General features: G+C 38.8%; 1 protein-coding gene across 5 annotated transcripts; it reads left to right on the top strand.

Moving 5' to 3' along the window:
• Positions 1 to 33094: 33094 nt before the first annotated feature.
• Positions 33095 to 65513, top strand: FBXO25 (F-box protein 25). Of its 5 annotated transcripts, XM_083857605.1 has the most exons (11): positions 33095 to 33169; positions 36055 to 36198; positions 41186 to 41295; positions 42620 to 42669; positions 45678 to 45770; positions 49353 to 49446; positions 50170 to 50354; positions 52255 to 52437; positions 54200 to 54343; positions 58312 to 58338; positions 60836 to 65506. In XM_083857605.1, the coding sequence occupies exons 2-11, from the start codon at positions 36062 to 36064 to the stop codon at positions 60923 to 60925; spliced, it is 1113 nt and encodes a 370-aa protein (XP_083713731.1). In that variant the 5' UTR covers positions 33095 to 33169; positions 36055 to 36061; the 3' UTR covers positions 60926 to 65506. The 5 variants fall into 5 exon arrangements, 4 of the variants coding, with proteins under 4 accessions (XP_083713731.1, XP_083713732.1, XP_083713733.1 ...); XR_014589616.1 differs by lacking the exons at positions 58312 to 58338; positions 60836 to 65506 and adding an exon at positions 52942 to 53083 and having other exon boundaries at positions 54200 to 54318; XM_083857606.1 differs by lacking the exon at positions 58312 to 58338 and having other exon boundaries at positions 60836 to 65505.
• The last annotated feature ends 6576 nt before the right edge of the window (positions 65514 to 72089 follow it).

Below are 72089 nucleotides of genomic sequence, written 5' to 3'. Positions count from 1 at the left end.
GAAAGTGCAAACAGAGCATGCGCACAAAACGCTTCAGTTCTCCCTTAGAAAACTGAACCTTGTTAAAACTCAGAACTCCAACAAAACAACAAAAAACGTCTTTCTGTTCTGCCGAGAGCCTGGCACCCATTTTTCACTTCCAAACCGTTCCGCAACACAAAATAAACTAAAAACCGAATTCCAGCACAAAAAAACTCCGGTCAGGCAGCCCCCCCCACTGCCTCCGCCCCGAAGGTGCCTCGTAAAACAAAAAAACCCGCTTTAAACCCCGTCTGTGCCCGTGCGCAGACAAAAAGCGGGGGGGCTCCGCGCCGGGATCCGCCGAGTTCGCCGCGCCTTCCGCGGTCCCGGTCCAGACCGGGAATCGAACTCACGTCTCCCGCGCCCGGGCCGGCAAAAAAACGAGCACGGCGCCGCTCCGGTCCCGCGATCCCGCTCTCGGAGCCGTCTCCGAGCGGGATTCGAACCCAGGTCGCCGCGGCGAAAGCGCAGAGCTCTAACCACTACACCACGGGCTCTGCTGTGTTGCTCCCGATCTCGCGGCTTCCCGATACCTGCCGCGGCGCGCCCCTGTCGCTTCCCCCGATACCCGAGCGAGCTGCTTCCCGATAGCTGGGCTCAGGCACCAGCTCAGAGCCGCGAAAACTCAAAATACAAACGAACAAAACGAAATAAAAACAGGAACCGCGAAACAAAAACCCGAGAGAGGAAAACGAACCCCCCCCGAGCGCCGCGCGGCCGATCCCCCCAGGACAGTCTCTCCTGGGCTGGATCTTCCCTTTTGGGTAGGGTGAGGGCGATGGGGCTCACACGCTTACCCGTCCCTGGTTCCTGCGTGGGTACAGCGGTTTGGTCTGGGGTAAATCCGCACTGAAGAGGACCCCACTGGGTGCTGTGGAGCTACCCTCTCCTCCCTCCCGGGAGCGCACCTGAAGGCTGCTTCCACTAGGAGGCGCGACGACAATGAAAAATCCGTAAAAGGTCCCGACGGACCGGATTTGACCGCGACGCTCTCAAACCGCGTGCGCCGCATCAGTGCCGTCGCCGTCGAGCTGTCAGATGTTCGCCCACGCGTGACAGCCCCACGTTGGGCGCCAGCTTGCAGTGGTTCGGCTTTTTCCAATGGGTGCAGCTCCGGCCAGCCCTGCCGCCACTACATCCAGGGGCCACTTTGCCAGAGGCGTGGGCAAACTCGACAACGGTGCGGATGGTGCGCAGAATAGAAAGGCGGGACTCTCAAGGTGTGCAACCAAGGGGATGCGTGTCCCCGAGGCCGCGCTCCGGAGAGAGACGCTGGCCTCAAGATGGCACGGCTTTTTATTAGGTGGGTTCAGGGGTGGGATTGCGTGGGACCAATTAAAACTCTTTGCCAACGTATAATGAGGGATGCAGAACTTTTGAACCAGTAACAGGTAACTTGGGGAGGAGGAATACATGATGAGGGGGTGGGGAAGTTATATAACTTAAAGATTGACACTTAACCGAAAGGTGGTAAACAACTATTATGGGATGGGGTTACCAGGACAACCAAGATTTTGGCGGGAAGGTTTGAGGGGGGGGGGAAAGAAAGTCTGAGGGAAGGAGAGAAGGAGTGGGAAGGAGAGGGAAGGAGAGGCCATCTTAAACAATAGTAATAAATACAAAATTATAAAACACAAATTATAAAACCAAACTGGAACAGTGAAAACCCAATTGGAACTGAATTTAAGCACCACCACAGGAAGTGGTTAATTAATTCCCTGTTTTCTTTTGCTTGTGGGTGCAGTTTCTGCTTTACCTATTGGACTGTCTTTATCTCAACCCAGGAGTTGTCTCAGTTCTCTTTCTGACTCTCTCCCATTTCCCTGACGGGTGCCTGAGCAAGCAGCTGTGAGGGGCTTGGTTGCCAGCTGGGGTTAAAACGTGACACAGAGACACGGCAGTAATTATTTCCCCTCCTTACCTTTTCACAGGTAATTATCTGCAGACAAACATATCAATTAGAAAAAACAAATTCTGCCTTCAAGAATCTCTAAAGCACTCTAAACTATATGCCAAATATGAAGGCTAAAACTCTGGGATATTTTTGGACCAAGTAGCTTTTCTATTCACAAGATGCTAACGTATTTGGCAGTGCAAGAACCTGAATATTTCTCTTGATATTGGCCAGACCCTCACCACTGTTGTATGTTGTACAAAGCAGCACCTATATGCAACAATATGTAAACTGTTCCAATATGTAAACTGTTCTCACTGAAGTCAGAGAAAACTGTCTATAAACACTTGTTATAAAAAGCCCCAGCCAAGTGTAGGACTGTTCACAGCAAGATGATAATCCGTCAAACTTGCCAAGTCCATGGAATGACCATCATTCCTACATTCTTCAGAATGACCAACATGAAGGGCAGCATTTCAAAGTAATAAGCAGAGAGGATCACTTATGTGTTCCCCATTTTGTGGATTAAAAAAGAAATATAAAAGGAATAAAAAAGGCAGCTGGATGGATAAACTGGCAAGCTAAAGTCTTGTCCACAAATAGATGAGATCCCTCTTCAGTGCAGTCCCCAGCCTCAGTCAGAATGGAGATATGTGAAGATGTTTTGCAGTACCCTGAACCTACCTGTGGCCACACTCAGACTTCCACTGCATATATAAATCAAATACAGACACATATTGAACTGTACAAACAAAAGGACACTCAGCAGATCAAGGGAAGTGGCTATTCTCCTGTTCTCAGCACTTATGTGGCTGCATCTGGAACACCGTGGTTTCACTTTTAGCCTCCAGCATAACAGCAACAAGAACAAATCAGAGCAAGCCCAGCAGCTGATTACTGCAATGTTTAAAGATCTGGAGCAGGGGATGTAAAAAGAGATGTTGAAGGAGCTGCATTTGTTTAGCTTTAAGAAGAGAAGGCAGCAGGGGCACCTAGGAAGAGTCTATAATTTCTGAAAGGGAGTTTAACAGAGAAGATGGAGCAAGACTCTTCTCAGAGTGGAACAGCAAAAGGGCAAGAGAGGATACAAGTTTCAAAAAGGGACATTCCTATCAAACACGAGGAAAAAATCCACAGTGAGCGTTTATCAAACAGACTGCCAGATAAATTGTGAGACCTCCATCCTTGGAGACTCAGAATTCAGCTGAACACAGTCTTGAACAAACCCCACCCGCCTTCAGAGATAGCTCTGCTTTCAGCAGAAGTCTGAGCTAGAAAACCTTCAAACATCCCCTCTGATCTGTTTTTCCATGATTCTTTGATTTAAAGTATTTACCAGGAAAAATAGGCACAGGTCTAACTGTACTTCGTTTATTTGCTTGCAAAGCAATTCCAGTGGTACAGGATGAATGTCAATGCACACAGCAAAATTTCAGAGATAAGACCCTTCATGTGACCCAAGAAAAAGTACTTAGGCCATGATATGCCTAATAAACTTGGTCATAATTATAACCTAATGTTAACTGATCTACTATGAAAAATTTCTGATGTAAAAGCAGAAGCCCTTAAAGTAAACTAGTTAATTAGTCCTTAAGTTAACTAGTACAAGATGGAAGAAAAAAACCCAAGCAGCTTTGCAGAACACTCAGGTTTTACAGGCAGAGAAATTCACAGTCAGACCACAGCAGGAGATGGGGCCATTCCCTAAGGGAAGGTGAGCTGGGGGCTGAGGTTGACTGCTAATCCAGCCATGAATCAGGACCCTGAATCAGGTCCTTGGTCCAGCCAGGGACCATCAGGGAATTAAGGACAGAGACAGCGGAGAAATTCCTTAATTAGGCAGTTAAGGACAGGACTGAAGAAAAAGCTGTAGCAAAGGTCCAGGATCCATCCTGGAGGCAGGACAAGAAACATAAATTGGCACAGGCCCCTTCACAGAACAGCTGGGGCCAGAACTGGATGCCCAGCCCTGAGCTGAAATGAATCCCTCAGCACAATAGTGGGGATGGAGGCTCCAGGTAGTTCTGGTCAGGGCCATTAAAGCCTATTAGTGCTCTCAGAATCCTGTCAAATCCAGGGTTTAAAGGTATATCTTGTCTAAAGATGTAATTATCAAACTATGTTAAGAAAAAAAATAGTTTAGTGACTCTGAAGACCATTTCCCACAATGCAACAGAAGGTGAAATATATTTTATAAAAAAAAAAAAAAGAGATCCCATCAAATAAACTTTCCTATTGCTTATTAATATATCAAGCCATTACATCCAATTTTGACAAGGTTCCTAAATTACTATCATGCCTACTACTTTTAGTGTGGTATCTCCCAGTTTAGACCTATTCACTATATTATTAGGAACTGATTGACATCTTGACTTTTTTTCTCCATTCCAGCTTGTGCATTGTGGTCACACTTCAAGAGAAAATTGAAAATGCTATCTGGGCCAGATTCATTTCAGTGACGTACATGTAAAGTGAATTTGACCAGCTGTCACAGATTTCTCAACTTATTTTAGAATAACTTCAACAATGTTAAATAAGCTTTGCCAGAAATTGGAAATGCTCCATCAATCATTTACTACCAAGATTAAATGCTGAGCACCAGCTCTGACAATGATTGGAATGTGATTCTTACTGTATCTCCTACACATTATCTTAGCAGCACCATTCTTAGAGGTAGGAAGTTCCTCCTGCCCTTCATACTGTTTATAAATTTTCATAATAATCATGTACCTGAACATGAACTTACAACATGCAAAGCGTCTTCCCATTATTGACATCTCTGAATATTTTGTGCATACTATGAAACTCCAAACCCCTATCTTTAGAGATGGTTCTTATATATTATGAAATCAGTGATAGTTGTGTTCTTCCCAGATGCCCTGAGGAATGAAGATTTGTTAGTTTCAGTCAATGCACAACTCTTGCTGTGAAAATAAAGCAATGCTTCTCACAGTGAGTTAAAGTTATCACCAGGAAGGGTGAGCATATGGGCAATGAGCTAAGTATAATTTTCTTTTACCAAAGCTCAAAAACTGAAGCAAGTAATCTTATTCTTTCTTTTTTTTTTCTTTTTTTTTTTTCTTTTTTTTTTTTTCTTTTTCAATAGGAAAATTAGGTGTCATTCCCTAGCTATTTAGAGCTCCACTCTCCTGATTACTGTTGTTGTCGTTGTTGTTAGTGCCCCACAGAGCTCTATGGCATACAACCACTTTTCATCTTGAGGGTAGATATAGTATTGATCAGGGGACCAGAGAGGTTTGTATTCACAGTGCAAGTGATGAGCTTCTTCAGGTCCCACTGGGTCAAGTCCCTGCCTGTCACAACTGTACAAGACCATTCATCATCTGTCTGAGGTATTTTGCTTTCATGTCAAGCAGGAGTGTGTTGATAACTTTCCAACTCTGCTATGGATCTCAGCAGTCAGCTAAAACTGTGCCAGAAGTCCTCTCTCCACTGGGAACACTGCTGCTGCTGCTTTTCCTTCTGGGCTTTCAATCCATAAACATGAAAGTCATTCACTAAAAGAAAGTTTGCAGCAATGCAATTAAAAGTTAGCTTTTAATTTTTAAGTTTCTTATCGACTTAAATCAGCATCTCTTGTACAAATAATTTCTCACTCATGCTTCCTCCAGGCCACTGTTTTTTCTCAGTGCAGCTTGTTATCATTCTGTGGTACTGGTGTGCTGGAATTCTGATACCTACATTTATTTGGAAGAGTGCTTGGAGCTTCCTAAGCAAATGGCCAGCAGCCAGGGTATGACTCACCCTACACTCTAAGCTCCTTGAATTCGACAAGCTCCCCCTCAAAGGGATATACTTGCCCTTCTTCATGGGGATAGCTGCCTTTCTTCTGTCCAGCCATTTTCCCCTGCTGCCAAAGGTTGAAACTATTCTTCATTTTCTTTCCCTACAAAAGAAATGGTGTTACCTCAATGCCCACAATCACCCAGCCTTCTGAGTTTCTCTCCTGGCTCCTTAGCAATGACTACATCAAACATAAGGGTTTGCCAGCAATATAAAAAGCTCTGCTTACCCCATTGGAGAATCTTGTGCTTTCAGCACCAGGGAGTGTCTGGAAAGAACAACTTTACAAAAATGGAGCAAGAGCATTGTTATTCCTACCAGTCTCAGAGTCACAGCAACTACAAAAGACCTTCATTTCCTATGTTTTGGCACTGTACAACAAAGCACGAACATGTACACCTGGTAGACATATCTCGAATCTGTTTTCAAAGTTCTTCAAAGACAGAGATGCCATGACCTTCACTAGGCAGCTTTTCCAACCCTTTACAACTTGAACTCTTAGAAAACTTCCTTGGTGTCTAACCTGAATTTTCAGATGTAATTTAAGCCCTTGCATCCCATGGCATACATATGTCATAGACAAAGAGAACAAATTATTTCCTTGATCCTCACTAAAGACCTTTACTTATTTGAAGTTTGACACTTCTTTCCCTCCCTTTTTCTCCTGATAGTCCTTTCTTATTTCATCTAAATAACCCTTGTTTGTTCAGCCTTTACTTGTAGGTCATGTTATTCAGTCCTCTGGTCTTTTTTTTTGTGGATCTCTGCCTGAATTTCTTCTTTTCTTCTCCCATGAACTAGAAGCCTCTGCTTCTGCAGAACCTTCATTAATGCTGTGTAAAGACTTAAGGATTACTTCTTATGTCTTGCAATTTATATTTTTATTCATCTGGGCTTCTTCATCTAAATGAGGTGTTTTAAGCATGTGTGTAAAAGAAGTAGAAGAATAATCAGTTGCTTCTGTTGGTTTTCTTTTATTAGATATTTCTTAGCCTCAGGTTTTTCTAGCATTCCATCATTTGAATTATGAAAGAAAAGCACAAAGTAAGGCCCTGGACAAATTCCAGTAAAGGTGAGACAAATTGTAACACTCAATAGTGATGTGATTGTCAGAGGCTATTTTAAAGCCAATACTGAGGTAATACAGAGAAGTCTGTGGTATAAAAACACATCTGTAACTGAATTTTTGGTTAAAAACAATGGAACTGAAGATTAAAAGGTGGCTGTTCTCTCGGGCTATGTGAGAACTATGTGTAGGGAATTTTGATGGGAAAGTACTAATCATAGGATCACAGATTGGGTTGGGTTGGAAGGGACCTTGAAGATCCTTTAGTTTCAATTCCTCTGCCATGAGCAGCAACTTTCCACTTAATCATGTGGTTCAAAGCCCCATCCAGCCTGGCTTTGAACATCTCTGACCTTCCAGGGATGGGGCATCCACAGCTTCTCTGGGCAACCTGTTCCAGTCCTCACCACCCTCACAATAAAGAATTTCCTACTAAAATCAAATATAAAGCTAGGGTCTTAGTTTGAAGCCATTCCCCTTATCATATTCCTACAGACCCTCGTAAGATGTCACTCTCCAGCTTTCTTTGTAGCCTGCCCTTTAAGTACTGGAAGACTGCTCTGAAGCTCTCCCTAGAGCCTTCCCTTCTCCAGGCTGAGCAGCCCTGACTCACTCAGACTGTCTTTATTGGAGAGTCACTCCAGCCCTCTGATCATCTTTGTGGATTTGCTCCAGCAGGTCCATGTTGGGTGCTCCAGAGCTGGATGGAACACTCCATCCAGATCCAGATCCAGATACCACAGATAAGGTGTCAGGAAAGCAAAGCAGAGGGGTAGAATCACCTCCCTCAACCTGCTGGCCACAATCATTACAACTCCAAATGAAATCTGGTGGAATATACACCTGGCTTAGGCCCTTTATTCCAGTTCATAACAAAAGGAGTTACCTGAAAACATCATTCCCATGTGACTAGAAACATAAACCCTTACTATCTGGTAGAATGAAAGAAATATTGTAATGGGACTGAATAACTGACGTAATAGCAGAAATTTTGGCACCAATCAAATACAATTTGCAAAATGAATGCTACAAAAAGGCATGCCCTCTATTATTTTTTGCCATTTTTTAATTAAAAGAGTGAGTCAGACTTCATGTAAAAGTGCTTCCCAATTTTACTGACTCCTTGGAATTAAGGAGCAAAAAAAGAAACATGATACATGGAAAGTTCACAGACTTTCACACTCTAATTTAAGGCCCATGGGTTAGACCTCTTGAAGGAGGCTGGAATCTAAACATTTGGTAGCAAGTTCTGAAAATGGGAATCCATATTTTAAATTTATAATCTCTATGTAGAGAGGGAAACATTAATAAAGAGTATTTAAAATTAAATACACTTTCCTATAGCTCATCAGTAGGACTCCATCAGAGTTTATCTTTACAAAAGCATTTTTTTTCTGGAGCTGGATCCTTGATTGGGGGGCACAAGGATGTAGTACCAGAGATCAAAATCACTGTCCCCTAAGCACAAGTGTAATTATTTTCCAAATACTATGTAGGAGTCACTCTTTTCATTCCAAACAAGGTCAAAGTAGGAAAGGTACAGAAAGCAGGAAACCTGAATTAATTTCTTCTCTGAGTGAGTGCTGAAGGAAGAGGACTGCACTACCTACTATTTGCTGTTGAAATTGATCCATTATTTAGCAAAGAGGACCTTGAGGAAATTGCAGAATTAAAAACCAAGACATTGGAAGCACAGCTCACTCATATTTATATACATGACTAGGCAGAGACATTAACAGGAAGATATACAATACATACCATCGTAATATTTCTTGCAATGTTTACAGCCTACTTACTGACTGAAGTGCCAAGGTCTAAAAAGCACCTCAGAGCCCAATCTTCATGAGAGCAGGCAGAGTTCACTCAGTAATGTTCCCACATGCAGTAGAGAACCAGCTCCAGCATGAAGGACTGAAACACAGGACTCACACTAACTTATTCCCAGTGCCTTAATCACTGGATAAAGAATGTGTCCATGATTATATGGCTAAGAAAGCAATTTCCAACTCTGGGAACAAAGATACTCTCCATGGTCAAAAAAATTAAAAATGTATATTTTTCACTAATTTCACTTAAATGCATTAATTTAATGTGGGTTGAGTCTATATTTCTCAAGACAAACCATCCTAAAGTTAATTCAAGAGATTTCCATGTTATATTGACAGCTCATAAAAGGTGGAGGACATCTCTTTCATGTGCTGGAGTCATGATGCATATAGCTACAGGATAGTTTTCCATTTTTCCATGGTCCTTGTAGCTAATTGTCATCCACATATGTTAGTAATGAAAGCATTCAACATACATTGAACAAAATTTTGACAAACCTTGAACAGAATTTTGGAACTTCCATCTGGGCCAAAAGCTGAGCATTGGAGAAAGTCCTATATTCTGCTATGCAGGAAAAAGGAACTACGAATGTCATGAGTGAAAGGTGTCTTTGAAAGAAACCTCTGAATGTCCTTCACAGATGGCATCTCTATTGACAGGTGTTTTTCCTGGAATACTGAAGTTTGATGATCATTTGATTATATTGTATCTGTCACTCAGTGTTAAAGTATTAATACTGAATATACTTTTTTGTAGAAGGATAAGCAAATACTCAGTTTCTCTTAAGTTATTTAAACAGGAATGCATTATATGATATACATCTATCTGCCCCAACATGCTTTAAAGAAAAATCTTATGTCAGCTAAAAATAACATTGCCATTACAGTATTGTTTTCCATTTTAATTTCTTGTTATAATTTTTTTTTAAGATTTTATGTTTAAGAACTAAATTATAAGCTAAAGTGCAACAACCAGAAATTACAACTTCAGTAACTATCTACAGTACAGAAATTGTGAGAGAAGAGTACAGGTTAGAAGAATAAAAAATTGTTTACAGGAAAGAATATTCATTGTGAAGGAACTGGAAGGAGACTCAAGAATTAAGAATTTTTAACTTCTTTCCATTACTATATTGATGTGGCTTTAAGCAAGTCACTTTATGTTATCTAGATACATTTTCTTGGTGAAAGAGAAATAATAGTATTTCCTTACTTTATAGGCATATTAATAAAGACATGCATGTTAATAAAAAACTATTACATTGATTGATGACAAAAATTCTCCAGTTAATTAAAAGAGAATTTGCATTCTTTTTCTTCATTCAACTAATATTTACTAGCACAGTTCTCAGCAACAGAATACTTGTCAAGTGAGATAACAACCTAGGAATCAGAGACTTAGAAGAACAACCTAAATTCCAGGTTCTGTCTCTGCATTCACACATTCGATACTTCACAGCAGCTTGGCCAAGAAAAAGTGACTGATACAATCAAAGGGAGAACTGGTTTAGTAAAGTTCTTTCCTGCCTCTGAGAAAAGCATTAACTCTTCTCAACACTGAATTTGCAGGAAGCACTGACCTGACATGGAATTTATTTGCCTGAGTTAACTTGACAGCTGGCAGGCAGTTGAGGGATGTTTTGCTTCCCCCAGTGCCTGAGCTGCTGCCTATGAGTCAAGTGTAACCGAGGTCTACTTGTCAAAGGCTGTAACAGAACAAGTTGCAGCCCAGGTAGATGACATATATGGCCACCAACAAGAAACTGAAAAAGGTGACTCCATTGCTGCATCACTAAGGGGCACTTATCACCTGTCACAACTCAGTGACAACCTTTGGGAACAGAAAATAAAGAGTATAAAAGTGAAAGATGAAGAGCTTAAAGATGAAAGATGTTGCAAAGATGTTTGCTAGGTCTGAACAACTGTGATGAATGCAGTTCTTAACATTCATCAGAGCATCCAAAAGATGATAAAACTAATGATTTCCTACTTTAACAGCCTTCAATAGACATGAAAACATGAAGCTGTGTACATTGTAAGACTGAGCCTTTTATTCCAGAAATAGCTTCTTCCCCTCTCCTCTGCTCTAACCTAGCTGTCACCAGGTAGGAAGTCCTGCATTGTGTATTACTTCACAGAATGACAGAATTGTTATGGTTGGATGGGACCTCTGGAGATCATCCAGCCCAGTGCCCTCGCAAGCAGAGTCACCTAGAGAACCTGGAGTTACACAGGAACACGTCCAGGTGGGTTTGGAACATCTCCAGAGAGGAAGACACCATTACCTCCCTGGGCAGCCAGTTCCAGTGTTCTGCCACCTTCATGTTGAGGTGAAACTTCTTGTGTTTTACTTTATGGCCATTGCTCTTTGTTCTGTCTCTGGACACCACTGAAAGGGGTCTGGCACCATCCTCTTGACACCCATCTTTGAGGTATTGATATGGATGAATGGATCCCCTTTCTCTTTTTCTTCTTTTTATAAGGTCGTTTGAAAAATAGTTAGGAGGTATTGACCAGAATCAGTTTTTCAGTTCCTGAATTTTTGCCCAGGCACATTCAGAAGGAATCATTCTCTTGGATTTATGATTTTAGAATTTAAATTTTCAGAAATTAAATGGGTGATGTTTAGTGATTTGATGGGTAGTGGTGTAAAGTTTGATTGAGAACCTGTTTCACAACTAGATAAAATTTTCATATGGTATGAATTTACTTCTTATTTTCATCTACCACTTTCACATAAAAAAACCCTGAACAAACAAGCAAAATATGGAAATTGTCACTAATAATGGAACACTTGCACTATCCTGTGTTCAGACATCTCAGAAACAGGTTAAAAAAAATGCAAGTCTCAACAATCTCACAGATAAACTAAAGAATCAAAAATTTATGTTAATTTGAAATTTCATTTAAAAGTTAAGAATAATCTTCTGAGTTTATACAACAAAATGGAATGAAGACTATGAGAGCAGACATTGAAAATTTAAGACTGGTAATTGATATATGCTACAGTCAATGTTATTTTGGTTATCCTACTTTTTCTATGTTTCTTTTTACGGAAGGTACAAGCTGATGGATTTTCACTGTGATTTCTATAAATCAAACTCACTAGAGACTTGGCTCCTAAATCATCCCTTATTCTAGAAACACTGTCTGATTTTTTCTTTTCTCATATTTATTTGCAGTGATAAGAAGCCTTTAGCAAACAGGTGGGTCTTGCAATCTGCTCCAAGGGAAATCTCACCATGTTGTGTGTAATCTCTTTTGGCTTCTCTGTTTAAATCAAATCACAGGTAGATTTAGAAAAATGCACTGAAAATACTCTCCTACATGTTGACAGTTACAGTAAGCAATAGTTCAGCACTGCCAATAGCACAAAGTAAACAACATGTCCCCATGTTTTTGTGACATATCTGAGGCAACAAAAGGAGTACAAGTTCTTTTAAAGGTTATCTAAGATTTTTCTTAAATGAGAGAGTTGGGATGCATGAACATCAAACCATAGACTGAACACTGGAGAAATCCTATTTATCAGAGTTGTACAATACAAATCCTGCAATAATCAAATTATTTTAGTGCTTGGACTCTTATGGAAAAGAGTGTTAGTCATAGCAAACATTGCCTAGAGTAAGAAAAACAGTACCAACACTGTGACGTATCTGTTTCCACATCATGTGGAAAACATTAAGCCCTCCTATATGTCTGTTTTAGTGCAATTACATACCACATACAGTTCTTTCCAACATGTCTAAGAATGAAATTAAGGCAAAATACTGAAGAAGACTCTTATCTGTAGCAGTCTCATTTCCTGAGGGAATGAGAAAGTGTCTAGTGAATTACTGGAACAAAAAAACTGATCTCAAGGTTAAGACAATTGAATCTTTTGCTTATCCTTTTTGCTTCCAGCTTTCCAACAATAGTTTTTTGGTTTGGGTTTTTTTTGAGTTTTTTTCTGTGTGATGCCAGCCTCCCTCTTAGCTAAGTATTTTGTAGACTAACACTATGTTATTGTTTTCTCTTTTTCTTTAGTGCTGGAGGCTTGACAAAAATGCTAAGTGCCCCTTTGTCCCATCTCAAGCCAACCAGTTTGCAAGATCTGCCTCAAAGGCATGAGAACTTTATACCTTTTCAGAAAAAATAATCAGGCTGTCTGTGTGTTCTGCCCTGAGAAAACAACTGTATTTTTCTTTCATTTCATTCTTAGTAAAATATCAGGAGGCTGCCGTTTAACACTTAGGCTGAGACTATATTAGTAAATCAGGCACTGCAGAGACAGTTCTGTATCATGAGAAGTCAAGTGTCACAACAGAGTTTACAGACATACCACTAAATTATCTTACATCTCAAAACAGAAGGGCCAGAGCCTGGCTGTCTCCCTGTTTTGTGCTTACCAAACTATGCCAGTACCCAGGCTAAGAATTAGTACAGCCAGTCAAGTGCTCTGACTCTGTTTAGCCTTGTGGTGTAAATATAGCCTCCAGGTTTCAGCTTGGATGGGTACAAGTGGTAACACTATGAACAACTGAGATGAGCAAATTCTGATGGTCCTTCCCTAAGCTGCTTCTTCTTTCAGGTCTTTTTCAAGTGGCATTTCCATACTCTTTTCATGAAGTTGCCATAGAAGTTTTATAACTTTTAATTGAAACCCCCCATGATAAGGTCATTCATTATTTCAGTTTCATTATGTTTGCTTGTGTGTTTGTTTGTTTATGAAGGAAACACATACATTAATTCATTTAAGTAAAGTAGGTTAAGTCTACCTTACTATGACAATGTTACCTAAGGTACTGTGCATCTACATTGATTCTGCATTTATAGTTCAATACTAGTACAATTAGAATAATTTATTCCATGAAATGACAGTAAAGTTGTTTTTGCATAAGTACTTGATTAAATCTCTTTTTGAAACTTTTGCTGTTTAGACATGGTAATAACATCAAAGCAGATTTAACACTCTTTAAGCATTGTACTTTCTGTGTCGTTATTGTTGCTGTTAATAAACAAACTGTACAGACCTACCAATATACAAACACCACACACCTAAACAGTGCCTTTCTCTGCGAAGGATGCCTAAACATTTTACAAACTATTCATCCTTCTTCACTATGGATATAAGGGTTTTCTAGAATTGCCTCTAGCATTTGATTAGTGGTAACAGTTCAACCCGGTCTGGGTCAGGAAATAATATCATACTACTCAAAAAGGACAACAGTTTACATATCCAGGATAAAATTATATGAATTAGACTTGTAATGGTTTTGGCTGGGGTAGGTTTAATTTTCTTCAGAATGGCTGATAGGGTCCTGCCTTCTAGATTTGCTGGAAACAGTGTTGATAACACAGGGATGTTTTCACTGCTACTGAGCAGCACTTGCACAGCACTTGCACCTTTCCTTCTTTCCATGGTGCCACACTGGTGAGGGTCTGTGGAAAGCTGTGAGGAGACACAACAGGGCCAGGTGACTCAAACTGACCAAAGGGGTATCTCAGGCCACATGGTGACATGCCCAGTACATAAAGAGCTGGGGGAAGAAGGGGGAAGAGGGAAAGGTTTGGAGTGATCACATTTGTCGTCTCAAGTCACCATTACATGCAGCTTTCCAGAGGATGGCTGAACACCTGCTTGCCCATTGGAAGAGGTGAATTAATTTCTTGTTTCATTTTGTATGCATGTGTGGCTTTCTTCTTAACCTATTAATCTGCCTTTTTCTCAACCCATGAGTTTTCTAGCTTTTACTCTTCCAATTCTCTCTCCCAGCCCACTGGTGGGGAAGTCAGTGAGTGGCTCTGTGTTGCTGATTGAGGTTACACCACAACAAGGCTCCAAGGCAGTGTCATGAAACAGTATTTCTGCACTTTCAGAAAAGGGTATAGACTATTTCATACATTTTTCTCTGACATTCTTCCTTACTGGTACAATAGCCTTCCCTCATTTTGGGGTTCTCATTCATTGTGAATTCCTGGGCTACAAAATCACTTCTGGGTTGGATAATTGCCATACCTAAAACTGAACGAATGGCTGCTGGAAACTCTTGTCTGATCCCTCTGCACAGCAGCAGGAACAGACTTGCACAATCACCAGCACTATCTACAGTGCTTTGGTTTCTTCACAGTGTACTGGTTAGATGTAAACAACTTGGTTACTGGAAGTTGTTAACAAGTCTGAAGTGCCTTGTATCAGCTACAAAACAGTTACTGAAAAAAGGAACTAATATTACTGTAGAGAAACCTTTTTAAATTAGAATTTAAACTTTTTAATGACAATTCCTAAAGGGTATAACATTCTTGATGCTTAAATACCTTTATGCTAACCTGTTTATGGACAAATTTCATAATGCATATGGAATTCATTACGGAGAAAGGACAGATGAAAGTTATTCCAGAGAAAAAGCAGCTTTAAAGCAGAATACCTATGCTAAATCAATCCATGCAACAGTGGCCCACTGAAGTTTAAATAACTTAAGCAAGGACAATCAGTGAGATAACAGCTAAATGAAGAAGGAAATATGATGGTTTATATATAATAAATGCAAATAGTGATAGCTTCAAAAGTGGCTAGTTATGCAGGTGGCTAAATACTATTAACTGATTAAGGTAAAACAGTTTTACATCTCTGTTGTGAAAATAGACATTGAATGCAGCATTTAAGTTATAAATCTGGTACTGTATTTATGAACTAAAAACATCATGATTAATTAAGAGCTATTTTCTGAGGACATCAAGTCAATGATACTTGAATGTAAAGAAGTATGTACAGATTTTCTTGCTAAGCATCTGCATGAGCTCATGTCTGCAAGTCAAGCAAAAACCCACTAAAGCTCATTTTTGTTTCCAGATGAGAGAACATGGTGGGATGTTTGAGACATCAGACACCACAACAATTAACAGCATCTTTTCAGAGCTCACTGATGACTTCTTTTAGATCCATTTTATGCTTAATGCTTGCTTGTGAGTGAGGCTGTGTTCACTGTCACATTGTTTCTCTCCTCAATTTAATGCATTTCACACTCAAGTAAGAAAATCTCCCCCATCACCTATAAAGCTTTAGGTCTTGCACCTTTATAGCAATAATTATCTTCATGACTCAGAGAGAATACGAAATCTCCGAGCCTTTTCTGTGCTAGACCAGAGACTTAGATTTCTCCATGCTCTCCATTGATAGCTATGGAGATACGGATTATTTGGGGTTTACCATCATGTCCCATAAACGTTGGAAAATTGCCTTCTAATCTAGGATTGCCAAGAATCTTATTATGCTCAGAGGGAGATAGACAACCAAGTAATTCAGTAATCAGGTAAGTAACTTAGCCTAGGGAGCCTCCCTCATGACATTTCTGTCCTGCTTCCTCCTCATCCTCCATTGTGGCACCATTAAGTGGAATTACGCCTGATTTTCTCTAGTAAGCAACCTAAAGAAATGTGGGTTTTGGTTCCAAATTCACCTGGTTTAGGAACCATCAACCAAGATGATCCAGCTGATCTTAACTGATAAGAAAGCAACTGAAGCAAAAGGAATTTCACAGGTTAAGGGAGGTGATCCTCAGCCTCTGCTGGACCATAGTGAGGTCACATCTGGAGTATTGTGTTCAATTCTGGTCTACACAGTTCAAGAAAGATAAGGGGCTACTGAGGAGGAGACCACAAAGATGATTAGGAGTCTGGACCATCTCTGTCATGAGGAGAGATGCATGCAGGAGCTGCCCCTGTTTCTCAGTCTGGAGAAGTCTGAGAGGGGATCTCATCAATACGTACAAATATCTCAAAGGCAGGTGCCAGACTTTTCAGTGGTTCCCAGCGAAAGGATGAGTAGCAATGCTCATAAAGTAAAACACTAGAAGTTTCAGCTCAACATGAGGAAGAACTTCTTTATACTAAGGGTGTCAGAGCACTGGAACTGCTGCTCAGGGAGGTTGTGGAATCTTCCTCTCTCAAGATATTCAAAACTCACCTGGATGTGTTCCTGTGTATCCTGGTCTAGGTGACCCTGCCTTGGCAGGGGGGTTGGACTGGATGATCTCCAAAGGTCCCTCCTAACTCTAACTATTCTGTGATTCTCTGATTCCAAGTCTTTAGATCCCAAAATATATTATTGGGAAGCCAGTTATATCCTGCAAGGTTTGGCAAATAGAATATTCTCTGCAAGCTGTAGCATAACAGTGTCTGTATTCAGACACTTTTTTCACAAGATATGGACAATAAAATTGCTCAAATCTGAAAGAGGACAGAAGATAATCAGGTACTATCATTCAGAATCAAATGCAGATATGTCCTGAAATACAAAAGCTCACATTTGGATTTTTTTTCTCTCTGTGCACAGCTGCCACCAAGAAGCTTACAATACCTTATAAATATCTCTTAAGGAAGGAAAACAAAGGTATTATCAGGCAGTGGATATGATTGCAAAGTCATTTTTACAGGCTTTGGAAATGACATTTTGAAAAACAATAATAACAATAATAATAAGAATAACAATAATAATAATTTTTAGTCCTGCGAAGGTAGGGTTGCTGGATTTAGACTGTGGCTTGAATATTTATGAATGCTCGTAAGAGTGAGGAATGATTATTGCTGCACATTGATATAGAAGTCCCTTCTTCCTCAACAGGACTAATAGCATCTGCAGTGCTGAGAGTCATAAAGCATTACTGTTGGCTTTTAAGATGATTCATAGGCCAATTTTAACAGAGAGAGGTATCTTAGCATAGCATTGGGAGTCAGCAGTTCCTCCCTTCTGATCTGGGCTCTGATACAAAATTTTCTTTATAGCCTTGAGCTGTTCACTTAATCTTTCTGCCTCATACTCCACATCTGTGAAATATGTAGTTACCATATTCACCTAACAGTAAAGAAAGGTCATTGTTTCTCTTCTCCAAAAATATTTTCCTTCAGCCATACCTCACCTCAAAGTCACATGAGGACTGAAAGTTATCCTGTGGATCTTGAACCTTTGAGACTGGATTAAAAGTTTGTCTGTGCTTGATGCCACACAATCTCTCTCCACATAATTTCTCTCCAAGAAAAATACTGGCAAACTCAGAACCTGAATCCTGGATACACAAGCTATCTGACAGGCATAGGCCTGATTATAGATAATGTGGGTGCTTAGTGAGCTTCTGCTTGAAGGTGGAAGGAAGAGTCCACTTAAAATACAGTATAGATGGAGCTCTTGCAGTTGGGAAGATAACTTTGTTGCCTGTGTTCCAAATATCTACTGTATGACACAAAGGGATCTCTTTATATTCTTTTATTGAAGAATGAAATGTGAAGAGTGAAGCCATGAGTACTATTGTGGCTTTACTCCTGCAGAAAACTCTGCAGCATGCTAATTCACACAATGTCTAATTTGCTTTATATCCATAGCCTAGAAACATACTGTACAAAAGAAATAAGTTTTTCTTTTCTTTCAAAATAGTAGCAATATTTAAATGATAGCTCCACAGCCCAGAAGGGTATTCTACAAAAAAAAAAAAAAAAAAAAAAAAAAAAAAAAAGATTTTTTTTTTTTTTTTCAAAATGGTAGTAATATTGAAAAGATATATTCATGAACAGCCTAGGAACTTTTCTCTGTGTTTTTAACCCTTAAATAGTCCATTCAATTATTTGAAAGTCTAGTGTTCTCATTTACTGTAGAAGTTGTATTATGGTATCACAGAATATTAGCTTTAGACTCCTCTTGTGGGATGTTAAACAACACCATTGGGAACCTGGCAATGAGCAAGATATATTAAGAAAAATTATCTAAATCAACAAGCAGTGAGGACTGGGGGTGTTTCCCTGAGCAGCTGGAAAGTCTTATACAGGACTATCCATGCTATCTCTCAAACATGGTATCTCAAGTACATCACGAAAGAAAACGGAATTGCCAGAAAGTCACATCCTTCTCTTCCTCTGCACTGACTAATACCAACCAAACTAAAAGATTTAGACCACTATAAAAGGAGAAGTGCAGCTGTGATCTCTCCTCCCAGATTAACACTACAGTTTAATCTTGATGGAGTGTTTCAGTACTGTTTTTTTTCTAATTAAATGAGTCATGCAGCATAATGTTGCTACTACTCAGTAGAAGAGCTGCAAATGAGAACTTGATTCTCATATTCAACAAATGTGTTTCATGGTTAAAGAAAACTGCTCTCAAATTCTGTGCATACAACAATCTGTTGAGGAAGTTGAGGAGCAAAGGAGGAGGCCTGTGACCATCAGACTTTCTGCAACCATCCAGCCAGTAAAAGCAACATAAAGCCTTTCTTTGGATTAATGAACTTCTAATAAATACTCTTTCATGGAAGGGCAGACTCTAACTCAGAGTAAATATAAGCTTTTCTAGTATATTTAAATTAGTTTATCTAGGTTTTATATCTTGATAGAAGAAATGTGGTACTTCCAACATGCTTTATTTTGTTCTAATTTAATTCAAAATCTATTAAAAATAATTTCTGTGATTTTCCTTCATTCAATTCCTTGAGTAAAGTTTACTTTTACTGGTTGACAATCCAGTATTTCTAATGTATACTGTTGCCATCTAGTGTCAAAAACCCAACAGTGTATTTATTATTTCCCATTTCTTAGGAGAATAAGCACATATTTGTATGTCTCTACTAATCTTTAAATTAGTTCGATTTTCTTCTTTTCTCCTTATCAACCATTTGTGATAAAAGGCCACCCAACTCCTACCATCTCTACTGCATATCTTTTCCAAGGTCAGCTATCAGGGATCTGTGCTTTAACTTCAATTCTGTTGGGCCACCTAGGCATGATACAGTACTTGGGAACAATGGTGAGAACTGAAATACTTTCCCTAAACTGCAAGGAACATGAGATGTCCTGCAGGAGGATGAAAGGTGATCCCAGAGGGAATGCATCTCATCAAACTAGACACATTTACAATACAGACATTTACCTTTAAAGTTCCCTCCACAGTCATTGGAACGTCACTGGTACTTTCAGGGAGGAATTAATCTCATCCTAAAGCAGAAGATTAAAACAAATTACTGATGTGGTTTAAAATTGCCTACTTCTCTGTGCTCCCCAACTATATAGCCAGCATCAGATAGCAAACTCAGGTGAACACATCTAAACTAGAGATGGCTAAAGGCAGATGAGATGAATCTTGTTTTATCTCACTCTCAGATGGTCTGGAAAGAATTTACTAACTGTCCAAATTCGGACTTGAGCCTGTCTTTTAAATAGCCCTGTTTGAATATTCCTCACAAGTAGTAATGAGATTTTAAAGTTATGTGCTTGCTGTCACTGATGGCAGCTTGTATCCTTTAAATCTTTTCTAATCATTTCAAGAGAGGTCAACAGAACACTGGAGAAAGAAGGACAATTTGATTACATAATTGATTAAAGTGAAGATACAGCAAAGCTGCCAAAGCAATCTCTTTAGATCTGGAAACCCGAAGCACAGTCCAACCCAGTAATTCATCGTAATAGCAAGTAACTGAAGAATGAGGATCCAGTTGTGGTATTTTCCTGTAATATTTAAAAAGACAGCAGGATTTTTTTTGTTTTAGTTTTGTTTTAAGGCAACAGTTTTAATAGAATTGAACCTACATTAAAAGAGAAATTTTGGCTTGTCCTAGTCCACTGGAGTCTTGCCACTGATTTCATTGAGATCAGCACTGCATTCTCATCATTGCTGCTGCCTACTCTCCCAAGTAGCTAAGACCTACGGAGCACAGCAACTTGTGAAGGAGCATATGAGGTGAAAGCTTAAGTCGAAAGAGAGTCTTGGAAAGAGTAAGATTCAAGAAATGTGCAACTTTTTCCTCTCTTTTCTGTCAAGTGTTCCTGTCTGACTACTAAATGCACACTCCCAGGACTCATAAATCCTCTGACTCTCCCCACATGTGTTTAAATTTCTGTTAATGCAGTTAGCTCTGCTTCCATATGGCACAGCAGTGGCACTTGGTTGCTGTGATTAACTCCAAGCATTGGCTGGGAAGGTAAATGAAAAGGCATGCTTTCTGCTGAAGCAATTTGCCAGTGAAGTACTGCAAGCCATATGTTTCTCTACCTTCTTCCAAATATTTGTGCCGATGTTGCTAGAAGGCGATGTCATCCAAGGAAAAGGAGATGCATGATAGATCATGCTGTGATAGATTACTGAAAGCATACAGCACTTGCCTAATGCATTTCTAGCCTCTAAATTCAGTGCTTTACAACCACTGATGCTGCCTCCACTAGAATTCATCAGATTTTCCCTCTCACCAGCAGGACTGCTGCCTTGTGGAGTCAATTACTTTCTTGGTAGTGTTGGAAGCTGTGAAAGTTTTGCTCTCCATCTCCTGATGGACATTATGATGAAAGCATGCACATGCTATATAAAATTGTAAAAAAATTAATCATAAATAAATTAGATCAGTGGTTGGCTGTAGCAATGTGGCAGGATGGTGAAATGCTGCTACCTTCTCAAAGCGTCTCCTTCTAAAGCCACTCAGAGCAGGCCACAGGAACAGCCATTTCGGGCCCATAAACACACACACACCCCACAGATAGCTCAGTGGAGGAAACACAGGAAGTGTCTCCTGTATGGTGTGTTCCAATAGAGGTTTATTCCAGCATGCTGAAGGGATCAGGGACAGAAGACCAGGCCATGTACTGTGCACAGGCTCAAGTAAGGGTCAGCAGCCAACGACCTGAGGGCATGAGGATGGTACAAAGGCAGGGCAAGGGGCAGCAAACCTACAGGGGAGATGAGGGATGAACAATTAGAGTGGGTAGGGTCAACTAGCCAATGGGGACGCAATCTAAGGAAAATTTGCAGTAGTTCTGAAAGGGACCATGAGGGAAGTCCTCTCTTTCAGTCTAGGCAGGGAAGACTCTATGGCTGATTGTTCCAGGGCAAAGCCTGGAAATTTCCCTGAGGGGATTTTAGGGTTCCCACAGTTGGCACTGCATTAAATTAAATGCATATCATCAAGTAAGGTTAAATAATTGCAAATTGGTTTAAATTCGGTATTTTTTTCTGATATTAAACCAGACTTAATTCCCCAGACTGGCACAGACTTATCTGAAAAACAACAGCATCTTGGGGCCAGTCTTCACTCTGAGAAATTCTGGCTGAAGTTTCTGAGCCCAGTTCACCTCACAGACATAACCTCTGCAGCATCACTTTATTACTGCCATGGGACTGATATTCCCAAAACCAGGCACCTTCCATAACAAGCTTGGAAGTGACTACCAAAGGAATAACCGTTCAAATGGTAGTTATATCCAGAGGAAACTTCATCTGTCACTATAGTAACTCAACCTAGTCCAACTTTAAGGGCAAAAAAATCACTTTTCCCTGATCCTCTTACCTCTACTATACCAATAACATTTTGTACAGACCCCAATTCTGCAGCTGAAAGATCTAGCATCGAAATTATAAATTATTCTCCTTTTGTATTTAATTAAATGAATAAAATGTGACCATGCTATAAAATAGAGACACAAAAATAGTACATGCCATGAATTTATGTTTTAGAATTGTCAGCAAATTCAATCAGGAAATGATGTCCTCAATATATATGAACACAGGAAAGCGATTAACTGTTTTTAATTTAGCAATAACAAATTGTAATATCTTTCAGGCAGGTAAATCAGAATTATGTCCTAACTTTAATAATCTATAGGCAGCTGTTCTGTCCTACCGAAGTCAAAGAATTAATGTAAGGGTAGAGGTTAACAGCAGCAATTATTAGTACAATCATAAATATGTTCTTTTAAGCATATTGATTCAAATGAAATAGATGCCACAGAACAGAATTCTGCAAGGTTCAATCTTGCTGTCATTACCTGGACGAAACTCCTTTCAGCATCAGCACTTTTCCCAACTGGTGACATCACAGAACTGGACATTTAAAAAATCATAGAATACGAAGGAAGTGACTGGGCCATCTTTAAAGAAATTAGCTTCATCTTTAAACGGATTGGCTATACCTTTACTGTATTTTACAGAGTGGTCTAAATTCCAGTTTATCTCAAAGACCTACTGCTGCTGATGAGGAGTGACTGCTAACCTCCCCAATTTCGTGGCAGTGTGGATGCACTCATCAGGTACCAATTTGTTTTCTCAAAGGGCCTACAGGATGATCTAGATGTTAAACACCATCAAAAGAGCTGAGAATGGCCACGGTGTGAGGAGACAACCTCAGTCCATGGCACACTTTCTGTCAGGTCAGAACTGTGAAGAACAGAAGCCTCCACAGAAGTTCTAAAGTAACTGAAGGAGATGGGCCCCCAGCCCACAGCTGTCTCTGTGGGAGCACAAGTCCTCTGGTTTTTGCTGAGAAGCAGTGTGAGACTTCTCCTCTCTGAGACCAACAAAGTCAAAGTAGAAGGAAAAAAAAAAAAAAAAAAAAAAAAAAAAAAAAAAAAAATGGAAGGGGAAAAGGAGTGACACAATGAAATGTGGTTCCTGTTCTGTTCTCAGGGGTTTTAAGACATTTAGTCATCCCTTTGGTATGGACAGGCAATCATTGCTGCAGTAAATGTTATGTTCACTTAACCAGGGTGTTTGCAGGAGAAAAATATCTAAGTGATTCTTGACTCTAGCTCATGGGATAAGTGTACACCTAGTTATGTAATGTCAGCCTAAACAGCATTTCCAATGCTATCAGCAAGACTATTCACACTGTTTATTGGTACTTGCTAGCATAAATTTCCAACCTGAAAGGCACATTGATCACTTCCTGCTGTTTCTCTGGTCTAATATATGTGTTAATGAGGCAGTTTTGTCTTACTAGGTTGCAAAAATGATTTCATTCTTTGCATATTGCTCGTGTTCAAATAATATATGAATTAAATCTATGTGACTTCCAGGCCTATGATCTTCTGAAAATATCTGTTTAGTTTAATGGCAATCCTCCTTTTTCTGTAAAATGCACCAGGAAAAAAAAATTTCTATCCACAAGGATTGTTTGGTTTGATTTGATTGTTTTGTAAAAGTTCTATCTGCATCCATAGATTTTTATGTTTAAGATATTGATAAAATCATAATAAAAAATTCCAAACAGCATATGAAGAAATGTACACTCAGAATTAATAGTTCTAAACCTCTCTGAGAACTGTCATGGAGTTCTGCTCTGTGTAATATAATGGTCCCAAGAACTATGCAGAAATCCCTCTGTCAGTGAATAAAATGCTGCTTTTGTTTCTTCCTTATCAGGGAATAAACAAAACACCAAGGAAACAAACCTGAAATTTGCTCAGCTTTTCTCATGACTATTTTTTTTACTGGACTGGCACGATATTTAACTATAAAGTTTAGGACTGTAGTTGTATAATATGCAGTTGCTTTTCTTCCATATAAACAAGCCTGGTTCATTTCCTGTGAAATAAAGGTGAAAATCCTCCTTGACTCCCTCAGGACTTGGGTGGCACTTCAGGTGGTCATACAAAGTGGTGCTCATATTAATACAGTAAGCAGAGATCAAATGCAGGAAATTCGGCCCATAAAGTTTACTGGAAAAACTCACCAGCCTCCCCCTGCCCCCCAACAATGGATTCTTTAGTAGGAAATGTGAATTTAGGGACTATAATTACATGGTGAGCAAGGCTATGAATAATAATCATAAAAGTATATTGTGCTCCTATTTCGCAAAATATATTTCTTCCTAAGGCTTCCTCTATTTAGTGCTTCCAAAGGGAGCTCTTTGCTACTACAGATCACAGTGGATTAAAAATCATGAGGACAACTAATGATGAGGTGTAGAATTACTGACCATTTACTAATCTCTGATAGACTTCTGAGTAGTTAAATTAGTTGTAAATATACAATATATGAAGCATATATTATACAGTAACCTCTATAACAGTCGGCCATCAGGTTTTTGTTTTGTTCATTAGAATCACCTATATTTGCATTTTTCCAAGAAAAGATAAAATTATTCTGAACCCATCACTCCAATACCTTACCAACTAAAGGTTTTGACAGCTTACTAGCCATTTCATCTCTGGGTCAGATTGACAGTCCATTCAGCAGTACTGTAAATTACTCTATTGAAAACAAAGAGCATTATATTATTTATAACCAAAATTTATTTCTCAAAAAAGTCTAATATGGAAGCTTACACGTACACAAAGAGTAGATAAAAACATTAATTTCCAGTTGCTGGAGGTGGTGCATTTTAAATATGACAGTAACTCCCTCTGGCCAAATCCATGGACGGCCTGAGCTCAAGCTGAATGTGCAAGGGCTTTGAAGAGAAAACCATCCTAATTCAGAACCTCCTGAGAAAGGGCAGTGGAAATGTGAGGTTTCAAAGGCCCTACAGGATACCTGCAAAGGATGATATACAGTGCATGCAGCCATCTGTCTGACACTATTGATGGCAGACATAACACGCCTCAAAGAAAGTAGCTATTAAAGCCCAGTCTAATCCGCAAATGTCCACAAATGCTCAATGCCCCACAGCTGCTGAAACATCACTTCTTGCCACAAAGTTGCACCATGAGGTAATAAGCATAGTGCTAACTACATTTGTCATAAAAGATGAGCATGAGAGTAAAACCTGCATCCCACAGAAGTAAACACACCTGCCAGCAGAATTTACAATGTTCCAGCGTTCATCATGTGATTATCCCAAGCCCCTTATTCTACTACCTACATCTACAGAAGTAATTGCTTTTATTTCAGCGTGTCCTCATTCTCCTTGTGTCACTATCTCATTCTAGTCTTTTCTCCACCTTCACGCTGTTGAAAATTGCTCAAACATAAGACTTGGGAACTGAAACTTACTAAAACCTCAATAATTTAATTGTTCAGTTCAACATGCACAAATCTACCAGAGAAAGACTTCCAGTAAGAATGAATTTTTCAGCTCTGAAAAATAACATAGGTACAGGTATAGTATAAAAGTATTTGAAGTAAGAAATTAGTTAGCTGGTTTTAGAAATTTCTGTGGAGTCTGCTATACCAGTGGAAAGACACTTTAAGTGACTTTAATAACAATTTTTATTGTACAATTTTTTTCTTTTTTCCTTACTATGCATTTGCAGTTTGCTTCAAAGACAAACCTGAAACGGGATATTTTGTAAGGCAGAACCACAGTCCTTTGATACCACTGAGCTAAACTGCAGTAGTTGAGCGTAACCTGAATTATTAAAGTTGAGATTCTGCATTCCATGTAATGGTTTCAAGCCCATCTGGAGGTGAAACACCATGCAGCCATTCACTCAACCCCACTTCTCTTCGCCCCCATCCTAGCTGAAACCAGGATAACATTAAAATGTGCTTGTTACCTTCCATTAAAATTTTGATAAATCAGAAAGCCTAATTCTGTTCTCCCACTTCCCTAAACCACAATACAAATTGACTAACACAATTATTGTTTATAGGTGTTTCATTCAGTATAAACAAAACCTAAGTAAACTTCAGGGTTGGGTTTTTTTGGTTTTTTTTTTTCATTTCAACATGCTTTCTTTTTATTTCCTCACTGGTCAGCTTTATCACAATAACATTGCTGTTCTATCAGATACAACTTCTGCTGCTGAGATGAAGACAGTTACTGATAGCACTAGCAATTATGTGTAGGTTTATGCTATTCCATTGAACCATGTGTATCACAGGCATAACTAAATGGGAGTGAAACACCCTATGGACAGATGTTTTAATTATGAGTAGATATACAAAAGAAGCTCTGTGGGGAATTTCATTCTGTTTCAGACCACTTCTCCAACGTAATTTTTAATTCTTAGCATATCTTTCCACATTCTTAGAGATCCTGCCAATCTCCTACCATCTACCAATTTAACATGCATACACTTAATTCTGTATTCCAGCTCACTACAGAGGTCATATTACTATTGAAATTTTCCACCAGAATTTAAATTTACAAATTATAATTGATAGGTTTTATTTTTCATTTTTTAGAGAATAGACACAGTATTTGCTCTTTTGCAGTTCTGTCACACTTCTCCAATCCTTTACATGTTTTTCTCTATAAATGCTCATATCTTTAAGATTGCTTACTGGCTATGTAACTCAATTTATCAGGTCCAGCCAAACAAATAAACATCTAATTTCTCTAAACATTCCAGCTATCCTTCTCTTTCAAGCCCTATTTTTCTCTATCTTTGTCTTTGAAAACTTACCCTTTTCAGCTAGCAGTTCTGTTAGCCATCTCCTTCAGCCGAGCATTTTAGCAAACACCAGTGCATATAATTTTGTAGAATAGCAGACTAATAGTTTACTTCTTTTCTTATCCCTCTAGGTACATCTTCTAGCTTGCATTCAGTTCCCTGCTGTCAGATTCAACTATATCATAGGTACTGATTAAGCTTCCCTTCTTATACTGATGAAACTTCTCCGTAACATAATATTTCTTTGTTCCAGCCCTTCCTTCCTATGAGAAAAGCCGACAGAAACAAGAGAGAAAAATAACCTCTCTCCTTCAACAGTTAGATATCTTCTCATTTACACATTAATTGGATATCTATCTTAATTATTACAACGTTGTCTTCAGTTTTGACCCATTTTTTCCTTGAGTTCTATGTCCCCAGCTTTTGCTGCAGAAATCAATTTCTCTTAGGAACCGCTTTCTCTATTTGAAACCGCTAATCCAAACCAATTTACAGGTTCTATGGAGGGATACAAATACTGTAAAAACAGATGGTAACTTACCAATATAGAAAGTCTGTTTCTAAAAATTGGTGGGTTTTTCTGATTAAAGGTTTCAAGAAGGTCAGAAACCTCTCACCATCCTTCATTACCATAAAAGCAATAAACCTTATTTTGATGAGTATCCAAGTTTCTTATCAAACTCTACAGCTTGGACTGCCACGAAATTCTACCCCGCACTTCAAATTCCTTAACTAGTTAATTTTTTCTTAGTTATCTTTCTCTAAAATAGGCAAAGCACATATTTCTTGATAAACAAACATTTCTTTTCCAAACCTGAGTTTTTGACCTCACATTTCCCCTATCACAAATGAGTTAGTTGCAGTATCCAACCTGTCATTGATCAAATGGTGTAATTTCTGTTCATGTCCCAGGGCTTTCAATTAAAGATTTGTCTCAAGATAGGGTACATGCTCTTTTTCAGATTGTTTCTCTGGAGTACCTAAAATCATGTTTTTTACTGGCACACTGAAAGTTCTTCTGTTTCTCCCTAATGTTATTTCCCAGCAAAGTGTTACTGATTTTTTCCACAGAGTAATTATTAGTTTTCAAAATTCTTTTCCCTCTGTTATATAGTGTTTGTTCCAACCAAAGTAAATCTGTTTTTACATTCAACAGTGAATTATTATAAAACACATCTCCCGTATTAAAATTCTGCAAACAACATTGATTAGCAAATCTGCTGAAGAAATTACTTTTCTGAGTGTAATCATTAATAATCTATTGTATATCTGTGAATCTTCTTTTCCCCCACAAAGCTCTTATGTTTCTGTTCATCAATTCTTTCCATTCCCCATGTTCTTTGGAGAGCAATTTGTCTGATGATATCACCTCCCTGTGGACTGGGGAGCTGAGAGGGGTGCTGGGGTGACAAGGCAGGGGCCTTGCCAGTCAGATCCTCTCTGTATAGGGCAGGTAGATGGTGGCCAGGTTTGACCAAGAGTCCAGATCAAAGGGTTAGGCAGGTTCAGGCAGCTCCAGGGTCAAGCTGGGAAGCCAATCTGCGGGTCTAGGTAGGAGCCCAGCTCAGCAGGCTGCATAGACAGGCCAGCCTGGTCCCCCCGGCACTGCCAGCAGCCTCTCTCCGACATTCCCAGCAGGAAAGAGGCTGCCCTGGGCTGCACCACTGCTGAGCTGGACCTGGTCCTCAGCAGCCAAGCCTATGAGAGGGGAGATGTTTTCTTTTGCATCTATAGTTTCCCTAATCACTTAATTATTTATCCTCTCACACTGAGGAGAGTAATAAACCTAATGAAAGAAGAGCGGTAGTATTACCTCCTGTTTTGGCAGTATCCAAATGAGTTTTTAAGAAAAATTATGCCAGACACAAAAGAAATCTCTGAAGAACTGTGTAATACACTGAAAAACACACATTAAGTAATATCTGGGATAATGAGGTTTTTCTCCAAGTTTTGATTTTTTTTTTTCCCACAGGTTGCTAGTTTTTTCCTGAAATATGAAACTGTAAGCAACTGACTCCTTGGGAAAAGGCCAACTGCTTGGATTATGTGTTCCTTTCCATTTTCATTTTACTTATGAGTTTTGTCTTCATTATTGTCATGAGTTTCGTCTTCATTATTGTCATGAGTTTCCTTCTGCTAATGATTTTATTCCTCCTGCATCACTTTCCTGTTTCTTTTTGTTAGCATTAAAAGTTGCTAAATAACTGAATCAGGCTGCAGTATTATTTGGCAGAACTATTCTATTTTTTGAAATATGCATAGAGATTACTCAGCAAAATGAAAACTACTCTCCCAAAGGAAAGAGGGCCATTTGCATCTATCACAACCTTCACTTTCAGATGATTTCTTAGAAAAAATTAGAAGTGATTCCTATAAACATATTATATATAAAAATTAAGACATAAAACCATTCCTATAATGCATATTTCCAGACCAAGCAGTTAAGGAAATCTGAATCTTAATGAAAAGATGCTTTACCTGCTCAATGAGGTTATTATAAGCCACACCAAATAACATTCATTTTGCTTTTAATAATGTGCCTCAGATCTTACAAGCAATTGTAATTTTAAAGTAAAAATAGCTTGGCTTTCCTTCAGTGTAAGCTCATTTAAAGAATTCACCTTTGCTGTGGATTATTAAAAAGAAATCATAATTTAAGTAATTAAATAACAAAAAATGGAAAAGATGGAATTCACCATTTTATTGAGGTCTCTTAATTTCATGTTAATGTCGCAATGATCTAGTGTCTCATCTACATGGACCTGCAATCAGCAGTAAGAGTAACTATCCCAATCGCAAAAGTCATCTGGGCTTAATGAAATTTTCACTTTAAAATCTCTCTGAAACAATCAAAAGCACTAACAGCCACACTTCAGATCAGTTTGTTCAATTTCCACTGCAAAGGTTTAAACTGCTTAAGTATTAAATAAAACATAATAAAAGGCTGTGACACCAGAAGAAAAAAAAAATACCATAGAACTTTATAAAGAATGTCTGAAATGGAATAGTGTTAATCAATATTAAATTATTCAAGAACTTCTTAGGCTGTTCCATGTTGATCAGAACAGTCTTAAAGTCTTCCACATTCCATTAAGTTATTTTACGTTTTTAAACCCCCCTAAAGTGAACAACATGCTTTCTTTTGTATACCTTTGACACAGACATGCACTACACATAAAAAATATTTTAAAATAAATTTCTCAGTCTTCGATTTTTTTATAGGTCAGAGCATGGATTCTCAAGCGAGCAACAATTCTCAACATGAAAAATATCTCTAAATTTCTTCATTTGAAAATTTATCATGCTTTGTTACGAAAAAGGCAAATGGAAAGGTATCATAAACATTAAACTGCAGAATTACTTCACAAACACTATACATAAAAATTACTTTGGTTTTGAAGTATGGAGTGAGAAAATTACACTTGCAAGAGAGGACGGCTCAGTAGTAACTCTGCACAATAACCACTTTGCATCTGCCTGTTGAAAAATCACAAGATTTTTGGACATTTGGAATGAAAACACATATACATAAAGTCTTGTAATAAGTGGCTCTTTACTAAAAATAAATTTAAAATCACATTCTTCCAGCTCCCTCTATAGTATAATTAATATAAATATGCTGAAGTCAGCAGGTGAAATATTATAATAGCTGGGCATGAGTAGCAGCAAATATGCATGAAAGAGAGTTGTCAGAGAAAACCCAATTACTTATGCACCTCAGCTGTTAATAACTTTATTACATTTGAAACACAAGTCAAAGAGTGTGACCACCTAAGCTGGGAAGACCAGACTTGTCCTTGTCCTTCTAGGATCCATACCAGAAAAAAAGAAAAAAGCTAGAAGCACATGATCTCCTCTGTTTCTGCCTTCCCTATTATATCCTCCCTAAAGTATGAGGCATTCACCAGGGTAACATCCCCCAGCTGGACTTGACACCAGCAGGTGCCTTTTTACAAGAGCATGTACTGGTAGGAAAAGAGGGAATGGCTTTAAACTGGGAGAGAGTAGGTTTGGATTAGATACTGGGAAGCCATTCTTCCCTGTGAGGCTGGTGAGCCACTGTCATAGGCTGCCCAGAGAAGCTGTGGATCCTCCATCCCTGGAAGTGTTCAAGGGAATTGGAACTAGATGATCGTCGCAGATCCTTTCCAACCCAAACCATTCTATGATATTAGGAAGTGTGGTACCCACTCCTCTGCTCTCTCACTCCCTCTCTTCAGCAGGACAGGAGAAAAAAAAATGAAAAAAGCTCTTGGGTAAGAATAAGAACAGAGAGATTATCCACCAATTAACATCATAGGTAAACCATAATCAATTTGGAGAAGATTAAATTAATTTGCTGTGAATTAAAAATTGGGCATTTTTAAAATAGCACTGTGAGAAACAGAAACAAAAATAAAAGCATCTTTTTGTCAACTCCCTTTTTTTTTCCAGACTTGACTCCACTCTTTGATCTTGACTTTTCTGCTGCCTTCTCTCCTCCACAAGTGTCACAGGGAGATGGGAAACTGGGGTGGGGTCCATTCATAATGCTTTGTCTGCACCACTCCTTCCTTCTCATGCTGCTCCTCTGCTCCAGCACAGAATTCCTCTCACTGGACAGAGTCCTCCACAAACTGCTCCAATTCCCAAAATGCTGCACTTTTTCAAGAAGTAATTTCCTGCTTACTGTCCTTCAGGGTTTTAATGCTGCTTACTCCTCAGGTAAACACAAGAGAGCTGCAGCATATTTTCTGAACTACATCAGTTTTGGATTAGATGTTTCACTAATGAAGCTCTGCTAGTAAAATCCAGCGTGCCCTGAAGGAACAACCCCACCAGAGCAATAAAGTAACTGAGAACTCATTGCATGTCCACACACCACAGGATACCTCAAAGACAGAATATATAGAAGGATCCTAGAGACAAAAGGATTTTTGCCACATTATGAAGGAATTTTGTAGGTCCATGTGTCAAACAAACAAACAAACAAACAAACAAAAACAAAACAAAACAAAACAAAAAAAACCCACAAAACCTTTCATGCGCTGAACAAGGAGATTGACATGTTCCTGGCAGAGTAGTGGTGTAGAATTTTTAATATTGACTCACATCATTTTTCAGTGCAGGGCTGGGAAACTTCAATCAGGCAATGGCAGAGAGAGCAGCCTTCAGCCTCTGGCTGTGCAAGGGCAGCACCTTTGCCTTGGCTGTATTTGTGTCAGGATAATGGAGTCTTGAAAAAGATTTGGGTATTAAACTTTTTTTTTCTGTCTTCAAAAAAAGAAAGGGATCCTATCTCTAGTTTAATTATTAAAAGTAACATCTTGAGAACACAATGAATCCCGGTCCAAAAATAACTACTAGTAAGTTTTTCAAGACCAAAGACAGAAAAGAAGCCCTTCCAGTCTGAGTCTTTGCTGAATTCTGTGCTGTTATGATACTGAAATTATTTTATAAGCTTATAAACTCCGTTTTCTTATGGGAAAGTCTAGCAAAAATATTCAGGACTGCTTCCAGGAAGGGACAACTTGCAGTAATTGTAGTATTGTCAATCCCAAGCATTCAAATAATTAAAATAATAAAACCTTTTTTCTACAGCATAAAATTAAAGATGTTTGAAAATGCTACTTTAATTTTACTACTAATGCCTTGACTTTCTTTTTTCTAGTTTTCTCCACTTCAAACAGGTGAAAATAACTGATTTTAAGTGAAATCCGAAATGTTTATACAATCATATATTAATGATTTAAAGTTTTAAGAAACAAGGCCTCCGTAAACGTGGTTTTCCAGGCCCACCGGCACAGAGGGGCACAGAGGAGCACAGGGGGGCACACGGGGGGAGTCACACCGGGGGTGCAGGGACACACCAGGGCATGCTGGGCAGGTCACACGGAGCGGGGTGTCACACCAGGGGACACGGGAGGCCACACCAGGGTACTCAAGGCACACCTGGGCACACCTGGGACAGCGTCACAATGCGACTCGCCGCGGGGGAAAACACCGGGGCAGGGGGAGCCATATCAGACACAGCGGCCATGGCGGGGAGTCACACTGGGCAGAGAAGAGAGGGGGGCACACCGGGGGGGGGGGGGAGTCACACGGGGGAAGAAGGGGATCACACCGGGGGCGTGTCACACCGGGGGCGTCACACCGGGGGGGGGGTCACACCGGGGGGGGGTCACACCGGGGGGGGTCACACCGGGGGTTCCCCAGGGGCTCCCGCCCCGCCCCGCGCGCGCCGCTCGCTCCGCCCCCGCCGACCAAAACATTGGCACGTGCGCCCCGCGGGCGCCTGTCACGTGACGCGGCCAGCGCGCGCTGGGCGGAGACGGCCCCGCCCCGCCGCGCCAATGGAGACTCGCGCTGCCGGGTAGCAACAAGCGCCGCGGGCAGAGGCCAATCAGCGCGCTGGGGGCGTGGCCAGCGCGGCCCATGGTACTTCCGGCAACAGCCCCGGGCCCGGGCCGAGCGCCGGGCGGGGAGCGGCGGGATCGGCGGGATCGGCGCCGGGAGGTGAGCGCGGCCCGGGCCGGCAGCGGGGTCGGGAGGACGCCTGTGGGGCCGTGTGTGTGAGCCCCGGCGGCCCGGGAGGTCGGGGCGGAGCGTGGGCAGCCGTGGCTTGAGGGGTTTGGGGTTGGCTCTTAAGGGCATGTGGAGCTGAAGGAGTGGGGGACAAGGTGTTGGAATTCAGGGTGGACAGAGGGTTCGGGGGAAGGGGCTGGGGCGAGGCACCACCGCGGGGTCTGGTGGGAGGCGTGAGGAGCCTGCCTGAACGAATGTGGTGTTGGGTCTCACTGGGCTGTGAGGACGGGAGCCAGCGTGGTTTCACTGGGGGCAGATCCTGCCTCACAGGTCTGGTGCCTTCTGCGTGAGATTTCAGGGTTGGTGGATGAGGTCATGTGGGGTCACACCGTGACTGATGTAATTTGCCTGAACTTACGAAAAGCATTTAATGTAGTCCCACACAAATTCCTCGTCTCTAAACTGGAGAGATGTGGATTTGACTGGTGGATTTCTGGGTAGATAAGGAACTGGCTGGATGGTCATCCTTAAGGAGTTGCAGTCAACAGTTCTGTGTCTAAGTGGGGACAAGTGACAAATGACATGTTTGAGGGGTCGAGATTGGGACTGGGTCTGTTTAACATCTTTGTTGGAGACATGGGCAGTGGGATTGAGTGTATCCTCTGCAAGTTTTTGGATGGTACCAAATTGTATGGTGGAGTCAACAAGCTGGAGAGAAGGGATGCCATCCAGAAAGACCTTGACAGGACAGAAATGAGTGTTTGCAAACCTCATAAAATTCAGCAAGGCCAAGGTCCTGCAGCTGGGTCATGGTAGTCCCAAGCACAAGTTGAGGATGGGTGGAAAATGGATTGAAAACAGCTCACCATGAGTCAGCAATGTGCACTTGCAGCCCAAAAAGCCAAAGGTGTTCTGGGCTGCACCAAAAGAAGTGTGGCCAGTGGGTCAAGGGAGGTGATTCTGCCCCTCTGCTCTTCCCCCCTCATACACCACCTGCACTGTTGCATCCAGCTCTGGGGTCTCCACCATAGGAAGGCTGTGAATGTGTTGGAGAGGGTTTAGGGGAGGGCTGGAGTACCTGTCCTGTGAACACAGGCTGAGAGAATTGGGATTGTTTAGCAAGGTGAAGAGAAGGCTTTGGGAAGACCATTAGAGCAGTCTTCCAGTACTTTAAAGGGGGCCTACAAGAGAGCTGGAGAAGGACTTTTTGCAAGAGCACGTAGTGACAGAACAAGGCAGAATGGCATCAAACTGGAAGAAGGTAGGCTTAGCTTTGGTCTCAGTAAAAAGTTCTTTACTCTGAGAATGATGAGGCACTGGCACAGATTGCCAAGAGGAGTGGTGGATATCCCACCCTTTTTAGCATTCAAGGCCAGGTTTGATGGGGCTCCCAGTAATCTGGTTTAGTGGAAGGTGTCACCCAAATTGGAACTGGGTGATCTTTAGGGTTCCTTCCAACCCAAACCGTTCTATGATAAAGACATCCATATGAAGGGAGTACTAAACAACTTCTGTGGTTCATATTATCCCTAGGAAGCAGTAAAAAGATTGGAAAAGCAGATAGGCATGAATAAAGTTTGTTGTGACTGGGGGAACGGATGTTGTAAATGTTGGAAATGGTTCTTGTCAGGATCAGAGGAAAGCTGAGTTATTAATAGGAAGGGGATTTTAGTCAATCCTGAGGCCTAGGCAATGCACTTCGTTTTGCATGCTATGCAGATTTTTAAATAAAGAAAAACTGCCTCACTCAGCCTGTATTTCTTCTGGCTTTTTATCCTATTCTAACAAATATATTGGGCAAATGCTGGTCAAGAGTGCAAATGTTTAAATGAATTCATAGTGATGTTTACCGATGGGGCCTAATATTATTTCAAGTTGAAAAAATATTTAAAAATGCATATTTGTTAGGACTCAAGCTGTTGCTATTGTATATTAACATGTGTTTTGAATATGATAATGCTATCTTCCCTCTATAGCTTGCATGTGAAATCCCTTGTTAAACTAAGGAGCAGTATGTTTGTGTGATGAATGGAAAGAAGAGAGCAAAAGTTGGCAAGGTTATAGTCTTCAAAGTGTAGAAAACTGCCTTGTTCAAATTCTTAGTGTGTCAGAAGTGAATCTCACTCTTGAAAAATGGCAGCAGAACAGTTTTTGAGTGATATACCTGTGATGACCTGCATCTGCTTGTAGGAATTTCTGGAGATGTGTCACAGTGGACTTTATTGCAGTCTCCTCCTCTCTACCAGTCTCATGTTATCTGCTTCGTAGGCTGCCATGGGAGGTGACCCTCAACAGCAACCTAAAAAGAGTTTTGGGAATTTTCAAATTCCTTTACCGAAACATCACTACACATTGTACCATAAACTCAGTATTTGTAAGGATTAGAAAAAAAACAAAAGGAGCAACATTGATTTTATGAGCTGTCAATCTCTTTAAATCCATTTATTAGTCACATATGAAAATCAGTGATCTGTCATGGCAGAGGAGATCACACATGATATAATTTATATAATTTTGCTTCTTTTGGTATCATTCCATTCTTGGACTACCAGGATTCTTTTCTTTGTTCTCCAAAGAACAAGGAAATCTCCCTTGGTCTAATAAATGCTGAAAGACAAGAAAAACATGGTTAAAGAATAAAAAAATCTACTTAAACCACTGAATCTGTTTCTTTAAAGGATGCCTTACAGAGAACTTTTCTCCAGATTTTGTTTGTTTGTTTGTTTTGTTTTGTTTTGTTTTGTTTTTTGTTTGCTTGGGTTTTTTTTGTTTTTTTTTTTTTTTTTTTGCAAAAGAGAGGACTGAAATAATGACAGGAAGTTTTGGAACTTTTTTTCATAAATGATAGACAAAGAATCTCTTCTTGCTGCTTATAGAGGAATCATGCCATTTTTGGGCCAAGACTGGAGATCCCCTGGATGGAGATGGGTTAAAACAGAAGATGGATGGAAAAGATGTGAACCCTTTACTCCTGCACTTGAGGATGGGAATAATCAACTGAATGATCTCAGCCACACCGTGTAAGTTAAAAAAAAAATAAACAACAAGAGATTCTGCATGAATTAATAGCAGGTGGGAAGGCAAAATTGACTTAATTTCCATTCAGATTGCCACTGTTTGTGGTAGCTGATGTCATCTGTGTACAAATGCAGTCGTGTTTTGTTAGTTAAGCAGACAGGAGACCCCTGTGGAGATTGTCTGTCTTTTGTCACTACTTTGTGAGTTGCTTATTTGTGGCAGCCAGATCTCTTCTTAGGCTATATGTCTTTCAAAATAATAGAACAATAAATACTTTAAAAAAGAAATAAGGAAAAAAAACCCACAAAAACAAAACCTGCCCCCCAATGCCTGTCAAGTACTATTTAAAGGTAAAAAAGTGACACTTGTAAGGTGCAAGTGCAACAGGCATATCGAACTGTTACCTGGAAGTGAATGAAGGCTTTCTGCTGAGTGGGTGTTGGATTAGTTTGTGGCAGCCATAAAATGCCTTTGCTCCAAATATAGAATCAGTGGTAGCTTAATGTTCGTTCTCTAACACAATATATGACTGTGTGTGCTCCTGCAGGACAGGTGAGAAAGAGATTAGATAAATAAAGTAACACTTGTGGCAAATGCCCACAGACTGGTGTGATATAAATCCCTTTGTCAAAACAAATTTCTCCACAAAGAAGTAATTCTCAGGGACAGCATTCTTGGTCATAAATTCCAGCATAATGTGCTCATACTGAGGAAAGGGAACATTCAGTGTTTTGTTGTTAGTCCAGTAAATGATAACTCATCTGGTTTAGAGAGGGAGTTTACTGGGCAGCTCAGACTTGCTGTAATCACACACCTGTGTTTTCTAAATTTGTGACACAATCCTCAAGGGAGTTATCAAGCAGTGAAACATGAATATTAAGCTTAACCTACTGTTTTCTTCATGCCATTTTTCCTTTTGTGTTCATCTGTCACTGATCTCATTTGGCTTCTTTATCCACACAGTCTGGCCACTGTGGATACAAAACTTTGGAAGAATTTTCAGTAAACTTCCAACATATAAGTTGCCTTAAATACCTTTGAAAAAAATCTTCTCTCTTTTGTATCTTTAATAATATACTTGGCAAATTAAGGGAAATCTAATAAGTATTTAGCAACTGTGCAAATTGCTTCAAAAATAAGTATCATGTTGGTTGCTTAATTAATACTGTTTGATAAGTATGAAAATGATTATCAGTCTTTATGAATACCATTAAGACTTCTGCTCATAATTGTTTGTGTATAAATGTATATATGTATCTTTTCCCCAAAGAACAAGGTGAGGTATTTTTATTTCTTCTTTGAGCAAAAATACTGGATAGATTTATTTTTTTTCTCCTCAGTCTTGGAAGTCTCTAGAATTGAACTCTTCTGGAGCCAAAAACTGTGGCTTTAATTTTTGATTCTTAATTTTGCTTCAGTCTATTCAATTAAAAATGTTTTTTGTTCAAATTTGGACTAGAGAATTCAAGTTGGTATGTCTTGGTGTAGTAGCACTACTTAGGAGTAATTTCACTACACTTTTAACTTTGGATCTACGATTGCAACTTGAACTTTATATATGCCACTAAAGTTCTGCTGCTAAACTGCAATTAATGTCTATTTGCACAACATTATGGAAAAATTCAGGGTGGAAATGACCTCTGGGTATCATCTGATCAAAACACATACTCAAAGCAAGGCCAGCTGAGGTTGGGTTCTGCAGGGCCAGCACATGCCCAGGCTTGGGGTTCTTCTGTGTCATGGGCAGGGCTTCATATTGTGGTACAGCAGTGTTAGATGTGTTACTGGCTGGTTCTCTGTACCATCTTACGCTGTTTGGAAACAATTATTGTGTATATTGAAGATAACTCAGCTTAGGAGATTTGTTAATGTGATGTAGCACTAAAAAAAGAATGAGACTTGATAAAGTGCTTCCTTGTAGAAGAAACATACAGTAAACAGTACAAAAATACCTATTTGTCTCTCTTTAAGCTGCCCTGTGAATAGGGATGGTGGTGTATGTCGGTCTGGCAGTTCTAGCAGGGTTTTGTTCATTTACATCCATTGCAGGGAATAATCTTTTTCACTGGAATATTCTGTAGGAATCTCTTCTGAAGTTAATACTTCATTTCTTTATAAAGAAAAGCTGTTATAACTGCTCCCTTAAATACAATACTAATTTCAAGCTATGCAGTTGAATGAAACCCTTTCTAGTTTTGCTTCTGTTCTCTTCTGTGAGAGAAAGTGAAGATAGAGTTGCTTGCCAAACTTTGTCCTTTACCTATTGCAAATACTTTCTCTTCAGAAATTACAAAGATCTAATCACAAACAGATTCAGAAATAAGCTTTAAAGACACATAAGTTACTTCAGTTGAAGAATGTGTTCTTATTAAAATAGAACTTCTAAGTTTGCTTGATTAGTCATCCCATGCTTTGGTGAATGTAGCTGCTGAATCAGTAAAATTGATGGACCTAATGGTAACCATGCTTGAACAAATATAATCACTTATGCAGGAACAGTTTTAATTATTTGGCATAATACTTGAATAGTTGCACTTTAGATCTTTTTATGGAAACTAAGAGAGGAAAAAATGAGACCATCACTTCTGTAGGTCTTAGTTATTTGCATAACACAAATACCTTGTCTTCAAGGTATATAGTATCTGGAAATGTGGCATGGTCTGTGTGCATTTAAGCTCTGTGATGTGAATGCTGGCCATGACTGCCTGCAATTCCAGCAAAGACAGACACTTCCAGTGCTATGGCACTGTGTCCTTGAAGTTTGGTGGTGGAGAGAAGCTTGATGGGGGTGGAACTGCCTTACAGAATTATATGCAAGTGCCTTTCAATGGCCTGCAATTTAGGAGTAAAGCTGTCTTATGCATTCCTTTTGAAGTAAAAGAAAGAGAATTAATAAGATTTTCATGATGGTGATACCAATGTTTTTGTGTCAGGTTCATATGAACTATTTGGGCTGGCAGGATAGTAATTTCAGTCTGAGGTGTCTCTTGTCTAATTCTGTGAGATACAGTGTTCACAAGGGTGATTTTGGCACTGGATAGAAGTCCTTTGATTTGAATCTATTAATGGATAGCATTACAATATATTTGTCAAATGACAAAATCGTTTGGTGCATGCACTTAGATCAGGATTTTCCATGGTCAAGCTGTGAGAGTCACTTCTAAAATACTCAGTGTGTCTCTGTATATAACTGCATGACTTGAGGGACGTGAAAAGACGCAAGGAGATGAGGGAACATAGTTGGAGCTCAGATAACCCTGTCACATTTTCCATCACTTTAAGTGTCATACCCAAGAGGTTATTTAAATACCGCTATGAAATTACTTTTTTTGGAAAAACTGAAATTGTTACATGATTTATCTAGGATATTACAGTTCTAAGGACACCAGGTACTTTGCTTTTAAAAGCTTTAGAATAATTTTTTATGAAGTGCGTCATCAAGACAAGAGAGTAAGAATAGCTGTAAATTGGCAGTATTATGTATTTAAATCCTGCCAGGTGCACTCAAATGTCACGTGCAGTATTATAATAAAAACCTTAAATTAAGGCTTCTGTTACACCATATGGCACGTGCAGCACTTGATTTGGTTTCTTGTATCTTAGCTTGGTGTTTGAGGGGGCAGGGGTGGCTTTTGGAACAGTAGAGCAGCTTTATTACTTGTCAGGCATCTCTGCAGATTTCTGGAAGGAGTGCTAGCAGTCACTGAGTGACTCTGTGTTTCTATCCCATCCTTCTGGCATCTGTGGGACCCTTGCTTTCCTTCATTGCTCTCAGACTAAAGGTTTGGCAAGAAGAGTTGTGTTGTTTACAGATGAGTAGGGGAAGACTATGTGAAGTGGGGCAGAACATGAGGAAATAAGGCCTCATATCAGAAGAGGCTCAGGGGTAACAGTCTAATTTGTTGTTTCTCTAAAGAGACTTCAGGAATTCCAGAAATGTCACAGGCAAATTTGAATGCTAGACAAAGGTGTTTGAAATTACCATCTTCATCTTCACAATTCTTTGTTTATTGACTCCTTAAGCTGCCTTAGTTATTTATTTTGCTTGAGGAAGTGTATCTTATGGGGTGTCAGGAGTGGGCTTCAAATCACTTCAAGTACGTTACTGGCCTAAATTACTTTTTAGGGACGCTTCCCTGCAAGGAACAAAAGAAGGAATCTTTACATATTAACCTTCCTCTTCTAAGCAGGCCTTCAGGAATCTGGCCTCCCATCCTCTCTCCATTGCTTGCCCTGGGTCAAGGGAAATGAGAGAGTTTCTGTGCTGCTTGGATTATGCTGCAGAGTATCAGACCTATCTCTCTAGTCTTGTATCTATTGTTAGGATGATAAAGCTCTGGGAGCTTTGGGCTCAATTTCTGGTTCTATAGCAACTCTTCAGATTCTGCCATAGCTTCTCATGTGATGTGGTGATGTAGCCAATATGTTAAATCCTAATTAAATCCATTTTAGTGAGTTTAGAGATTTCCTATATGATAGATTTGGGGAGAAAAACAAACCAACCCAAACCAATTCCAATCCAATGCCATGGATTGGAATGTTACGTAATCGAGTAACTTGTATTGATGCTTTGCTTTTGTCAGTTGCTGGTTTCTTCCCTCTGAATTCTTTTGCTGTTAGACCAGATGTGATGTTTGGCACTGCTGCATAGAATATTTAAGGTGTTGAGTCTCTATCCTCTGCTTTAAAAGTATTAAGGACTGAACTAAAGCCATCACCTTGGATTGAGCACTATCTGAATGCAGAGGTATGTTAGGCTTAAATCCTGAAAAAAAAAAAAAAAAAGCTTCTTCCTCTGGGAAGGAAAGAAGACAGCTTCTCTCCAGATGCATGTTGCTATAGACAATGAGGTAGAGCATCTTAATTAAGAATATGATTTCTTTTTTTTTCAGCTGGTAGACTTTAATACAGAAAATTGTAAGATGTATGCATCTTAAATATTTAATTACTGCTATTCTAATTTCTTTTTTTTTTTTTTTTTAATTTCAGTATCATAACTGAGGATGACGAGAATGAAGAAGTGTACAATACTGAAGACTGTGAGTTTGCAGCCAAGAAAAGGAAAAAAGATCATTTTAGGAATAACACAGATTCACAATGTAAGCCTGAGTTGTTTCTTTTATTTTAGAAGACTCACGTAGATTCAGAGGTTATAATAGCCATGTCATAGTCACTGATACTGTCCTTCCAAATTATGTCTATTTCTGTATTGGCAACAAATTGTGGTGTCAAAAGTGATATGTCTTAATTGAAACTGTGTTAGCAGTCATTTATTGTGTTGGATCTTTTTTCAAACACCCAAAGGTAATTCATTTAAGAACAGTAATTCCTGAGAATTAGGTGTCTTCTAATACTAACCACTTTTATGTTTTCTGGACTAGTTTTAGATTAAATTCTTCTGGATGCTTATGGGAGCTTCTGCTTCCCAAAGTAGATAGTTTATTTTTGTTTCATTAAAGTTCTAATTAGTCATACAACTCCCGAATCAGTTCATAAATAAATATACTTTGTTATAATAATCATATCTCTTGGTAAAGATTTTATTAGTATTCAGTTTCTTGGAGAGAAGTCCCTTTTAAAAAATTAAAATATGAAAGCCATTTTATCAGTTCTCATTTGTAAAAGATCACTTGTACTTTGGATTGCAAATGTATATGACAGCAAGTGACTTACTGAAGCAGAGAATTTGGTAGAGTGAGTAAAAAAAGGTAAGTTGGTTAGCAACTACTTGGCATGTCTAATGCTTTGATCTTGAAATGATGTTATTTGTATATCCTCAAAATTGATAGAGACGGTGTTGCAGAAAGCTGCAAGCTTTTCCAAGCTTGTCTGAGTTTCAGGTATTTTGGAAGATTCAAGGGGCTGTATGTCCCATTTGATAACATGTGGGACTTGTTAAAGCTGAAGGTCAGCCTGGTTGCCTTTATTAGTCCTGTATCCTTGACTTCCCTGCAATCCTCTGCACTTAGTTGAACCAAGTCAATGTAGAACAGGCACCTGTACAGAAGAAAATGGATTAGAGGGGTGGAGTGGTCAGGAACAAAAATGTTGTTTATATCAGCTGTATTTACAAATGCTAAGGAGCCTGTTGTATAAAAAAAACAGTCAGGAATTATGTTGGACCACTGTTATATCAGTGATTGGTCACAGCTGACAAAAGTTGTCATTCATCTGCCAATTGTGTGCCAACTCTTGTGATTTTTTAAAAAAAACCCATTTATATAACTTTCCTATTTTCATGAAGTCCATAACTTGTGAAAATTTTTAGTTATCTTTTCCACCCTTTATAAACTTCCTTCATTAAAACTGTTCTGCTCTCTTAGGAAGCATTTTATTGAGAATTGTATATTTGGTTGAGTTTCTTTCTGGAAGGCATTAGCTAATATGGAAGCCTAAAATGCTTATATTTTGATTTTATTTTAGGTTTTTATCGTGAAAAGTGGATTTATGTTCATAAAGAAAGCACTAAGGAAGTAAGTGTGGGTCAATTCCTACAATCTTTGTGGTTCTTAATTGACAGCCAGTATATTGAGAAGTTTTTTTGCCATGTGGTCTTAGGGGCAATACTTAACTCTCTTCATTGGCACATGGTGCGGCAAAGGCAGCTGGCAAAGTGACTTCTAGGTAGGTCTTTGTGGCAGAGATGTGGGAACTTGCAAGGATAGACATACAGTTCTCCACTACTTATCCAAATCCATCTATCTTCCTACTGTCTCTTTGAACTAAAATTTAAAGTATTTGCTAATCCAGAGAAATATCTCCAAAGAAGTTGCTTGCAGGCGGTCACCTGATATTTTGGGGTCTTCACAGTCCTGTTTCTGCTTTAGCTTCTAAATGAGGTGCTTAGAGTGCTCTGCAAAAGACTCAGGCATGCTTTTTCCCTTTGTGCCATCTCAAATGAGGATGAGAAGGAGCAGGGGGGACAACAGAGTGTCACCAGTCAGTGTGGTGCTTTGAATGAATGATAAGGTTAAACTGGGATTTCAAAGTACATTGAGGCCAAAATACAAATAGCCTAAAATCCTGCCTAAGTGTCCTTCATAACCCATCTATATAGGGATTGTTTTTTTCTCTACTTGTGCAGAAGTTGGTGTACTAGTGGTATGTGAGTATTTGCTTTTGTTCCTTGTCCATTCAGAGAGCAGACAAAATATTTTGGTTACCTTCTAATATATGAACATTCATCTTTCAGGTTTATTTAGGTTTTTTAATATAATAAACAAACCAGGAATGGTTAGAATTAAACACTAATCTTTCAAGTAATTCTTTGTATAAATTTAAAAGCTTACAGTAGAAGGTTGAAAAAGTAGCAAGAAATAAGAATACATGAGCCAAAAAATTCAGAGCAACAATTTAAGCTAATCTAAAACATAATTTAGAGGCTCTAGTTTTTCTTACAGATTCTAATTTTCCTTGATTTCGAAATAGCGGTCTCACAACTAGGAAACATTTTTTTTTCCAAAGTGGATACTGTTTTTTAGGGCAAAATGACGAGATGGGAGAGTCTTGATAAGAAACATGTGAAACATGCTATGGGAGAGCATTGAAATTAAAAAAAAAAAACAAACAAACAAAAAAAAGAAAACACAAACACCAAAACAAGTGCATGTGTGTGGCTGAAATGAAATTGGAGATTTTTTTGAATGATTTTGTCATGATGGTACACTGGGAAAAGTAGAGCTGTAATTTCATAGAAATCTGTTCAGGTTAATCTTTTAGGTTAATGTTTTAAGCGTGACCTAATGATAATTGTTTAGCCAGAGAACAGCCACAAATATTTAAATTTCAACAAAAGTTTTGTTGACTGTATGTGTTAATTTACTGCTATTATCTAAGCAAGGTGTGCATACTGTGCAGTGTGCTTGGGTTTGAGATGTATCAGCTGAATGGGCAAGCAGTAGAATCCTGAATTTCGTTCTTAACCAACAGGCAGTAATTATCACCACTCTGCAGCGAATTCTGAACTGTCCCTCCCTGGTAGTTCTGGTTTCTTTATCTTGGCCAAGGTTAGGATGAGAGACATGGGAAATGTAGAGTTGAGTTCAGTCTTGGTTGTTTGTTATATCTTATTTATTTACAGTCTCAAAAGGCGTGAGCTCTAAGTAGTATGTTAGAGAAATGAGGTAAAATAGCGAGTTTCTAACTCTTTCTAATGTTATTTAAGTGATAATTACCCAATAACAAGGTGATACCTGTATTATTTATACTTTTGACCTAATAATGACTAATTGAGGCCTGCAATGTGGACCTTTTTTTACCCAATTACAAGAAAACTACTTAAACTCATGAAGAAGAAGGAAGAAGAGGGCAAAGAAGAAAAAACTAGACAATGCCCTGAATCGTCTATCTTTGTTTACATTTGTTACTATATACCAAAACCCCACACCTAAGTTTTCACCCTGTGAGATTAACAACACCACTCTAACTACAGACCCACAATCCCTGTGCTATCACACAATTTTGGAAGCCTGTTCCAAAACCTCAAGTCAAATGCAGTGCCTGCCTGAGAGTCAGCACCCCTCAGCTCAGAAAGCCTGAAATTTTCAGCCTCCAGGGTTCCACGACCTTCCCACTGGGGTACATGCAGGATAAGAGTTCACTGGGTTGCAAAAAGGAACATTATCTGTACTTCAAAATTGGTCACCATCCCATAATTTACTGAGGAAGTCTGTCTAGGAATGAGCTTTAAGCAATTATTTATCCTCCTTCTTCCCTGGGCTGATAGAACCATAGTAGCACACTGCTCTGCAAGGCTCTCTTTTACCAGTTAGAGATTTTCCTCGCCTCACTATATTTGGTCCTGGACTCCAGTGTGGCTTTGTGGCTCTAAATGTACTGAGTTTACATAATCCCATGTAATTTTGGGCTGCTACTACCACTTAAATTGTTCTCAACAGCCTCTGTCACTTCCATTTTCACATTAAGATGTGGAGAAGTACCAAAAGAAAGCGCAGTTGCTCTTGTTCTTGGTGCATTAAAAAAAAAAAAGCCTAAGCTTCTAGCACCTGGCAAATAAGTTCTAGATGTTCAGACCATTTGTTCTGCTTCCTGAAGCAACTAGCTGTATTCTCACCCTCAAGTGTGAATCAGATAATTCTCATAATTGTAGGCTCAGACAGCTGTACAAGCAAGCTCTTCCTTGTGCATGGCAAATGGGAACTGTGATAGCCATGAGGGAGTGCCAGCATTGTGGCCATGTAAGAGTGGAGTAGGTTCCCAGGGAAATCAAATACCAGTGATGCCAGATTACACATTTAGTATGAATTGAAAGGCCTTGCCTACATACCTGATAGTTACAAATAGTGTATCTGGTTTCATTTAATTTCTTGTAGAACAAATAACTCTTCAGTCCAGAGGCACCGTATTTCCAGGGAGCATGATATCCATTAGCATCAGCTGCATGTCAGAGTGCTTTTCTGAATTTTTCACTCAATTTTGTCTTTGTTTCCTTCCATTTAAAGTGTATTTTTACCCTTCTCAGAGACATGGCTATTGCACCTTGGGAGAAGCCTTTAACCGCTTAGACTTTTCAAGTGCGATTCAGGACATCAGGAGGTTCAATTATGTGGTCAAAGTAAGATCTTTATTTTATATGCATATTACAAAAATGCATTTGCTGATGTGCCTGTGTCTACAAAAGGAGCATTTTTGCAATGAACAGATGATGATTTGTAATTGTATAAATATCCTGATCATATGTAATTTATAATGCAAATAGCAACTTTGAGTAAATTTTCTTTGGTGAAAACTCATTATATGACTGTCTAAAAGCCTATACCTTGAGGAGGATGTTGATGTGCTGTGTTATTTAGAGGGAAACATTGATGGTATTGTCAGTTATTCATCAGTCTGGGTAATGAACTCTCTTTAAAGGTAAAATAATTTCTACACAACCAAAAATAGCAAAGTGTTATTAATCTTAAAATATATTTTCCTGCATCTCAAATATGTTTCAAATAACAATTTCTAGAAGGGTACTTGATGTGTAAGTATTTTGCTATTTCCGTATCTTCTGCAGCTTCTTACCAGTCCTATGATTCATTGCACAAGTTGGTTTTTTAATCAAGGACAAAATATGCACTTATCATTGTTAACATTCCTTAAAACTTGACTCCAGCCATAATTACCTCAGTGCCTCACCAGCTACCCACTCAGAAGGGCCTGTTTTGGGGGTACTGATCTTTTTGTAGTCCCAGGTTTATTTTATTATCTAACTTGAGTTGTAAAGTGCTTGTCCCAACTCCTAGAGAAGCTCAAAACAAGAGTCATATCAGGACTAGAGTTCTGTTCAGTGGTGAGTCTGTTCACAAGTATTATGTTTCTTGGAATCAATCCAGAACTTGAAAAGACACAAAAATTAAATAAACGTACCAGGAGAACACCCTTACCACTAGGCTGTGGACTATTTGGAGAGAAAACACATTCTCTCCATCCCTGTGAAGCTGAGGCAATGTATTGTACTTTCAGGAAAACAAGAGATGTGAAATAAAGCAAAAAGGATTTGCTTCCAGGCTAGTGGTTAGGGTACTTCCCTGGTTTGTTCCCTTTGCCGGGTTTGGGATTTTTTTGGTATATGTGTGTGTTGTGGTTTAGAACATGACTTTTTAATGCTGTTTTGGGAGCAGAATCAAGAGCCTTGATCCTTCCCAATACTTTTCACCCTTGAGCAGTAGGAAGAAGGAAAACCAAAGCACTTTAAAAAGGTGGTTTGGCATAAATGGTGTCAACCTTGGGTTCCTCTCTTGAACAGCAAGCAGGTAAAAGGAATGCAGATCTAGAATTTCATGTTTGTTTTAGATGCTGCAGTGCCTTAAGTGGGTTGCTCAAAACAGTTGATCAAGTCAAAGTGCAAAGTCCAGCATAAGCACATTGATGAGTTTTTCTTCTGTTCACCAAGAAATATAAAATGCTGGTTTAGTCAGTCAGGCTTAAGATCATTGAGGAAGGAGCAGTACTTTAAAATTCAGAAATTTGGCTTTACAATCCAAGCAATTATTCTGCTAATAGCAGACTCTAAGAAATCTGGTGAATTTAATATAGTAGATAGACTTCCAAAATACTTTAAACGTTTTAGAATTTATTTGGAATTAAAATTTAGAATTGTTTTACAAATACAAGACTTTAATCATGTCTTTGCATCAGTTCCCCTGTCGTGGTGCCTGTTTGTTGATAGCAAGGGAGAAATCAAGAATACTATTTTTAAAGACCAAACCCTATTCTAGCTCTTCCTTGATCCCAGACCATCAAGATGATTCTCCAACTAACTAAAAATATGCTATTCATTATTAAAAGTTAATATTGATGTCTGTCCAGGACTCTTTTAGGATGGGCAGTGAGGGGCAGAAGGTAGGATCACTTAGTTTTTAGTATTTGTTGGTGCTGTAGTATATTGGTAACTTTGTAGCTGTTAAATTCTGATTGAATGAGTTTTGATGTGGATGGGTTTTGTCCAAGTGTTTTTGTGTTAACGGATGATCCATTGAACGTTCCAATCTCTAGTAGATAACATAAGCCATGGCTCTGCCTGTATCAGTGTGTGAGATCCTTGTACTCCCTGCTGCCTTGCTTTTGCTAGAATTGTCTTAATCCTTGCATATAACTTTCACCGAAATTGGAATCTTCATTAAGATCAGTCAGGTGGAATTTGTTTATTTTATTTGATCTTTCAACTGAGCGACATAACTGATTTTTTTATTAAATTAATCAAGAGAAATTTAGCTACTTGCTTGAACTGGCAGACTGCCAGAGACCTCTAGGTGTGTTCCAAATTATTAATCAAGCTAATAGGCTTCGAAGAAGCCAACAAAGAGATCCTGATATCTATTTATACAGTTTTTGAGACTAGATTACTTGTATTTAAATACATCAGGACAGTTATTTCTTCCTTTCATAGTACATAATGTTTTGTCAGAGATTGTGCAAAGAAGCCAGAAGTAACATTATTAAATCAGGGACAGAACAGGTGTATTCTTTCTTCCTCCCAAGGAAAACTAATCTTGAGTGAAGTGTCAAATTGGTGTTTTATAAATGAAGATACAATATAATTTTTGGCAAGCTTAGTCTTTTTCATCATCTGTGCCAACATTTGGCGCTACCCTACACCAGAGCGCTCTGTAGGGATGCTGTTTTCTGCTCCAGGCTTTCCCTTTCCAGTGTGTTGAGGACACTTGTCTGAACTCATAAAGTGCAATTGCAAAGCTCAGTGCCACACCTCTAAACATTGCAATGGTGTCACAACACCAAAATCTCTCATAGGAGACCATTTTTTGTTGAAGAGCTAATGGTTCTTATCAGCAACAAAACAATCTGAAATGTAAAAACAAATGTGCCAGAATGAAACAAGGGCTGCCTCTAGTAACTATAGCTTGGCATTCATGTGTGGCAAGACCTTAAGCTGGTTTGATTGTTTTGCCCTAAACCATTTCCACTGTTCTTGTCACTTTTTTGCTCACAGTAGTTTCAGAGACAGAGGTGTGGACAGCCAGGAGGTTCTTACTATAACAGTTAAGGGAAGGTTACTGATGTGGTTCATACACTGCTCATTATTAGATCGCTGTGTTTTATTCTACCAGGCACCTGAACGTAGGTCTAATACAGAAATTGTTTTTTCCCTAGTTTAGGCAAAATAGGGTATTTCCTCTCCATGAGTAGAAAGTAGTGCACTAAATCCATCACACTTCAGTTTGACCAGTATGATACTTTGACTCAGAAGCTGTAATTCTGGTAGCTGGTATCAGTTCAGAGTGATGTTCCTGGCCACCAAATCTGTCAGGAACTTATGACCCAGCCACATCCAAGTTCACACTTGTATTTATGAGCCCCCAAAGCAGACTCTCTCTGTTTCTTCACTATAGCTCATGTATGTCATGTGCTTTGTCAGAGATAAGCAGCAGAGATAAGTATTTGTACAGTATTTTGAAAATATGCATCCTTCAGAAATTGTTCATGGGATGCCTGTGGGAATGCTTAAAGCTTTTGACATGTCTTACTTTGTCTTCTGAACTCTCCAGTTATATTTTCACAAAATGCCAATGTAGGCTGTTGTAGGTGAGTGCATGCATTAAGTGTGCATTTAAAACCATGCTTTACTTCTGTCATTCTTCTGAGTGTGGTTTTTTTTGTGTGATTGTTTTTTGGTTTTTTTTTTTTGTCACAGCTTTTGCAGTTAATTGCAAAATCCCAGTTAACGTCACTGAGTGGTGCAGCACAGAAGAACTACTTTAACATTTTGGACAAAATTGTGCAGAAGGGTAAGACCTAAGGATTTGTAATCTGACTGTTCAGATTTAATTGCTTGAACTAAGCTATCAACTGGTTTGTTTGTTTTGTTACCATTTTTACATTGTAAAAAAGACATAGCAGTAGCATACTTAATTAGTGCCAGGTTTTGTACTTCCCATCCCATAATTGTAATAAGTTATTTTCTCTTAGTTATTGAATAAAGTCTATTGAAATAGGTTGCTGAAATTAACTGGCATTTAGATTCTATTCAAAAACTATTGGTTAATGCTAAATTGTAGTCTTCACCAAATGCAAGAGCTTTTAGGTTAATGAAATGTTTGGGTTTAAGTTTGCATGATGTACTGAGACTCAAAAAAATAGGTTTTGATTATTTTAAGAAAAAGCCATTACATTATATTGACTTTTTTTTTCCTGGTAGCCACACTAAATGGAGATGTTATACTGTCTGCTTTGAACTGAAGAAATTGGATTTATAACTACCTGTTTAGCATTAAGTTTATTAAATGCATACTATGAATTTTTGCATCAAATTTGCCTGTGAAATTGTTTATTATTGATCTTGCACGTAAGGAACAGCACCAATGAATGTCATGGTGGGAATTAGGGCAGTTAGTTGTACACAAACAATTAAGTTGTAAGTAATTAATCTAAAAAAAAGTGTTGATTAGCTTGAGTTGTTAGCTTGGTTAACTCTGTCAACCAAAATTGTATTTGGTTTTTTCGTTTTCCAGTTATGGAAGACCAATATAATCCACGACTGATCAAAGATCTTCTACAGGATCTGAGTTCTACTCTCTGTATACTCATTAGGGGAGTAGGAAAATCTGTGTTGGTAGGCAACATCAATATTTGGATTTGCCGATTAGAAACTATCCTTCTGTGGCAACAACAATTAAAAAATCTTCAGATGAACAAGGTATCTTATTAAATCATATCAATTAATATTTTGGGGAGGGGAATTATGTTGAATATTGCATTAGGATTTGTAAGTGAACCAACTTTCAAATACATTTTAAACAGTTTTACTTGTTTTGTTTTATAAAGAAGTAATGTGACATTAACACGTCATCAACTTAATTTTCCAGTCCTTTAATAGCTTTTCACTAATGAGAACTGCTACAGTGTCTGTACTGCTGCTTTTTAGTAGAGATATATAGGTAGAATTGGTTTTCCCACTCAAATAGGTTTTTTAACAAAATTATCTCTAGTTTGTCAGATAGACATGGGGAAAAATCCCCAATTTTTAGTTCCAAAATAAGTTTTCTACAACTGAAGAAATAAAAATCTAAGAGACATTCTGGAGGTGTATCAAGAAAACAGAAAGAAAGAGAGAGAATATTCAAGTAGCAATTTTACAGATTTATTCATTAGCACAGTTGCTTTTGTTAAAAAAAAAGTTAATGACTTCAGCATCTGGATTCTCATCATGTGACTGTCAAAGCATGTGGTATGCACTCTTCCAGAGTTTTATAGTGGAAACTTCTGATGATAAGCAGATAATTTTATTTTTTTTTTAATCTGACTGGATTACTCCTGGAAGAAATGCAATAAGATAATGCTCATTGTAAAGCCATACAAGTGTTTTATCTATCGACTTTCAGCTGTGAAATTTTGAAATTATCCTTTCTGTGTGAGCTGGTTATCTGAATAAACCAGCTCCTTTTGGAATAGAAAGGAGAAATGAGAAACCTGGTCTCAGCAGTTTTCATGTGCCAGGCAACCACAGCACAGACAGCTCTGAGACAGTGCAGTTACTGCTGCGCTTGTTTCCTTCCAGCATGACACTTCCATTGGAGCTGTTTTACACTGGCTGAAGTAGCCCATGAGAAATTTTGCATCTGTAGTGCTCACATTCATTCCTCAGCAGAGACAACCCTAGCAGTGCTTGTACCAGATGATTCTATGGAAAGTCTGGTCTCTAAGCAAGGTGACTGGCTGCGAAGGAAACAGACTGAAGTGCGAGCCCGCGAGTGCTGGGCAGCTCTGCTGCTGCCACCCTGTGACAGGGCAGCTCTGCTCCCCGGGCCGGGCAGCTGCCCGTGCTCCCTCCCTCCCTTCCTGGGACACTGTCTGCAGCCTGCTGGGCCTCTGCCATGTGGCACTGTGGGCTCCAGCTTTAGTCGTGTAGGAGCTGTGCTGTAGCTTGCCCCACTACACTTCACAGAGATGTATAATCTTAATGAAAACTTTCTCAGTGCTCTCAGCTGTCAGCTCTGCAGATGTTCTCATTTATAAATGAGGGGGAACTTTCTCTAGACTTCAGAAATTATCCCATTCTTTTCTGCCTCTGACTTCCAAAATACTTTCATGTTGTGTCTCTGGTCTTCAGTCCTGTATTATATATTTTATTCTGTACTAAAGTTGTCTTAAGGCAAGTCAATGTGTGTTTTGTTTGTTAATAAAAATTGAGAAACTGTTGTGATCCAACAAGTTAGGTGCTATTCTTATAGTTAAGGCTTTAGCACACTAGAGATGGAATTGACTATATTATAGTTTTCAAGGCTGCATAATATTATTTTGAGAGAACAAGTGTTTCAAAAAATATTTGAAATTTAAATAATGAATTCAGGATATGTTTGTTTTAACAGTAGGAAAGCCATGAGTTATAAAGCTTACAGTTTTTTGCTTCTTATGTACCATTAGTCGTTTAAATTTTCAACAGAAGTTAGAGAATAACTGTAGGCAAGCATTAGCCGTAGATTTTATTCAATGATTTGAAAAAACTAAGACCTAAGATGCCTCTAAAGTAAAGACTCTTATTTGTACTTTACACTGTCATGTTTTTGTAGCTAAAAGTCTTCAACTCTTATTTCCAGCAAGTCAACAATGGACTTACACTCAGCGATCTCCCTCTCCATATGCTGAATAACATCTTATACAGGTTCTCTGATGGCTGGGACATTATTACTCTAGGTCAAGTGACCCCAACTTTGTACATGCTTAGTGAAGACAGACAGTTGTGGAAAAAACTCTGCCAGTACCATTTTGCAGAAAAGCAGGTAATAAACTCTGTTACTTGTATAAATGTAGCCTTTTTGATATCATGTACTAGTAATGGAGCATGAACTTAACCCTTTTGAGATAAAAATGTATCATTGTGCAGTAATTGTGAGTATTCTCTGTATTTGGGGCTTGATTCCTCCTAAATATTGCATTCAGCACATCTGTGAGTTTAGGATAACTACAGGGCTGTTTCCTTGCATCATTTAAAAGTGAATGCAAGAACTTCCTTCATTTTCTGACATTATTGAATGCTGGGAAAAATCAGACTAGGTGAAAATAAACCTAAGAAAGTAGAAGGTGCCTCATCAGAGCTGGAGGAAGAACTTTTGAAACCTAATACATTCTGTACTGGAGGAAGCCAAAGTGCCCATTCTTAAATCTGGCAGGTTGGAGTTGCTTGGTGACTACCAGATTACCTGTTATTGTAATGGGGAAGACAGAACTGAAGTTCAATTAACTCATGCACCGTTGACCCAAATAAGATTTTTTTCTTTTGTGAGATGAAAGGTTTTAGAATTAACTGTGGAAAAACTAGACAGACAAAAGCAAACTGAAAACCCATCTTCAGAAGCAACCCAGAAGAATTCAAGGTGAAGTTACAAGGATAACAAAGCAGTTGAGTGGATTTTGAGGGTAGATGAGGTAAGCTCTATTGAACAGTGACAAAACTGGTTAGAGAGGAATTTATTGTACTAGAATAATGCAGGGAAAAAGATCCTTAAGAGTTTCTGAGAAATTAGCTGTGCCTGTGCCCCATAAAGGACTCTTGTACACAGTGTTTCCAGTGTATTCCTGAATGTTCACATTCCATTTCTTACTAAGTTATTATCTAATGATATTCTCATATCAAATTCTGCTTCTTCTCTTTAAAAGTGTACTGGCTTAATAAGCCACAGAATCACGTTAGGTTGTTTTTTTCTGTCCTCTGCAGTGTGTTTGTTGAGCCATTGAAACAACCACGAAAACATAATTGATATTTGAAGAGCACTTTTGGAAAAAATGGGAGCCGTTATGAAACAAAGTGAAATATAGCTGGAATCAGAAAGGCAGTGCTATTCTTCCCCCATTCAGGAATTGTCTTCTGAATGAAGAAAGCCCTCAATGTATTAGCATTAATCCACACTGAGTGGAACAGAAGGCTTTTATAATACATACTTAATAAACCTTGTCTCTTTCAAGCTGGGGGGGAAGTAGCTGTTGTGCAGCACCTAATTTTTACATGCAGATTAGGTCCTCAAGAAGTACATCAATCAGTAATTACTGCTCTCTTTCTAGAAACATCACAACCGAATATAAAACATGTAAATGCTTTTAAAATTAAAGGAAGAGCTTTATTTAAATCTATAATGCTTTAACAGAAGACCGCTATCTGTAATGCACAATCATGTTTTTAAATCTCATTCCTGAGTGGTTTGTGTTTTTTAAAGGATAAAATTAATTGCTTACAGCTCTAAATATTGTTTTGTTAAACACTTCTTGACTATAATTAGAATAATTTTGAGACAGTAGAATTAGATCAGCTGTGTATGGCCTAGTTTTTCTTGGCAAATATGCCCTCTCCTATTTTTAGCCTTTGCCTTCCATCTTTTTAGTGGCCAGATCCTCTCACTGCTTTGCAGAGATGTATGATGTCATAATACTGACTTCAAAGAATTCTAGTTATGAAACTTCAGTTTAACTGCCTTCCCCCACCTTCCCCTGTCCTTTGCCTGAATTGACTGCAACAATTTTAAAGGAAGATACTAATTTTATGTCTAGTTTTGTAGGCATTTGATTCCATCAGAGAAAGGTCACATTGACTGGAAGCTGATGTACTTTGCACTTCAGAAATATTACCCAATAAAGGAACAGTATGGGGACACCTTGCATTTCTGCCGACACTGTAGTATTCTGTTTTGGAAGGTAAGAGCTTTGAAACAGAAAATAAGAAATAAGTTCAAACAGCTACTGGTGATCATCTGCAAGGAAAATTAAGTAAGATCATCTTATGAGCTTTCTCATGTGAAAGATGATTGGATAACTATCTAACTTTAAAATAATATATAAAACTTCCATATAAAATCTCAAATTCTAAAGTTGTTCTTATTCTTTCCTTCTTATTTCCTGTTATCTGATAACCTCAATACTTAGAACTACAATGCAAAGTGCCATGTGGAAAGAGTTACTCTGTCTACTTATAGGAAGTTGTGAGGGACTAGTCTGAAGTTTGTTTGTTTGTTTGTTTTTTTTAATGATGCCATGGTAATCAGTGCATGTCTAATGAGAAATAATTACTACACTTTTTCCTACCACATTGGTGTAGAGCTCTGTGTTTTTATATTTTTCTGTCCCATATGAAACTTGAAAGGATGTTCATCCAGAGTGTGTTTTACCTTGATTTTGAGGTTTACCATGAAGCATACATTGTGTTACGGGATGATTTTAATTTCAGTAAGCATTATCTTCTTTAATGTGTGTGATTACATAATCCTGCTTTTACTGTGTTGCACTGTAACAGAACCATCTAGTTATTGAGACTTCTTTAATTTCACAGTTGAAAGATCAGATATGGATAGTGTTACGTGGACAGCAAAGAGCAAGAAATGTTTGAGAAGTCTTGGAAAATACTCATATTACTCATATTCTAACATAAATTAGTTGTTCTTGTGTCATCTTTCTGTGATTTTTAGGAGAAATTGTATGTCAGTGTGAGGCTTTTTAATTTTCCTTCAAAAAAATCTAGGCCATTTAGCAGGATAAGCTAAGTCTTGCTAGAAATAGCATGTTCCTTAATGATATTATCTTGAAGTTGATTATTTGTCATATCATGGGAGCCCTTCCAGGTAGTAATGTTTTGCAAAATTAATCGTAGGAAAGCAAGTAGCCAGAATTGGCTTCTACTGTGAAAAGCCTGGGCATTTACTGAAGGATCTGTGTCAAGAATGACTAAAAACTTATCTTACAGTGGAATAAGTCTTTAGCATGTAGCTCAATATGTAGGGTAAAGCCTCTAAAGGGGAGATTTCAAAGGTAAGTACACAGGTGCATTTAGATGGGTGTTTGTAGTATCAGATTTCTCTGGATTGTCTGCCTTCACTGTGTGGAGTTAATGCTTTCTCTACACTAAATTTCTCTCATTTGATCTTCTTATAATTGAAATTAGGAATTACTTTAAATGTGTTAGGAATTAAATGTTTAACTTTGGTGTGACAGTAAAAGGCAATGAACCTGTGCAGGTTGCAGTAGTATTGCGGTAGTAGATTCTAGTAGCCAAGGTGACAAGACACCTGTTCCAATCGACTGCTGGAATAATAGGGCTTGTTTTGGACTTTTAAATTCTTTGAAACACAGCACAGGACGCTCTAAAGGTACTTTGGATTGATGAGCAGTATCTCCTAGATCACCATTCCAGTGCTGACTGCCTCATTCTAGAGATTTGGGCAGGTCTTAAAGTGACAGTGCACTTACAGATTGATTGTATGCTTCTGCATAAAAACCCTGGAGCAGGTGTTTGGGATCAGCTGTTTTAACAAGAGCACAGTCAGCAGGCTGAGGAAAGCCATGATCCCTTTTCAGACAGCACTCATTAGACCATCTGGGATACTGCAGCCAGTGAGGCTCCCAGCAGGAGGAAGATACTGATAAACTCGATGAAGTTCAGGTGAGGGAGGCTGGAGGACTTGCTCTGTCAGGAGTGGCTGGAGCAGACTGCTTCAGGGGGACAGGAGAGCCTGCCATGAGGACAGCCAAGCAAGGGAACAGCTTGATCATAGACCTGATGCAGTTTCCATCTTTTGATGTGATCAGGAGGTGATTGAATGAAGCTCAGAGCAGCCTGGTCTGATCTCACAGATTAGCCTGCTTTGAGCAGGAGACTGGGCTGGAGACCTCCTGAAGTGCCTCCCAGCCTGATGATTTTGTGAGCCTACTTCTCTAGTCTTGGCATCTAAGCCTTGTCTCTGTCTTAAAATAAATGATGATGGGGCTGAAATAGATTGTTAAATGAATTGATTTGTGCATAATTGGCACCCTTACTGGCAGGGACAAGTTAATTGTTCATCTGAAATACTGTCCCTCTTTTTATAGTGCAGTGTGGGTCAAGTAATGCTGGTCGCTCAGTTATATGGGGGAAAAAAATGTACTTTTTTTCTGATTCTTGTGTCTGTATCCTTTCCCAAGCTTGCTAAAGAAAGGTGAAAAGTAAAGCAGGGATAAGGGGCAAAGAGGCAGGAGGTACTTTATTAATTCTAGATAAATCCTGTGTTAGGTGAAAATATTCCTTAATCAGAAGTTTTTTCAGGCTTTGACAGTTTATTCAACCTTCAGTATCATGCTTGGTTAGAAAGATTGTTAATCAAATATGTATATGAGTGCTTGACATACAATTATATCTGTAATGTATAGCAAGAAAAATCGAAAATAAACCAAGAAAAAAGCCAACAAAAACACTACCACCAAATCCAAATTTTAAGAGAAATCACAGTTACTTTACAGAGGGAAAGTAGCAAGCGTTTGAATCTTGAAACAAATGGAAGCACTGTATTCTTCAGCTATCAGATAATATGTAAAAAAATTGTTTCTTCTTTTAATGGTACAATTAAGAAGTCTGGCAACTTTTTTTTTTCCATAGTCATTCAGAAGAACTTCAGGCAGAGCTGGACACTTCTTCATAAAGCATCTATTTTTATTTTCCTCCTTCATTAAAGAACAAAGCAAAATACTGGAATAGTTGCAGAGAAAAAAGTGCTAAAGTGATCAGGGTATGAAGAAGACTAATAATGGTTAATTTCTCTTAACCTGTCTTGAAGCTAACAAGCAATGTGACTGCTTTCCATAAATTGGTTTTGGAGAGAGAGAAGTGGTGCATAAGCATGAGACTATTTAGGGAAATTATTTACACTCAGGGATATCCTTGATACAAATAAATTGCAGTTTTGAGTAAGTGTGCTGATAGGTGCTTTTAAGAACCAAAGGCACAAGGGTCTGAAATAACCCAAAAACTTAGCTAGTGATGAAAAGAATTTTCAGCAATATATTATGAAAATTGATAATACAATGTAATTGCTGACAACATGAGAGGGCTACACAGGAAATCCTTGGAGCCCTCTGTTCTGTGTTCTTTTCAAAGAAGGCCAAAATAAGGGACTGATGGCCGCTGAATTGAATTACCTAGTGAACTGCTGAAGTAGGGAAATGACTTCCCACTTTTTCAGTATGCTATAATAATCATAGTGGGGTTTTAGCAAGTCTTTAGTTTTTCAGGAAGAGGCATTTGTATTCCTGTGCTTGTCTAAAATCTGTAACCAAAGTAAATTCATATATAGCACATAGGAGTCTCCCGAGTACTTTGTTGGAAGTACAGTGACTTTGTACTGTTCTGTGTTAGGAGGGAGTCATAAGAAAATTTTCATATTGAATGTCTGTTTTCAAAATGATTTCTTGCTAAAGGATTTTCCATGATGAAACTGAAAAAACCCACATATTTTCAGTAGTGCAGAAGTAATGACTTATTATTGTGTGACGCTTTTGTGAGTGCTTTCATTTACACTATTTCTTCTCTTCCACTAGGCATCATTGCAATTGTGGCAGGTTCTTTTATTTTCCTAAGCTTACTTAGTAGCACTTTTCAGTTATCTCAGACATGATGAAATACCTTTTCTTCTCTCAGTTTCCAGGGCTATATGAAAACAGTGTAATCACTTTGCATAACACTTGGTTTTAGTCTTCTTGTGACTTGTGCTGATTTTGGTTCTCACAATGATGCTTGTGATTTGCCACCAGAATAAAAGACTTTTTCTAAATGGCTTATGAACCTTTGCCTAAATAAACCTTAACTCTGCTTCTTTTACTTTATGGCTCTCCTTCCTGCTTCCTTCTTCACGATCTCAAAGGACTACCACCTTGCTTTGTTACTCCAGGTATTTCCTGTGTCTCATCTGTTTTCATTGCTGACTGCTCTGTAATGTCAAAGTGAATAATGTGTTCCTTTCTAATTGTCTGATACTCTTTGTTTTGATTTTTGTTTCTGCACATCAGTTTAGCAGCAGAAATAGTTTGTTTCTTATTCTCTTTTAGGTAAAGGTAGTGATGACTTCCCATCTCAGCTTTTCATCATTTTGTCTTTTATTATTGCCATCTTCCCTCTTAATGCCATTTAAACTAGGAGCCGTAATTCAATTTCTAATGCACATAGGTGTCAGTGAGATCAGACAGATTTTGCTAAGAAATAGGTTTCTCTGCATTCAGTGTTATTATAAACTTTTTTCCTGCATTCCCTGATGTATTTAATTCAGTACTTAAATCTGAAGAGTAACATGTACTTCAGATAACTTTCATACAAAGGTACTAAAATTGATTTTATTGCACTTGAATGCTGTAGTTGTATTTACTTTTATGGAGAATTTCTCTGAAAAGAAATTCCCCAAAACAGGCTGCATGTGACTAGGGGTAGTCAAGGGAAGCAATTATATTGTTGTCTTCTGAATGAAGAAATGGTGAAAATACTTTTACAGAGCTTCTTAATGTCTAGCCATGCTAAATTTTGAGGAAAACAACTACATTTGCCAGCAAACACTCCTCCTGGGGAATTCTCTTCTTACTTTAAGTTTTAGCTTTGAAACATTGAAGTCAAATGATTTTAAAACTTCATTAAATGTAATTCCAATGAAAATGTATTTCTCTCGAAATAAGGAATACTCATAACTACAGGAAAGTTGAGAATCTTCTTTTCAGTCCTCATCACTTTTTTCACTGTAAAATTTATGTTGTTTTCAGTAACTAAAACCACCAATAACTGATCTCTGAGATTTTTATTGCACCTGTAATTCCCAACTGGGTAGAACTTTCAAAAGTGGTTTTATAATGATGTGCAGAGAAAGCAGCATGTAACAAACTCAGTCTAAAATATTCAGGAGTACAAATAAGTATGAAAAGAGGATAAGCCCTACCTTGTTTCCCAGAATTATATGGTGTTTTTTCCTGTAAACTAGGAAAGTAATGACATGACAGTGGGTAGGGAAGATAAAAGTCCATTAGCAACTACCTTTAAGAGTGTTCTCTGGTGTGGTGCAGCTCTTCCTTGCAGATGTCATCTCAAGATGAAGGGGTTAAGTTTAATTAACACTTCTGATTTTGGTCTTGGTCATCTGTTCTTTCTCATCTGCAGATTTCCCCCAACAGGCAGTTCTACCTGGGTCTCTTTTTTATGTGTGTTTGTCTTTCCCTCTGTGTCATGAATCTAACCACTGTTTTTCATGTGATGTTAAAGCAATTATTAAAAAGAGTGGGAGGATAAGGAGGAGATACCACCTGGTGTATTCTTGTAGTCCCCCATAGGCTTAATGGAAAAACTGAGATAATAAATCTATTGAGTAACAATTTTCACTGGAAAAGCTGAGCAGTATTTAGAATGTGTTTCACCTGGTGCACTTTGGTGTTGTAAAGACTTTGGGTGGGAATGTGGCAGTGAGAAAAAAAATCACTTAGAGATTCATTCCTTCTATTAACTGAATTGTGTGTAATTTCACTTCCTATGGAAACAAAAGCAATAAAGACTATAATAGTCTGTGATCTATTTGTCATGTATTTATCTAGTTTTTTTGCCTCACGTGGTACATTCATCAACATTGGTGGCAAAGGGACAGAAACTCCTTAAAGCCTGGTGAGGACACTTCTGAGCTTTACAGTAACACTGACGAGTTGTTTAACTTCTCCATTGAACTGTCTGGGAACTTATCATTACACCTCTGCATTCCCCTCATTTAAGGGGTTTAAATAAGATACAAAACAGAATTTTTTGCTCAAAGACGAATTCGAATCTTAAATAATCAGACAGTTCTGCTGAGGTCAGATTTCTGTAAGAGGAAAGAAAGCACTTCATGCTTAGAAAATTTGTAATGACAAAGCCTTTCCACCCTGTCTAACTTCTCTATCCCTACCTTGCTGTGGTGCCAACTTCTGTTTTAAGGCAGTGCTTTCATTTCACTTGGGGAAAAGGTACGAGTGAAAGACAAAAGGAAGATTGGGGGAAAATGCAGCAAGGTGGAAAAGCTTTTAAGACTGGGAATTCATACACATTGTTCAGTTTTTTGAGGAAGTATCTGCTGCCTGTCATTTTCAAAGCAAGCTACTCATTTTCCCCCAGAGCAATAGATGGCTTCAGATTTTGATTAAACAGTTAATTTAGGTTCAACAAAGAAGGTGCCTTTTTGCCTTTTTGTTATGCTTATTGAAAAATAATGGATAGGGAAGATGATACTTTTTCAAGGACTCCAACTCAGGTTCTGGTTTTGGTAGAAAGAGAGAATTGTTCTTGGGTTTGTTTTGTTTTGTTTTCCCCCTAAGATGGGGGTGAGGGAGACTGAATATGGAAAGAGAACTTACTTATTTTTCTTTCTTTTATCCTTCATTTTTCAGGATACAGGACATCCCTGCACAGCCAGTGATCCAAACACCTGTCTCATGCCAGTATCCCCTCAGCATTTCATTGATCTCTTCAAATTTTGAGATGTTCAGTAGCTGTTCTCCTGTGTTTGTGGCCATTTTTGTGAAGAGTCAGGCAGGATATGTTACGCTTTTTTGTGCAATATATTTAAGTGTAATGTTTTATTATAGTTTAAAACAATATATGGGGGAGATTATCAGAGAGGTTCATTTGGCATATTGCTTTTGTGCAGAGTAGACAGGAGGAAAGGAGAAACATTAAGAAAATTTCGTTGTCAGGAAATCTCCAGTGGACTTTTTTTTCAAGTCCAAGAAAGACCACTTTAATCTCAACTTTAAATCCATGCTTTTGACGCCTTAATAGTTGGTTAAAATTATGTAGGGGAGTTTTGAAAATTTCATGGAAGAATTAAATACTCTTGCAGGGACCAAGGAGGGATTTTTTGTTAATCCTTCTTTCTATACGCCATGGTTTTCAAAACACTTCCATATAATTTGCACTATTATAAAGAATAGGCCAGTATTCTTCTTTACTACATCATTATGAAGGTGGTATTAATTATTATGAGCTAGTGAGTAAAATAAAACTGTGGTGGTATCTGCTGTTGAACCTATATGAATGAAGGAAATCAACCAGTTTTCTGCACATACATTATGCAAAAATATTTATTTTTCCTAAGGACTTTATTAAACATTTAACCCTATCTTAGCACATCTTGCAGAACTCATGAGACCAATCTGGGGCTACTGGAAATCTTTCTGATGGTAGCTACAGCCTTCATTTATACTGTTTGGAATGTCTACAAGTGTAACTGCATTAATTCATCTTCTAAGAAGAAGACATTATTGACATTTAATGAGGATGGAGTTGCTTGTTTCTAGACTGGTACAGTGGCAGAACACTGTGCTACCAACTGAGGTTCTAACCTGACAAGCTATGGGAAACACTGAAAATTACTCTGAGCTGGAGCACCTTCTGCCAAGTTAATCAGATGATAAATTCTCCAGAAAGCTACTTTGTTCTATCCTGTAGAACAATATAAATTTCTTGGCTTAAGCAGGTAAAGGAAAAATTATGGAAGTTTTGGATTTTTCAATTAAATTTAACAATATGTAATGTACAGAGAGAATAAATCATGTACCATATTCTGCACTTGCTTGTTCTGAATCCAGTTTTGTACAGTGTAATAAATAATGGTTTTTATCTGTTATTCCTAGAAGCCTCTGTGCATAGAGATGAATCAATTTGAGTTTTGTAATATCTTTCTGTAACCTATGGTCTGTAGTAATTTGTAATGGAATGAGACGCATACAAGCAGTCTTACTGCTATTGCTTTAACAGTAGTTTGTTGTATTAGCCCTTTTGGTAGTAGCAGAGCTGAGCTGTTAGTAGGCTGCACAAGAAGAGGAGAATATTTATTTATGTCCTTAAGAAATAGTTTTATGTTAACTTAAATCTTGGTGATTGAATTGAATTGCTGATTTTCGTTAATTTTTCAATACCGGATTTTGTGGATTTTTTTTTCCTTTCTTTCAATTCAGAAATTTTCAATTTCTTTCAATTGGCTGTGGCTATAGTAATGGTCAGGGGTGTGGATCCAAGGACCTCCCTTCTTATTCCTGTTCATTCAGAGCACTGCTACAAGCCTTGCTTTCCCAACCAAGCAGTGCTGTAGCCACTGGATTTGTTAAGGACCCAGCAGCCCTTCTTTAACAACAATTTGTACCCCATTTATTTAATTCCTGTAACAGCTCAGATGCTTTCCTATCTCTGTGACCTCAGTAACCCTGAGAGTGGCTGGTGATGGCTGACATCCACTAATCACTGCTTTACCATGGTTACAGCTTTGCTACCCTGCATAAAACTTCCTGTAAATACATGGATGCTTTCTCTGAGAGCTTGAAAGAAAGGTTTTAAAGCCAGCATTTGGTTTAATGCTGCTGTGAGCTCTTCCCCCTCGTGCTGAAGACCTCTGCTGAGGGACTATGCAGAACCATCTCTCCTGCAGAGGGCAAAGCTCTTACACTGTGACCTGAGAGCTGCCCAGTGATGAAAAGACAAATAAGGTGACAGCCGGGGAAAGAGAGCTGAGAGGAAACCTCTCTTCTAGCCACTGAATCTAAGAGGGAGAGATACGACTTTGTCTTATAAGCCATTTTAAGACAGGTTTGGAAAAAACCAGAATCTGTAATAACTAATTTGCTGTTCTCTTAGAAGTGTCAGGTGACAGCAGTCAGGCTTACTCTCTTTCCCTTTCACTACTTGTTATCTTGCTCTTTCTTCAGTAGCAAAAAGCCTTTGACAGGCTCAAGGTTAAGTTCTGCAGTATGTTCCTGTGTGTGGATATTTATTTAGGATTACTAGGCTGTCCCATTGGGCTGAGCTGGCAGGAGCTAAGATTACAAGAAGCAGTACTCTGCCTTCTATTTTAGAGTCTTCATTCTACCCTCACAGGTTGGTTGAGGGTGGAAGGGACCCAGCTGAAGCAGAGTTAGCTGGAGCTGGTTGTCTAGGACTTTGTTCAGAAGTGTGTCCAAATGGCTTTTGATTATCTCCAAGGAAGGAGACTCTACAGCCTCTCTGGGTGACCTCTGCCAGTGTTTGGTTATCCTCACAGTAGCAGCATTTCCTGATGTTCAGATGCCACCTCCTCTGTTCCAGTTTGTGCCTCTTGCCTCTGGTCCTTTCAGTGCTCACTGACAGGAGCCTGACTCCCTTCTCCTTCCACCCTCCCTTCATGTATTGCTAGATGATGAGATCCCCTGAGCCTTACCTTCTCCAGCTTGAACAGTTCCAGTTTTGTTGGTTTTTTTCCTCACAGGACAGATACTTCAGTCATGTCCTCTTATTTACACCTTTATCATCTTTATGACCCTCCACCTGACTCCCTGCAGTAGGTCCATGTTGCCCACTAACCTTTTTTGTATCAAGGACACATTGCTTGGCTCATGTTCAACTTGGACTCCTAGGTCCCAAAGCCCATATAGTGGCTTTTTAAACATTTCTTCTGGATTAAAAAAAGAAAAAAATATCCAGAAGAGATGTGCACAAATGTGCTGAGAAGCATTTCAGTTCAGGACTCTTTTTTAAAAAATCTAAAACTCTGAGTGCAGAATCACATTGTCATGAGCACTGTTATAAGCTTTTAGCACTGGCAAAACTGACCTTTGGGAACAGTTCCACAAATTTGTTCAATATTTAGTGAATACATTGTTTAGGCAAATAGGAGCCTGATTAAGAGTGACTATTTGATGTGAAGTCATTGCATGCATAAGAAGATAACTTTCAATGTTTTACTTAAGCAAAAAAAGCTAAGGCAGCGATTTTGGTAATAGGGCTGGTGGTGTTTGGGTTTTTGTGTTGGTCTGTTGAGTTTTTTTATTTAAATCACATAAAGAGTAGGGAAAGGATTTAATCTTTAGGATAAGAATCTTGTTAATACCTCAACTGACGCCCAGAACATATTTTGACAGCCTGAATTCATCTCATTTTCCTTTACTCCAGCGCTTTTTCATGTAACCTAAAGCACTGTAACCATGAGAGGGGTTATGCCTTAACATGAAACCTCTGCTCTTTGGCCTTGTGTGCTGCTGTCCCAGAAGGAAAGGCAGGCACTCTCCCCTTCAGCAGAAAGGGCGCCTTGAAATATGTTCTAAATCTCTACAGCAGAGATTTCTTTTGCTCCTCAGCTTTTGTCCCCAAACTTGGATCTCCTTATAGACAGATTTTGCAGTGGCAATGGTAGGAAATCATGTTTTAACTGTGGCTGCCCCATGGTTACTTCCTGATCCTGGGTGATTTGGCTCTTAGTGAATTCTAGTCCTGAGAACAGCAGTTCAAAGGCAATCAAGACCTTCTCTGCCATAGTCCACAAGGAGCTTGAAATTACAACTTTGAAAAATAAGGTCTCCCTTCTCACTCCCCAGTGACTGCCTCCCAAACCTGTTTCTGAAAGACTCGTGGCCTTTTTTATTACATTCTCTCCCACCTGTTTTGTTTATCTATTTCTGGGAAAAGACACTCTGCCATGGACCTTCTCCAAGAGCATTGTGTGAGCCTTTCTCCTTGGATGTCAGGACTAAGGCTCTTATCTGCAAAAAAAGAGAGGAGTAGGACCTTGCTCTTTCTTCCCCCGTGTTCCCCATCCCTGAGAAATGCATGAAGAAAGAAGAAGCTGAACTTCAAGAAAACACCGAGCTCAAACCAGGAATTCTACACTAAGACTAGCATTGAAAGACCAGTGGCCTTTTCACAGTCTAGAAGGCAGAAGCAATGAGGGCTAGCAGGAAGGAGAGGGTGGGATGGGGAACAGTAGCCCAACATTTTAGATTTCATGATGCACAAATTAGCATATTTACAGCTCCATCATTTGCAAAGAACTTAGAGGAAGGCTAGACCCTTAATATCCAACTAAAATTCAATTAGCAAAAAGCTGCATTAAATAAATTAATATAAAATGTTTAGAGACAGTTGTTAAATTAGAGTTGAGAATATTGAAACATTAGCTAATTATGCTATTTACTTGCAGTGTTTTTATACTTTCATCTGCAAGGTTCTTTCAATTCCCATGAGCCATCCTCTGTGCCACACAGACCTGTCCCTCTACATGTCAGACATGCTGGTAATGCTTGTTTCCTGAAGGTTAATGTGTACATCCTACAAATATGAATAAAACATGTTCAGCTTTATATTTGTTGCACTTTATGGTCATTGTGCCTTCAGCTGAAAGTTTTTCTAACAATTTTCAAGGCCTACACCAATGGCCACCACTTAATTCTAAAATTTACTTACTTGATTTTTATATGCTCTTCCCACTTGAATACTATTTTTCTGTAGTATTTATAGCAAAACAATAATAGGAGAGTATTTTTTTTGCTAAAGTCAGTTATCATTCCCACATAATGCTCAGATATAGCACAAGGTTCTGCATGCTGAGAGCACCTCTTCCCAGTGTTCTGGTTCCCATTATTCTCTCAGGCACAGTCATTATTTTTAGCCCTATTTAAAGCTGAAAACCTGCCTGCACTCCCCTTCTGAACTCAGTGGTATCCCTTTAGAACTTGGTGAATTTATAAAAGCAATACTTTGGCAGCATTTTCACTAGAACCAGATCTGCTTGACCATAATGCAGCAGCTCCTGCAGTCACATGTCCCAGGCTACATCTCTGCTATTTTTCCTTACACAGCTCTACCGTGCACGGCCTGATCCTGTGCCCTCTGTGCCCTTCCCCTGCTCTTACACCAAAGCCTGACCATGTTTAAGCAGCCACTGGGCAGAAGCCAGACCACCATTAACCAGCGTGGGTGTTGCTCCATGGCCTAGTTCAGCCCACTCACTTCAGCAGATTAATCCTACCACCACTCAAGCTCTTGGTGCAAGTTGCCCAGGTCTTCTGCTGATCCTGTGTTCACCTCCTACATTTTTCATCAAGTAAGTCCAATTTCTAGGCAGAGTAGTGTGGAATAGATCTGGATAAGTGCTGCAAGTTGAAGAGCACCAACACTACAGAAAAACAGAACATACTGTTTGTACCTGTGCACAGGGGATGTCCTTTTCAGTTGCTCATCAAAAGCCAAAAGTCCTGGACTTGAATAGGGACACCCTGAAAAAACACCAAGGAAAAGGACTAGATGTGTTAGTTCTGATTCTCTAAGACCAAAACTCTGGCCCAATAGTAAATATTGGTACTAACAGCTGTAGGAACATTCCCAGATGCTCTTGACTTCTTACTTCTCTTAATAGTGTGCTTCATCCTCAATGCCAGAACATCAGCTCCTTCCCTAGTCTTGCAAACCCTCCCCTGTGCCCAGTGCATCCTCACTGCACAGCTCAAGAGCTCTGATCTTGCACCCTGGCCACAATGGTTTGGGCAGGTCACCCCTGCCCTCGGGCAGGGAGCACTGAGGCAGCCATGCTGTGCAGATGGGCACTGCACTTTGGGGTTAGTTTATTAAATGAAAAAGAAAGAGCATGTATCTTTTTCATGAAGTGTCTAACTTTCAAAATAACCCTATGTGCAGATTTACTCTATCTGTAGTATGACTTCTGGGAATCTTGTGCTTCATCCCATCAAACAATGGTTTACTTCCTAATGGGAAGTGATGCTTGACTTGTTTTCCTTTTTTTGTCCAGTCAAATGTTGGTTGCCAAGTTTCTGTCCAAATGTCCAAAAAATAAACTTTTTACAGGCACTACCTAAACTGAAGGCATTTCAGCCTAAAAGGGACAGTCATGAGAGAAACACCAAAGAGTGGGTCTTCATGTAATCAGAATGTCTTTGCATGAGTGACACTCCTAAAAAGCTAACAGACTGCGCATACAAAAATAAAATCAAAGAATAATTAATATTAATCATCTTGCATATTATAAAACTTTAGCAGAAAAAAAAATAATATGCCAAGTACAGTACTTGGTGTCAGGATACATTAGTCTCCCCTCCTTTCTCCGGCACAAACACACACACTAGTGTTTCCTCCATCCCTCAAATACCAGAAGAATTTAGCAGTGTAACCTTGTAGAGAATCCAAGACTCCTAGACAAACAAGATGGTCAACACCCCAACATTTGGGGGTTTCAAGGAAAAAGGTACAAGATAAAAAAGGCCAAAAGACATTGGCAATTTGTAGAAATATTTCTGTATCAAATCTATTTCACTATGCAATCTCAAATAGTTAAACCAGCCAATTCTCTGAAAAATTACTTAAACTCAACTGTTTAGTCTCCTCGGTATAAGGGGCTGGACCAACTAGAAAGAAAAATATAAAATGATTATTTTCAGATGTGGACAAACCAATCTCAGAAAACACAGCTGTGCACTTTTCTGTGCAAAGAATAATAATTTTTCTTTTCCAATAGCAAACTCACAGTTCAAAATTAAGCTTCCAGTAGCATTATTTGGGTCTGAAAAGTATAAAAATTTAAATGCCAGCCAAGCTTTTACCAGATTGTTATGGCCTTGAATATAATATTCTCACTTTCTTACATCTTTTAGTAACTGCTAGACACAGAATAGATAAAATTTCTTCCCAAGTACAGAGCAAGTATTTCTTTTTTCATGAACAGTGATAACAGTCAGTAGATACCATGTGACTAATCATTTCCCTACACTTTGTTTACTATTATGTATTTCATATAAATTTATAGTATTTATATTCCTATTTTTTATTGTTTTCATACTCTTTATTTCTCTGTAACTATAGAAGAAGCATTATTTTCTGTTATGATACTGGTGGCAGTTAAAATAAACATAAGTCTCTACTTTTGATTTCTAAACTGGCATTTTGCCTGAATGTTTGATTCCCTGTCTTGCATGATACAAACCAGTCATGCTACAAGAAATTTTTGAGACTGCCAGTATCTAATGATACACACCTTTGCTGCTGATAAGCATTTTAGGAAATTACTTTTCTTCTTCACAGTACTGGTTTCATTTCCCAGATACATCAGAAACAAAGTAGCAGGTACTCAGAGGAAAAGAAGCAAACAAACCAACCCAAATTAGCACAGAAAATTGGGATATGCAAGATACAGCTAAATAACATGCACATTCATATTTTCAGATTGCACACGACCTACAGTTTTGTCATCCACGATTCCCATACAATAACAAGCATTTTGAAAAGTTTCAGAAATTGAGACAGATGCCAGGCTGAAATCACCTGGGCTATAGGAACATTGATGCTCAAAATTCAACAAGGTCCTTGGCTGCTCAGGGTCTGGAAGTGCAGGTCCTTCCACTTCCTTTCACCTGCCTAGCTGTGCATCTGACCCACCTGTTTCTAGTCAGAGGCATCTCAGTACAGCCTTTTTTTCCTCCTCTAAGAATACAACTTAGATGAATGAAATTTTCTGGTTTAGCTACTTCATGGACTATGGCAAGAAACACCTTGGCAAAAACTATGGCAAGAAATGTTCCCTGCTAAGTCTGTGTAGACAATCACAAAGCCAGCAGACTAGAGTGGAAGAATGAGAGACTGACAATAAACTTCCTTCTGCAGCTGCTCCACTGTAAGCAGTGACTGCTCCTCACATGTTACAGGCCAGGTTGTGCAGGTCTCACCTTGTTATGAGGGGCAGTGTGTGCAAAAGCACTTCAGGTCCTCCACTCTAGAAGCAGCTGTTAAAAGCAGCAGGGAAAGAATGCTGCTCTGCCCAAGCTTTCCCAACAGCCAGTAAGTTTAAAAAAAAACCCAAAAAAACCCCACAAATTTTAAACCAAAAAAATACCAATAAAGAAAAACAAATTTAGTTGTTGAAACCAATAAATTCTTGCCACTGTAAAAGCATTGTGTGATGCTTTAAATCTAGGATGCTGCAAGTTCCAGGATGACACAATTCACAGAGTTCAGGCAAACACTGCTGTCACTTCCTTGGCCATGCTCTACAATGATGCAAGTAACGTCACAGAATCAGCTGAGTTGGAAGGGACCCACAAGGATCACTGAGTCCAACTCCTGTCCCTGCACAGGACCATCCTCAAGATGTGCCCAAGAGCTTTGTCCAAATGCTTCCTGAGCTCTGTCAGGCTGGTGCTGGGACCACTTCCCTCAGGAGCCTGTTCATGCCCAAACACCCTCTGAGTGAAGAACCTTTTCCTGATACCCAATCTAAACCTCCCCTGACACAGCTTCAGGCCATTCCCTCAGGTCCTGTCACTGGCACCACAGACAAGAGATCAGGGTCTGCCCCTCCTCTTCCCCTCACAAGAAGCTGTAACTGCAGTGAGGTCTCCCCTCAGCCTCCTCCAGGCTGAACAGACCAAATGACCTCAACTGCTCCTCATACAGCTTCCCCTCAAGGCCTTCCCCATCTTTGTGGCTCTCCTCTGGACACCTTCCAATAGTTTAATTATCTTTCTTATATTGTGGTGGCCAAAATTGTCCAAGCAGATGTAAACGTATTCACATGACAAATAAAACGGAACCAAAAAAAGTCAAAGAATAAGGTGTTTCAGTTCAAACTAAATCTTTATTCATATGGAAAATACTACTTTTCTTTTTGCAAATGATGCTAATAAATAAAAATACTCAGAAAGAACTTTGCTCAGAGCTAAGTGACCAGTAACAGCCACGCAAAGCTTTTAATTCCCGTTAAAACCACGCCAACGACCATGCAGATTGGCTACGATAAAGCAATATAAACTATATTTTATTTTGTGCAATCTTATCATACAATCTTAATGCTACCTTCTTCTAAAACATTTCACATAGATTGAAATGCAATTTCAAAACAAATAATAAGGGACATTTTCTACACTTATTCCACATATGGAGCTGTGTATAGCTTAAGCTTATAACATTTAATGTAGTTAAGCATCTAACAAAGGTAAAAGATGAAGGACCCCATCCTGAAAATTCAGACACATTTATAAACATGAGAAGAAAAGCTCACACTAGTGAGTTCTCAACAGACAAATACATTATTAAAGCATAACAATAAATTATATTAAATTTAATAATGTTGATTCTTAAAATGGTTATTTCTGAGGAAATATCACTTAAAAAGCACACCAAAACTTTCATCACTAAGAGTGAAACTGGAATTTTACGTATGTCAATTTCCCACTTTTGTATTGTAATAGGCATCAGATTTGTGAGCATATTCTTTATCATACATCTAAAAACAAATTGAAAAAGGTTGCAGTTGAGCTGTGCATCAAACACATCATCAAGGTGAGAAACAGGCACTTGACAGTATAATGTGCAAGGCAAAACCCTTACTGGTCACAGTATAGTTTCTTCAGGAGTGAAATTAAAAGTTCTCAGCCCATCTTTGAGAGCAAAATATTAAGGGCTGCTAACAGAGCTTTTTCCGTTCTTTCAGATCAGCACCAACAACCAAATTAAATACTAGTTCGTGCCTTAAAGGGTATTCCACAAACTATAAAATGCAGCATACTTTACCCAAGAATACTAATTCTTTCCTATAATTAACCTCAGCATACATACCTGCCCAAGGCAAAAAGAGAGTTTATTCACAGACTAAACAATGCAATATAAATGCTAACCTTTTCTCCCCTATTAAAACTTTTTAATATCTAATGCAAATTTTACAAGTATATTTGCCAGTTAAAGATTCTGTTTTGTAGCACAAAACATCACTGTTCTTTTTCGTAAACTTAAGAGCAATGTCTTTTAGTATCCAAACAATATTAGGGAATAAAACCCCAACCAACTAAAACCATTTTGCTACAGTTTACCTCCAGGCATATCTCAGCAGGAATCTCCAAAAAATAGCTATGCAGGAACTGCAAGCCAGAAAACTATACATGAATTGGAGGAGAGAGGAGAAAGCGAGAGCTAAGGGAAGAGTAACGTGGCAGTAACAAAAAACAAGCTTAGAAAAAAATTGCATGCATCCCTATTTATCAGCATAAGCTTCTTGCAAAAATATGTTTACAAGACATCTGCTATATAAAGGTGTATACTTTCTTGTAAAAATGCTGATTTTCTCTCACATGCTAGCTTCATCTTCTGACTGCATTGGCCATATTGCTAAACAGTCAAATTTCAGTTCTGTTACACCAGTTTAACAATGAGGAGAGAAAAGACCTACCGTTCATTTCTTATGAAACTTTTGGTTTGATTTTCATTCATGAATGTTAAAGTAGTCCTTGTGTGGGTCATATAAACAAAACAGAAATTAACTTTGGATCTGACATCAGCTGAGAGACAATATGCTAAAAAGAGGCACTTTTATTAGTCATATATACATTTCAAATCTCAAGTTAAACATTTCACCTTCTTTTACCAAAAAATCCAAGTATCAGTAGCTAATAAAATGGAACTTTTCAACAAAAATGCTTCAGAAATTGTGTGCATGCACATACTTGCAATGGCTCAGTTACTCAGCTACCCTGAAAATGCCAGAGTAAATTCAATCATTGCTTATGCAGTGGGAAGAAAGGAAAAACATAGTGAAGACCAAAAAAAGTTGTTTGTAAAACAAGGATCAGGTATTGTAAAAAAATGAAAACATATGCCCTTCCATAAGAAGCAACTTATTTCTATATCCAGATTCAATATTCCCCCAGAATATTGAGATCATCTTACACTTTACTCAATGCTGTTTTCCAAATTTTCAATCATTTCTGGTTTTGGCATAACATGCATCTTAAAAATTGAGAAACCTATCTTTGTCAAAAAAAGTTGAGTATTAAAAAAAACCCCAACCAAACAATCAAACAAAACCAAAAAACAACCACCAAAAAAACCCATCACACAGGG

Source organism: Zosterops lateralis, assembly GCF_965231275.1.
Source record: "Zosterops lateralis genome assembly, chromosome: 3".
NCBI lineage: Eukaryota > Metazoa > Chordata > Aves > Passeriformes > Zosteropidae > Zosterops > Zosterops lateralis.
The sequence above is the reverse complement of the archived record's forward strand: the minus strand, read 5'-3'. Positions and strand labels throughout refer to the sequence as shown.

Bases quoted from the DNA above. Each gene is read 5' to 3' on its own strand.
- FBXO25 (XM_083857605.1), top strand. From the start codon at position 36,062: ATGCCATTTTTGGGCCAAGACTGGAGATCCCCTGGATGGAGATGGGTT. The intron at 41,296-42,619 runs GTAAGCCTGAGT...ATTTTATTTTAG, and splicing joins GAATAACACAGATTCACAAT to GTTTTTATCGTGAAAAGTGG. The intron at 52,438-54,199 runs GTAATAAACTCT...TTTTATGTCTAG, and splicing joins ACCATTTTGCAGAAAAGCAG to TTTTGTAGGCATTTGATTCC.